The sequence below is a fragment of the Lepidochelys olivacea genome (assembly GCF_965140295.1).
Source record: "Lepidochelys olivacea isolate rLepOli2 genome assembly, chromosome: 3".
Taxonomy (NCBI): domain Eukaryota; kingdom Metazoa; phylum Chordata; order Testudines; family Cheloniidae; genus Lepidochelys; species Lepidochelys olivacea.
In genome coordinates, this window is record NC_140413.1 from 11,737,902 (window position 1) to 11,798,849 (window position 60,948).

General features: G+C 46.6%; 1 protein-coding gene and 2 long non-coding RNA genes across 6 annotated transcripts; 2 read left to right on the forward strand and 1 right to left on the reverse strand.

Moving 5' to 3' along the window:
- Positions 1 to 5,632: 5,632 nt before the first annotated feature.
- Positions 5,633 to 15,000, forward strand: LOC311518632. The gene is made up of 4 exons (XR_014711056.1): positions 5,633 to 5,742; positions 8,258 to 8,345; positions 10,512 to 10,638; positions 14,794 to 15,000. It is a non-coding gene; the product is annotated as an uncharacterized lncRNA (long non-coding RNA).
- Positions 15,001 to 38,500: 23,500 nt separating this feature from the next.
- Positions 38,501 to 42,314, reverse strand: LOC311517502. The gene is made up of 2 exons (XR_014710726.1): positions 42,178 to 42,314; positions 38,501 to 40,230 (listed from the first exon to the last, which is right to left on the reverse strand). It is a non-coding gene; the product is annotated as an uncharacterized lncRNA (long non-coding RNA).
- Positions 41,566 to 60,737, forward strand: XKR5 (XK related 5). 4 transcript variants are annotated; one of them, XM_084622347.1, is made up of 7 exons: positions 41,566 to 41,862; positions 44,459 to 44,642; positions 48,893 to 49,074; positions 51,593 to 51,802; positions 52,513 to 52,682; positions 53,564 to 53,675; positions 57,093 to 60,737. In XM_084622347.1, the coding sequence occupies exons 1-7, from the start codon at positions 41,805 to 41,807 to the stop codon at positions 58,403 to 58,405; spliced, it is 2,229 nt and encodes a 742-aa protein (XP_084478473.1). In that variant the 5' UTR covers positions 41,566 to 41,804; the 3' UTR covers positions 58,406 to 60,737. The 4 variants fall into 4 exon arrangements, with proteins under 4 accessions (XP_084478473.1, XP_084478471.1, XP_084478474.1 ...); XM_084622345.1 differs by lacking the exon at positions 41,566 to 41,862 and adding an exon at positions 41,909 to 42,278; XM_084622348.1 differs by lacking the exon at positions 41,566 to 41,862 and adding an exon at positions 42,532 to 42,614.
- The last annotated feature ends 211 nt before the right edge of the window (positions 60,738 to 60,948 follow it).

Sequence of the window (60,948 nt, forward strand, 5' to 3'; positions counted from 1 at the left end):
ATCACCAAAGAGCTAAAATTACTAAGAGCTGAAATTGCTGAGCACTGTGTCAAGTTGTGGGGAGCCTGAAGCTATAGAGTGCAGTGGAGCTCTTTGTGGATGGGCTGGTGGAGCAGTTCAGGGGACGGCGGGAGCTGCTTGTGTGATGTGGAGTGGAGCAGTTCGTGGGATGGCGAGCGGAGCAGAGCAGCCTGTGGAGCGGATCAGAGTGAAGCCCTGTGGGGCAGTCGGCTTCAGGTCACGTAAGGTGCCCCTTACCTCTTTCTCCTCCCCACACACATGCACATTTTTTACCCAGACTGGGGAGTAACACTCTACAGATGAACTTTTGAACTCTGGGGCTGGACTTTTGGGGTTGTGGACATTTTGGACTTTGGGTGATTTCAGGATTGCTGGACTCAAGAGACGTTTGGGTTGTGGGACTCAAGAACCCGAGGGAAAGGACATGGCCCAATTTGCTGGGGTGGGTCTTTGCTCATGGTTTGGTTGATGAACCCTAGTTGTGGTGTTTTCCCAATTTAATGCTGATGTTGTTTACCTCATGTTTATTAAAGATTCTCTGCTACACCGAGACTCTGTGCTTGCGAGAGAGGAAGTATTGCCTCTTTGAGGTGCCCAGGGGTGTGTGTAAGATTTTTCCCAGGTCACTGGGTGGGGGCTCAAGCCAGTTTTGCATTTGCTTTGATGAGAGGGAACTCCTGTGTACTGAACCCAGCCCTTGCTGCTATCAACTCGGCCTGGCAGAAGGGTTACATTTGTGACTTATCCATTGAAAGGAGCATGAAAGTGAATTCTCCAGCTCAGCCTCATGGTAGCACTGACTGGTTTCTCAATATAGATAGAAAGTTCATTCACTCAGGGGGTCATGATAGTTATGTCCTCTTCCTGGATTTTGCAGTTGTTGCCTTAGGTAGGACTGTAGGACTTAAAAGGATCGATTTACTAAATTGCTTCTTGGGAAAGAGACTTGAGTTGTTACTAGACAGGGAGTGCTCTCAGCGACCAAGTGATGTCAGGTGCTCTCCCTCTCTCTCATTCAGTTATTTTGGCTTTAGGAAGCAACACTTTGATCAAAACAGTCTGTTTTATGCAGTTTCTGAAGGGTGTCATGGCTTGACTTCTCGTTAAAACTGACCTGGAACAATCAGAAAATGACCCATGATTCTGGCAAAGATTGGAAACATCCAACCTGAATACAAGCTGTCCCTTCTCATCATCCAATGACTAAGGTGACCATATTTCCCAAAGGGAAAATGGGACACCACTTGGGGCTAGACCGACGCCTTCTACCTGCCTCGTGCAGGCCCGAGCCGCTCGCCCGAGGCCCCCTCCAAGCCTTGCACTCCCCTACCCAGCGGGGCTGGCATCACTGCTCACCCGAGCACTGCCTGCCCCCCACCCAAGCCCTACATCCCCCTGCATGGTGCTGACATCGCCACTCAACACACACACCCCATGTTCCTCCACAGCCCACTTTTTTGACAAAAGTGGGCATTTGTCCCATTAGTTCTCACCAACTGATCAAGTTGGCAAAAGCAAATGGGACAAATGCCCAGTTTTGCTTCAAAAGTCAGGATGGCTGGAACAGGGCTTAAAAAAGAGACTGTCCTGGCCAAAACCGGACATACGGTCACCCTATCAATGACAAAAAGAGGCATTTCTCATGGGTTCCTCCAGCTTTCTCTCTACAAATTCCATGATCTTCATGCAAAACATCTTGTGCTATCCCAGTTTGTGTAAGGCACATTAGGTCACAGTGATTAGTGCAAAATGTCTTGGGATACACACTGAACACCTGCTGATTTAGCTCTGATCAGCAACCTACTTCTTCAGGCCTCTTCCTTTAGACCTCCTTGTGCTGTGGTCCTTGTGAAACTTTGCATGACTTTGTATCCTTCCCTACTGGTAGTCACCAGGAACCTATCCTTGCAACAAAGCCCATTGCCAATTGTGTCCACGTATCTATTCAGGGGACACCATCATAGGGCCTAATCACATCAGCCACACTATCAGAGGCTTGTTTATCTGCACATCTACCAATATGATATACGCCATCATGTGCCAGCAATGCCCCTCTGCCATGTACATTGGCCAAACTGGACAGTCTCTACGTAAAAGAATAAATGGACACAAATCAGATGTCAAGAATTATAACATTCAAAAACCAGTTGGAGAACACTTCAATCTCTCTGGTCACTCGATTACAGACCTAAAAGTGGCAATTCTTCAACAAAAAAACTTCAAAAACCGACTCCAACGAGAGACTGTTGAATTGGAATTAATTTGCAAACTGGATACAATTAACTGAGGGTTGAATAAAGACTGGGAGTGGATGGGTCATTACACAAAGTAAAACTATTTCCCCACGTTTATTTCCCCCCCCCCTTCTGTTCTTCACACATTCTTGTCAACTGCTGGAAATGGCCCACCTTGATTATCACCTCAAAAGGTTCCCCCACCCCGCACTCTCCTGCTGGTAATAGCTCACGTTACCTGATCAATCTTGTTACAGTGTGTATGGTAACACCCATTGTTTCATGTTCTCTATGCGTATAAATCTCCCCACTGTATTTTTCACTGCATGCATCTGATGAAGTGAGCTGTAGCTCACAAAAGCTTATACTCATATAAATTTGTTCGTCTCTAAGGTGCCACAAGTACTCCTCTTCTTTTTACTTGACTACCAGTTTGTCACTTGACAGCACTTTGAGCTGCCTACAAAAATGTTCATTTTGAAGTCAGAATTTATTTATGTACAATCTTTTCACATTCCTGGATGATTCCGTTCTTGTTTCATGGCTTATCATGCCGCAACATAAAGTGACTTGAGTCTTTTACTAGGTTTGCAACTAATAATATTGATAATTTTTTGGAGTAGTAAGATAGAACAGCTGTATCCTCTGCACCATATCTGATTATTCTCTACACTTAATTTGGTAGTTAGGAGGATGGCCACATATGTTTTCAGATCTCTTTGAAATGGGCAGTGAAACAGATGACCCGATCCAATCTCATACAGGCCTTATAATATTTCAGTGGGATTCACTTTACAGGTTTTCACTTTTCAATGGGGGGAGGTCCCGGACAATTGGAAAAAGGCAAATATATTGCCCACATTTTAAAAAGGGAAGAAAGAGAATGTGAAAAACTACAGACCAGTCAGCCTCACTTCAGTCCCCAGCAAAATCGTGGAGCAGATCCTCAAGGAATCCATTTTGAAGCACTTGGAGGAGAGGAAGATGATCAGGAACAGTCAACATGGATTCACCAAGGGCAAGTCATGCCTGACCAACCTGATTGCCTTCTATGATGAGATAACTGGCTCTGTGGATATGGGAACAGCGGTGAATGTGATTATATCTTGACTTTAGCAAAGCTTTCGATACGGTCTCCCACAGTATTCTTGCCAGCAAGTTAAAAAAATATGGATTAGATGAATGGATTATACGGTGGATAGAAAGCTGGCTAGATCGTCGGGCTCAACAGGTAGTGATCAATGACTCGAAGTCTAGTTGGCAGCTAGTATCAAGCGGAGTGTCCCGGGGTCGGTCCTGGGACCAGTTTTGTTCAACATCTTTATTAATGATCTGGATGATGGGACTGATTGCACCCTCAGCAAAGAAGGACCAACACCAACTAAAACATCCCAGCTAAGGCTTTGTCAAGCCGGGCCTTAAAAACCTCTAAGGATGGAGATTTCACCACCTCCCTAGGTAACCCATTCCAGTGCTTCACCACCCTCGTAGTGAAAGAGTGTTTCCTAATATCCAGCATAGATGTCCCACACTGCAACTTGATACCATTGCTTCTTGTTCTGTCATCTACTACCACTGAGAACAGCCTAGCTGCATCCTCTTTGGAAATCCTTCTGGTAGCTGAAGGCTGCTATCAAATCTCCCCTCACTCTTCTCTTCTGCAGACTAAATAAGCCCAGTTCCTTCAGCCTCTCCTCATAAGTCATGTGCCCCAGCCCCCTGATCATTTTTGTTGCCCTTCGCTGGACTCTCTCCAATTTGTCCACATCCTTCTGTAGTGGGGGACCAAAACGGGATGCAATACTCCAGGTGTGGCCTCACCAGTGCTGAATAGAGGGGAATAATCACTTCCCTTGATCTGCTGGCAACGATCCTACTAATACAGCCCAATATGCCGTTGGCCTTCTTGGCAACAAGGACACACTGCTGTTTCATATCCAGCTTCTCATCCACTTTTCTGGAGAACGGCTGCTTAGCCACTCAATCCCCAGCCTGCAGCAGTGCATGGCATTTTTCCTTCCTAAGTGCAGGACTCTGCACTTGTCCTTGTTGAATCTCATCAGATTCTTTTTGGCCCAATCCTCCAATTTGTCTAGGTCACTCTGGACCCTATCCCTACCCTCCATCGTATCTACCTCTCCCCCCAGCTTAGTGTCATCTGCAAATTTACTGAGGGTGCAATCCATCCCATCACCCAGATCATTAATAAAGATGTTGAACTAAGTGTATTAATACCTCCATGGTTTGCAGCAGAAATATTAAATTGGGTAGGTGAGAAGCGCTGAGGCCAGGCCTGTTCCATTGCTGCCTCCATGGAACGCCATTCAGGCTTGGTTAAATTATACCCTAACAAAATGCCCATGTCCCAGCTGTGTTTTCCTGTACAGATCCAGCTAGAGGCTTGTTGCTAAAAAAAAAAAAAACCCAACACTGGATTTGCACTTCACACCACAGGAAACTTTATACACTTTAAGTCTGGCAAAGTTGTAAGTAATTGAAAACAGGGGCAAATAGAATAAAGTGTCAGGCAACCTCAACGTTAGGTGTCTTTATCTGCGCCACCTGAAACATCTAACTAACGTTATCAAAGGTAACACAGCTTTTGATTTATGTTAATGAAGGTGATAACGTTCAAAGCCAATGTGAAGTGAAAATCTGTAAGGTGAACTCAACTAAAATCTTATAGGGCCTAGGCAACCAAAAGAGCCAATGACTGGCACAAAGCAGAGGCAACTTTATATTGTTAGTAGTAGTAGTAGTATTTATTTCTAAATATTTCATACCATTCTACTATCTCACAAATGAAATTTAGAGGTTTCCCAGCTACTGGTACAGAGCCATGTAGAGCAGTTTGTCTTACTGTTGATTTAATTGTTAACAACTTTATTAGTAATAAATGAGTCAAGTGGCTTTATGTTGCTGCATGATGAACTATGAAACACATACAGAATCATCAAGGAATGTAAAAGGACTTTACATATAGACTCTCTCCTGACTAAAAGAAAGAGATTTCTGCCGGCCGCTCAAAGTGCTGACAAAGAAACTGACACTTGGGGAAGTGTCAAGTTGGCCAAGAACAGCAAGGCAGGGAGGCCTATGGAGAGTGGCCTGAGGATGTTCATGGATGATCAGAGGTGTTCGTTATATGTCCCAAGACATTTTGCACAAACTTCTGTGGGCTACCGTGTTTTACACAATCTGGGATGGCACAAGATGTTTTGCTCAAAGACCATGGCATTTTCCCAACAGAGAGTTGCAAGAATTCCAACATCCAGATTGTGGTTGGAAATTTAAAATCTTCCCCAGAAGCACAGATCACTTTCTGATTGGCCCACGGCAGATTTGCAAAGAAGAAAACAAGCCTTCAAAAACTATATAAAACAGGTTCTTCTGTTCAAAACATCACTCTCTGTAGCTCATAAATCTGGATCAGAGAGACGGCTAGCAGGACTGTCATCACCTGGCAACTGAGAGCGCCTCCTGTCTGGTAACTACTAAAGTCACTTTTTTAATAATCACCCTTTTAACTCTCCTTTTAAAATCTTATCTAGGCAGACAGCTATGAAATCCAGAAAGAGAACAAGTAGTGAATGAACTACCTGAATGAATTTTCTAGCAACCACTCAAGGCTACTGGGAGGCTGAGCTGGAGAACTCGCTGTCATGCCAATATAAATGGATAAGTAGAAAAACTGCCTGTGTTTTGTTTACCTCAAGGAAAAGTTGGTTATTTTAAAGCTTCCTGAGTTAAAATCATCTGCAGGATAATTCCAGTTATCTGAATTCCTTTTATCCAGAAATCCTAGTTATCCAAATGCATAGCGTGTCCCCTGTAGTGATGTGTTAGTTAATCACCCACTGATTAAGTAACCTTAAGGCTGAGAACTACAATTTGGAAAAACTTCTGGAGTTAGGGATGAGACCAGCAAGAAAAGGGGGGAAGAATGAGAGATAAGGTGGGGGAGGAGAGCAAAGAGGGGGACAGAGAGAGAGGGAGCAAACAGGCAAGATAGAAACAAATGAAGGGGTTAAAGTGAAGGCTGAATGGAGAAGGACTCAGGCGGAGAAAGGACAGGGGAAGAAAGGAGAGGAGTTAAGAGATAGAGACCACGGTAGGAGTGAGGTGAATGAGAGGAGGGTGGAGGAGAGAAAAGGGGAGGAACCAAAGGAGGAGAGAAGAGGATGTGGAGGAGCCACAGGAGACAGGAGCATCCTTGGTGCTGCTTGAAAATGTTCTGATAGCCCTGGGTTCTGCAAGCACCAGTACAAACAGTGAGGGGTAGGGTCAGCTTACTCCCCCGGGGCTGTCAGTACTGAGAAGCACTCGTGCAGAACCAAGGAGGCTCCTGTCTCCTGCAGCTTGTCCCCCTCTCCTCCTTCTTTCCTTCTCCTTTTCTCTCCTCCACCCTCATCTCTGCCTCTCTTTGGGCTCTGTCTATATCCTGCTGGGACCCACATCATTGCAGCATAGCACAGCCCCTCATGTTCCTCCTGCCCCTGGCTTCTTGCTCTAAATTTCCTAGCATTTCCCTTTAGCCAAACTCCCGGTTATCCAAAAGTTTCTGATATCCCCAGGCCAGGAGGATGGAGAAAAGCAAGCTGTTATAAAGTGTGTGACATATACTTGTATTTCACTACCAAACTGAAGCTTAGTTGTCCAGAAATTAGAGTGACTCCATACGTGATTTTGAGTGCTGAGGGTGAGAAATACTTGTAAAAGGAAATATTTCCTACAGCAAAAGATAGCTGAGAGAAACCCTGAGTGTTTCAGAGTTTATCCGTTTTTGTGGTTGAGCGAAATTGGCAGTTCTAACCCAAAAAGAGGAAGAAGCTTTGAATTGCCTGGTAATTGTTACCACTATTGGAATATTTAGTTAACCTTGGATATTTAGTTAAAGTGGCCTAAATATTGGTAAAATTCCAGAGAAACTGGAATACTGTAAATCATTATCTGCATTATCTGTCTGGGGTTTAATGTGTGATAACTAATTAAATTATCATTCTTAGAACTTAAGTAACTTGTTTGGTTTTCTAAACTGTAAATTTAGAGCTTTTTGGTTCAGTTGCCATAGGCATTCCAATAATTTCACTGGTGATCAGCTTAATTAGAAATGAATAAGAATCTGCATTTAAGGTTTCATAGTTCCATGTTGGTACCAAAGTCACCTGCCCAACATTGTACAGAACTTCGGTAAAGTTTAACTAAGAAACATGACTATATAGCCTAGAATGAATTGATGTGATTTATTATCTCTTGATAAACTATAACATCACGTGATGAATTTGTTCTTATAAATTTCACAAACGTGAGCATCCAACCACCTTTATTTTGCTCTGTAATTCCTTAATTGCTTTCAATTCTATATTGGCTAATAAAATACATAAATATTTATGAACTGATAATTATCCAGTCTGTACTTTGGCTAAGGAGAAAGAGATTACCATGAGAAACCTAATTTCAGAAACTGGTTAATTACAGTTAGTTACAAAACATCTGTTTTTAAAATATATATTGCCTCACATAATTGTATTTCTGTAGTATTTCTATGGATCTATATTGATAACAATCATTATTATTGAGAGATTTAGAATTCAAAAAAGAACTACCGGTAGATAAATTCATGAAGGATAGGTCCATCAACGGCCATTAGCCAGGATGGACAGGGATGCAAAACCATGCTCTGAAGTGTCCCTAGAACACTTATTTCACCAGAAGCTGGGAATGGGCAACAGGGGATGGATCACTTGATGATTACCTGTTCTGTTCATTCCCTCTGAAGCCCTTGGCCTTGGCCATTGTCAGAAGACAGGATACTGGGCTAGATAGACCTTTGGTCAGACCCAGTACGGCCATACTAAAGTTATGTTCTTATTACAGAACACATATTATAAATTTAATTTGGATTAGAACAATATTTCTAGTGCTCAGCATATCACAGTCTTCAGTGTCCAAGAAATATAGGGACTTTGTCTCCTCTCTGTCTTGGTGTTTCTTCCCTCTAGTGACACTGAGATCCCAGCCGACGTTGAGCCATGAAGATCCTTTATCTGCTCTTTGCTCTTGTCTTCCTGGTGCTCCAGGGTGCCCCAGGTAAGATGAAAAGGAAGACAAGGGATGAGCTAGAGGAATAGCTGGGAGCACACACTAAGGTTGCCCAATGCTTTCTATTAGAAATAAGTTTTTGGCATTTTCCTTATGAGTTCTAGCACCTCTTCAGTTTTCAGACAACATATGAAATTTTAGAGGCATTGTCCTGAAGGCCAGGATGTGTCTTTGCTGCCCCCAGTAAGAATCATTGAGATCTGACTGAATTATAACCAGTCAAAAAAAAATTCCCTTCAGTGTTTTCCTCAGAGCTTGCTGGGACTTGCTGTAAGCCACCCCATGTTCTAGCTGCATGGCACATACTCTTCCTCTAACAGGCAATCACAGGACTGAACATCCAGATGGGATACAGAAAAAATGAAGTCTGACCAACCTCTTTCAATATACCCTTTGGTCTAAGGGAAGGTTCATAGGGCTGGGAACAGTGAGACAGTTTTTGCCGACACAACCATGTTCCATTTAGGATGCCCAATAACCTCCAGTTTAAATGCTCTAACCTAAATTCCCAGAAGCTGGGAATGAATGACAGGGGATGGATCACTTGATGATTACCTGTTCTGTTCATTCTCTCTGGGGCACCTGGCATTGGCCACTGTCGGCAGACAGGATACTGGGCTAGATGGACCATTGGTCTGACCCAGTAGGGCCATTCTTATGTTCTTACGTAAATAGTCTACAGGGTTTGGCTCTGCACATTTGAGCTGCATTTTCAAAATAAGGGTCCTTCAGGTATAAACAAAAACTGGAAATTGGTCATGAAGACACTATTCCCAAGTGAATCTTCAGAATAAAGTTTGGGCAGAGTCTCACAGACATTCAGGCATTCAAACCAGAGGGGCTTTTTCAAGCCCTTCTCTTTCAAAAAGTTGTAGTCATGCAACTCAGCGCTGAGCCAGTTCAACCCTACTTAGCCAAATTACATTGATGGTACTGCCTGGTACATCACTCTCAGAGCCTGATGAAATCAAAACCACAGTAGCGGCCACTAAGGGAAGTTAGTGATGTAGGCAGCCTCTTGCTTTGCATTCCTTAAAGCAGAGGTCTCAAACTCAATTTACCTTAGGGCCAGTGCCAGTCCTCAAATCTTCCCAGCGGGCCAATAATGTCGCTCATGCCACTCAGAACCTGCCCCCCAAAACTCCACCCCCCACCTGCCTAAGGCTCTGGGAGGGAGTTTGGGTGGGGGAGGGGTGAGAGGTTGGGCTCTGGGAGGGAGTTTGGGTGGGGGAAGGGGTGGGGTTGCGAGCTCTGGGAGAGAGTTTGGGGGTTGGGGGGTGTGGGGAGGGGGTGCAGGCTCTGGGAGGGAGTTTGGGTGTATGGAAAAGGGGTGGGGATGCGGGCTCTGGGAGGGAGTTTGGGTGTGTGGAAAAGGGGCGGGGATGCAGGCTCTGGGAGGGAGTTTGGGGGCGGGAGGGGGTATATGGGGAGGGGGTGGGGGTGCAGGCTCTGGGAGGGAGTTTGGGGGCAGGAGCGGGTGGGGGTGCACGGTGCAGGATGTGGGAGGGGATGGGGGTGTGGCGCTTACCTGGGGCACCGCCCCCGCAGCTTCCTATTGGCCGCAGGGGCACTGGGGGCAGGGGCAGCACTGAGGCACAGCCCCTTCCCGCCCCGGGGCCACTCTGGGGGGGCCAGCAGACACATGGCGGAAGCAGGCAGAGGTCGCTCAGCTCCGCTGCGCTGCCAGGGCCGCAGGCCATTGTAAATCACCTGGGGGGGAGCGCCCAGGAGCGGCAGGTGGGGCTAAGGGAGAGACCCGGCCTCAAAACTATTGGAACCCTGCGGGCCACACTGGGGAGGTTCGCGGGCTGCAGATGGCCTGCGGGCCGGGAGTTTGAGACCCCTGCCTTAAAGGGATGGGGCAGTGAACGACAGCTGTGCTCAGAGGTACGGTTCTGAACTCTGCAGCTCGGAAGTCAGTGCCCCTGTTTAATTCACTCACGCCATTGTTTTCTTAGAGGCTGTCACTGCAGGTGCAGAGAAATGCAGCTATTTAAATAGCACTGAAGCTGTGATAAACTTTAGCCCTGGAAAATAACTGGGCTGACTTCCCCAAGTCTTAGTGCCTGGGAAATGCCTGTTATCCAAGAATCTCAAGTCGTATTTACCCTACTCTGCAGAATGATGATTAAGACTCTTTTTTTCTTTCTGCAGAATTCTCGCAGGCTTGGAGGTCCAGGAAGCGATGTAGCTATGTTTCTGGTATCTGTTTCACTGGACCATGTCCCTACAATTATATATTCGTTGGAATATGCTCTCGAAAGTACAGCTGCTGTAAACTGTAAGTTCAACAAGTCACAAGAGAGACATCGCCGTGTGAACGGAAATATTTCTTCCTCTTTGTCCAATATCCAAGCTGAAGTTTAATGCGCTTGGAGGCTCAGTCCAGAGGCAAGGGACAAAGGATACTTAAGCCACTTTTGTGCTCTCCACATTCTAGGCCACCAATGGCTGGTCCTACTTACAACTGCCTTACCCAGGTTTTCTTAGGGTTAATCCACAGCCTGGAGCAGCTCAGAGTCTGCACAGTTCTCAGCGTTACTGGGTATGTCCCCTTAGACCTGACAGCCTCCAGCAATGTCTCCAGCACCACCCCAGCTCCAATGCTTGCAACAGGGACAGCATAGCCCTCTTATGGCAGCCATGTACTGCTCATGCTTTGGGCGAATTCTCGCCCCAGGACATTTGGTGCTTTTACAGCCTCCATATGCTGCCAAAGCTTCATATATGGGCAGAGGTTGGGGCCCAAAAACCCCATTGTCTACATTGCTTTTATATTTTAGAATAGAGAAATCAAGCAGTAACAAAAAAAAAGTCTGCAGGAAAGAGTACAGGAACTGTGTCTACTCTATCAGTCTGCAGAGGAATGAAGGCAATTAGAAATAAAATAATATCTATAACAAATGAGAAACATGGGAAATAGATAATAATCAATCTAAATTAGAAGTGATGCAGTGCAGCAATATGATAAGGGAAGCTAAGGACATTAGGGAAGAATCCATGGCTGGCGGGCTAAGGACAAGAAGGCATTTTTTAAATATATCAAGAAGAAAATAAATCCTTAAAATGCTATGGGCCCATTCCTGTATGGTGGTAAAATTGTTAATAATGAGGCAGAAAAAGCATAAGTGTTCAATTAATATTCCTCTTCTGTATTTGGAAAGAAGTAGGTTGATGTACTGATCTTACAGGAGGATGGTGAACTACTATCTAGTCCATTCGTAACTGAGGAGGATGTTAAACAACATCTACTAGGTATAGACCATTTTAAATCAGCAGACCTGGATAACTTGTACTGCAGAGTCCTAAAAGAGTTGGCTGATGACATCTCTGTTCCACTGATAATTTTTAATACATTTTGGAATGTTGAGGAAATTTCAGAAGAGTGTGGCTGTTATGCCAACATTCAAAAAGGGTAGTCCAGGTAACTATAGGCCACTTAGCCTGACATCAATCCCTGGCAAAATACTAGAAAAGCTGACTCAATCAATAAAGAATTAAAGATTAGAAATACAGATAATACCATTCAACATGGCTTTTTGGACAATAGGTCATGTTAAATAAACCTTATTTAATTTTTATGACATTACAAATTTAATTAATAAAGGTTTCTGTGTAGATGTAATATACTTATATTATTGTAAATAGTTTGACTTAGAAATTCTATGGCCTGTGTTATACAGGAGGTAAGACTAGTGATCTAATGGTCCCTTCTGGCCTTAAAATCTACAAAATTATGGAGAAAAGCCAAAAATGTTTGAATGTATTGACACCTGAGGGTGGATGTAAATGTGTGTGTGTGTAGGGAGGGTAATAAAGTAAATACAGTAAAGTATTTTCAAACTAGTTAACTCAAAAGTGGCAGAACGTGGTAACTGAACGTGTGTCCTAGTCCTCACTAAAGGGTCCATCCAGATGAACCCAGTGTGAAAAATATTTGAGTGGAAACTAACAAATTCATTAAAACATCAGTCGAACAGGTACAGTGCAGCATTTCATTGGGCTTCCTTACAGTATATATGGGTCCAGATGCTGCAAATTCTAACGTGCATGAGGAGCTGCATTGAGAGTATAGTAGCTTGTGTGTGACAGCTTGCAGAATAGGTAGAACACATAAGTGTGAAGGGCATTGTAACAGATGGAGGATTGAAGCAGACATCTCCAGAGTGAAGCACATGAGTCTCTACAATTTGAGCTAAAGGGCCAGGCTCTCTAGCTGAGGCTATAAAAGAATCCCATTCTCTGTAGCTCAGTGTGACATAGGAGGGTGTGATCCAGGCCAGTGAGGGGTTGTGTCATCTCTGCCCTGCAACCTTGGGAACCTGACTTTACCTTGCCGCAGTAGCTCCCACCTGGGCTGCTCACAAACTGCCTTCCAGCATGCAAGTCACCCCCTGAGTGTCTGTGTGTAACTGCAGCCTGCCAGCCACACTTGAGTCACTCTCTGGCTCTGACCAGCTTTGGTTAGATTGCAAGGTCACCCCAACACACTCTCAGTCCCGGATTTCCCCCCAGAAATGTATGTCCTGTACTGTCCATCCCTCTCCTAGACAGACCAAATATATTAAGCGTGTTATTCCTTTAAGGGAATAATATATGCCAGTTCATCACTTTAAATGGAATTACCCAGACACTTTAGCTTAAACATACTGAATTAGATAAAAACAATAAAACAAGTTTATTAACTCTAAAGAGATTTTAAGTGAGTACAAGCAATGAGGCATAAAAGTAAAAAAATGGTTAAAAGAAAAATAAAGATAAAATACTTTCTAATGCCTAACTTAACAAACTATATTAGACTCAAGCAAAGTTTCTCACCACATGCTTCCAGAAGTCTTACTGTCCAAACTCTACAGGTCAGGACCCCTCCCCCAGAGTCCAACAGCTATTTCTTTTGTCTTCTCAGGTGCAAAGAGTGAGATGGACAGGGAGACAGAGGGGTCTCTTGTGGTGTTTGTACCTCCTTTTTATAGTTTCAGTCCCCCACTTGAAAAGCATTTCCAGCTGAGAACCAGGAGACAAAAAGTCTGCGTGGAAGGATGTTCCCTGCTAGGTTTTTTCACCTGTGTATGCTCACATGCAGGTTTCCTTTTGTTTCCTCCCTTCTCCCTTTTATGACTCCATTTACCACTTACATGCAAATCAAGGCAAACATACACTCCTTTGTTCAAGACAGTCCAGTTTGGTTCTCTATGAGTTTTGAACATGCAGTTTTAACATCATATAGTGGAAAGTTTATAACTTCACACATAATGCTGCTATACACATTTTACCATGATATCACTGATCAGCAAGTCATGAGTTTTTAATGATACCTCACAAGGCATACCTTGTGCAAAGATTATTGCTATAATGTGTAGGGAGTGCATTCTGTCACATTGAGACACAGAGGGGACATGTAATGCACGCTGACCAGTGGGTGACACAGGCATATCATCAGAAGCGCTGACTCTTCCATATAATTAAAACAGCACCAGTCCACTAAAGATTGAAAGCCATTTAAGATCTCATGAATCCTTCAGTCCTTAAAGCAGCTCAGTACAGACTCTTAGCCCTTTATTGTTCCCCTTTTGAAGACCAAGGGAGGCAATTATGAAAATCTTGGTGACATCAATGTGAACACTATTCGGAAGGGTTTTTTTAATGTTTTTAACATGAAGGCTCCTTTGTAAAGTTAACTTGGCCACATGGCAAATCTGCAGCCTTTCTATTCCTGCTCTGCTTGTTTCAGGCAGTATCTGTCAAAAACGATACAGAATGCCCAGTCAGGTCAAATTAATGTTACATCAGGTACAGCTCCCCGAGAAGCAGTTGGGAAGGTGAGAGATTTTCCCACCTATTAAAGCACCAGAGACGCAGGTTGAGGACAGGCCGTGTGAAACTGGGAGCCCCTTGGACCTGTAGGAACTAGGCTTGAGGTGACCAGGGTAAGCAGCTGCAGGGTGACGCTCTTGGCTGATTCACTGAGCATGCCCAGAGATCTGTGCCATCACCAGGCCAGGCTGCTAGTATGGAACTCCCACCAGAACAGAGCTAACCATAGATAGTATTGGAATTTCCTTTCATTCATTAAGAGCAAGTTATTTATCAACTAAGTAATTATCTGTCATTTTAGCTTCAGCTGTGCCCAAGATGTGTTTGATAGAACTGTATCTGGATGTGAGTCGTGCTTTTCTGCAGTATAGTTTTAGTATAGTTTTTACAGGCAGCCAGTTCACCTGTTTAGATCCATACAACTATCCTCCTTAAAACTCTGTAACAGAATATCGCAGTAGGGGAAATAATTTCCCTTTGATGGAGTTAACCAGGAACCTCTTCACTCACCACAGAGTGACTGGGCAATTCCTCCTGTGCTTTTTGATTTGAAATCAAACATCACATTATTCCTGTTCTATGGGAAAATATCAAAAAATCTGATTCTCTTTTCTTTGTACAGGAGATATTTTGAGTGATTGTCTAGGCAGGATCTCTGGGAATCTGAGAGACAGCCACTTGCTTCTAAAATCATCAGATCCTGCTTGAATGGTACCCTGGAGTGCGGGTTATAAAAAACCTTGTGAGCTGGAGTAATTCGAGAAGGAAGCTCCTGTATCACCCATATAAGATTTGTTACTCTCCTTTTAATAAAAGCCAGTTAATTTGAGCTAATCTCGGTGTGTATGTTTGTGTTGGTGGGAGGCAAGGGGACTGTTTCTATTACTCTTCTCCTTTAGAAATTCAATTAGTTTATTTTTTAAAATCAAAAAGAAAATACCCTAAAAATGTCCCTATCACATGTTATTTCCACACCTGGGTAATTGTAGACCATGGTCCACAGATCTCTGTCGGTTCCAATGAGCTCCTATAGGTGGATCTTTATTTCTTATAGTTGTTACAAATCCCTTCAGTTTGTGGTGTCAGAGGAGCTGGGTTCAGTCACAGATTGGCTGTCCAATATGTAACACACTCCATGGATCTCCATGGCACCTAGACCTCCTCCCTCTGCTCCAAAACTCATCATCCACATTGAGGAGAACAGAGGAAATTAGGCGAATCTGCATTAAGTTCAGAGGCCTGATTCTCCTTCCTTTAGGCTGACCGGCCTAAAACAGGAGTAACTCTACAGAATCCATTGTAGTTACACTGGTTTAAAACTTGTGTATGTGAGATCAGAATCAAGCATACAATTGTCCATAAAGAGACAAGAACAATTTTACAAAAGAAAAAGGTTTTCAGGTGTTTCAATCTGTCACATGATCTCCCAGCAGACATATCTGATCCCACTCTGAAACTTACCTCTGCTATTGGACTGTGCATCAGAAATTTCAGGCAGATTCTTTTTTAACCCTTTCGATGTGGTGGAACTACATGCAAAATTTAGCACAGCCTTAATTAGAAACACGCTGCCATCTTTCCATGATTGTTTTCATTGCACTGTCACTAAAGTCCAAATTTCCTCCTTTGACAAGGTAACTGGCCTAGTGGATGGGGGGAGCAGAAGATGTAATAAATCTTGATTTTTAGTAACTTTTTTGACACAGTCCCAAATGACTCTCATAACCAAACTAGGGAACTGTGGTGTAAATGAAATTACTACAAGGTGGGTACACAACTGGTTGAAAACTGTACTCAAAGAGCAATCATCAGTGGTTTGCTGTCAAACTGGGAGGACGTATCTTGTGGGGTCCCACAGGCCTCTGTTCTGGGTCTGGTACTATTCAACATTTTTGTTAATGACTTGGAAAATGAGTGGAGAGTATGCTTATAAAATTTGCAGATGGCACCAATCTGGCAGCGATTGCAAACACTTTGGAAGGACGGGATTAGAATTTAAAGCAATCTTGATACATTGGAGAATTGGTCTGAAATCCACTAGATGAAATTCAGTAAAGTCAAGTGCAAAGGGCTTCACTTAGGAAGGAAAAATCAAATGCACAAGTACTAAATGGGAAATAACTGGCTAGGTGTAGTACTACTGAAAAGGAACTAAGAATTATAGCAGATCACAAACTGAACATGAGTCAACAATGTGATGCAGTTGCAAAAAAAGGCTAATACCTTCTAGGAGATATTAACAGGAGTGGAACAATTACATCCCATGTCTTACATACAACACTCCTGCTGGTGAGGTCTTAACTGGAGCACTGTGTCCAATTCTGGACAGCACACTGTAGGAAATACATGGACAAGTTGGCAAGAGTCCAGTGAAGAGCAACAAAAATGATAAAAGGTTTAGAAAATGTGATCTACGGGGAAAAGTTGAAAAAAACTGGGCACATTTAGTCTTTCGAACAGAAGACTGAGGGGTGAACCGGATAGTCTTCAAATATGATATGGACTGTGATCTATTTTTATCTCCACATCCATTGAAGATAGGACAAGAAGTAATGGGCTTAATCTGCAGCAAGGAAGATTTAGGTTAGATATTAGGAAAAGCTTTCTAATCATAGTGATAGCTAAGCTCTGGAATAGGTTTCCAAAGGAGGTTGTGGAATACCCACCCCTGGAGGTTTTTAAGAACAGGTTGGACTAACACCTGTCAGGGATGGTCTAGGTTTACTTGATCCTGCCTCAGCACCAGGGGCTGGACTTGATGACGTCTCAAGATCCCTTCCAGCCCTAAATTTCTATGATTCTATTATTCTGTGTTGTTGGGGGTGGGGACAGGACCAAGTGTGGGGAAGCGACAAGACCCAGAGATGTGGTTAGCAGGAGTTTGTGATTAGCTTAGCTAGTAGCTGTCACTGTTACTCAACTGAGCTGTGTGACACACAAAAGCTGCATGTTTTAGAAGCTTAGGCCATCACAGAACAGAAATAAGGATGACTTTTTCCCAAGTATAAAAGTATTTTCAATCCAGTCAAAACTGGCAGCACATTGAAAGTTGATGCATGTCCTCATCCACAAGAAAGGGTCCATCGAGAATGACCTGGTAGGAATAACTTTTGAGTGAAAACTGAAATTATGAACGTGGGAAAACTGCAGATACAACAGGTACAAGGCAGCATTTCATAGAAAGCTCTTACAGGACATCTGGGCCCAGATCCTGCAAACACTCATGTGCGGAGCCTCATTGAGCATGACAGAGCTCACGTATGTGTTCCTAGAACTGAGACCAGGCCAAGCATGCAGGTGTTGCAGCTGCTTGCTTGGCCAACACACTGAGCATTGAACCCAGGCCCTCCAGAGCTAAATGCATGAGTCTCTGCAGCTTGAAAGAGGCTCTGTAGGCAGTCCCTGTAACATACTCACATCTTCTGTAGCTGGAGCACAAAGGGGGATGTGTAATACACACCAGCCAGTAGGTGACTTATGCATGTTATCAGAAGTGGTCACTTCAATACAATTAAAAACCCACCAGCCCACTTTAGGGATTTAAAGGAGTTGAAAACCCTGTGGTACCTTCAGTCCTTATAGCAGCTTGGTATAGACTTTTAGGCAGGGCTTAAATTCTCATAGAGTATTTCCCGGAGCCCCCGCACGCCCCACCCCCAACATGCTATTAAAACTTCAAGGGGATTGAAAATATTTATCGGACCTCTGCTCCAGACAGCGCCAGCTGAATTTAAGCCCTGCTTTTGAGGCCAGATTTTTAAAAGTATTTAGGCACCAACAGATGCAGATAGGCACAGCAAAGGTATTTTTGTGCCTAACTCCCACTGACTTCAGCTCCGCTGTGCCTAACTCCATTGACTGCAGACCCTCAAAGTTATTTAGGTGCCCACTTCCCAATGAGTTCAATAGAAGTTGGGTGCCTGAATCCCTTTGAAGATCTGGGTCTTAGTGGTTTTTACAGAAGTGCCTATGCAGGAGTCAGGCACCTAACCTGCTTAGATACTTTTGAAAATCACACTAGGCACATATCGGCATCTACCTGCAAACCTTTGAAAATCTGGCCTTTATCCTCTTATTTCCCCCCTTTTCAAAATCCAGGCCATTAATTGAAAAATTCTTGGTGATGTCATTAACATTGCTCAGCTTTTTTTTTTTTTAATCTTTTAAGTCTGAAGTTTTCTACAGTAAAGTTAACTCAGCCACACTGCAAATCTGCAGCCCTTTCTATCCCTGTTCTTCTTGTTACCGGCTGGGTATACCATAAAATACACAGGGGACCCCGCTTAGTCATATTAACGTTGCAGTGGCCATGCTACCAGCTGTAGGGCTCTCTCCTGGCTGGTTCACTGAGCCTGCACAGAGATTCCTGCTTTCACCAGGGGCTGCTAGCATGGAACTGCCACAAGAATAGGGTTGAGCTTTAGCCTTATGTGATCTGGGAGGCTGTGTCACCCTGCCTCAAAACATCACCCTGGAATTCTCATATTCACCACTGTCATATAATCATAGAATCATAGAATATCAGGGTTGGAAGGGACCTCAGGAGGTCATCTAGTCCAACCCCCTGCTCAAAAAAATCAAATATAATTCTGATATGTTTTATACAAAGTCTGCCTTGTGATGTATCAGTTTAAAACTCTTGATCTGTTGAACATGAATATCCTGTTAGATTGTATGTGTTATCATTGTGTGGGAAGTTATGCTATGAGTGTGTTACTGAAATATGGTGTGAGATTGGGAATACCCACAACCAGCCTGCCAGGTACAACAATGGAGTTGCCAGATGTGCTGGTGGCCCGTTAAAAGGAATCCACATGCCCAAGGACTATCCCAAGATCTGTATACAATGGAGACTTCTCAGAGGGAACATGTAGGCAATGGAACCTGCTTGACTCACATCATAGCAATGGATCTTTTCAGGAAGCTGGAAGAAACTATAAAAGAGGGAAAGTGACATCATCACTTGGCCTCTCTCCCCTCACAATTCAACACCTGGAAACACATCTGGAGGCCAAAGACTGAACTGGGGAGGGTGGTCCCAAGCTGATGGAGAGTTCCAGCCTGGGTTTTGAAGATCTTAACCTGCTTGTACTATTTATCAGGGTGAGACACTGCTTGATTCAAATCCTGTTTAGTCTATAGAACTTAGACTGCAAATTTATTTTATTTCTTAGGTAACCAACTTTGATTTCTATGCTCACTACTTATAATCACTTAAAATCTATCTTTCTGTAGTTAATAAATCTGTTTTATATTTTACCTAAAACAGTGTTTTTTGGTTGAAGTGCTTGGGAAATCTACTCAGGTCACAAAGGCTGGTGCACGTCCACATTCCTTTGTAGAAGTGGCAAATTTAATGAATTTACACAGGCCAGGCTTCTGACTAGTTCAAGATGGTATAGTTCTGGGGTACAAGGCTGGGGAACTGGGGTAATTGGCTGGAGTCTCTCTATTGTTGGTTCATGAGTTGCTGGGAGAAGCATTCATGTCACTCAGCTGGGTCTGTCCCTGCCTGTGGATGTCTGTGTAACTACAATACCTGACCAAGGTTTATGGATCAGCCATAGCATCACAGTGTGAGAGGGAGCCCAGATTGGTGAGACAGAGGGCTCAGTGGTTCCCCAGTTCAGGCTGCACTCTGGGAAAACCCATCACAGAGGCAGACCTGGAATTTTCATGCATTCTTTAAGAATAGAATCATAGAATCATAGAAGCTCGGCCCGTGCCGCTTCCAGCAGCTCCCATTGGCCCGGAGCAGCGAACCGCAGCTACTGGGAGCCGCGATGGGCTGAACCTGCGGACGCGGCAGGTAAACAAACCGGCCCGGCCCGGCAGAGGCTTTCCCTGCACAAGCGGCGGACCAAGTTTGGGAACCACTGCTCTAGTCTTATTACATTTAGTTGTGCTGGTGATGGAGTGGGTGTGAGGGCTACAGTGCCGCATCCACTCTCCAAGTTGTTATTCTGATTCACCTTGAGCTTGGGATGCATCACTTGAAGACTCAGTCAATTATCTCTCAAGGTCAGTGAGGGATTATTGCTCTAGCAGTTCTTTTAGGTGTGAGTGCTCGGTTGCAGCCATGGGTGTGTCAGACAATGATGGCTGCTAATATTGGTACGGTGGCAGGCTCATGTGGGAGAGCCAGCTGCACCCATGTGATCTCTTGCTGTGGGGCATTCAGCAGGGCAAGAGCCTGCTGGAGCCCAAGACATCATTTCCTAGCCACTTAGACCATTTTTTTCAAAAGCCTTGGTGAGCACATTTGGAGCTCAATGGGAGGTGTGGGGTGAGGAGGAGATGGCACGGGATTTTTAAAGCTGGTGTCCATAGATTTCATAGATTCATAGATTTTAAGGTCAGAAGGAACCAATAGATCATCTAGTTTGACCTCCTTGATATCATGGGCCAGAGAATTTCCCCTATGTTACCTCCTCGGTCATGCCCAAATTGTCTGAGAGCCCAGTGACTTGAGCTGTACAAGGGGGCATGGTAGAAGGGATGCTGGGCATCCCAGGAGCACTTCCAGAGGGACCAGGTATGTACCAGGCACTCAGAAATTACTTGTGTCAGAAGTTAGCTGTGAGTCAGCCAGCAAGTGCAGTTAAGGTTAGGAGCTCAATAACTGCTTCTTGGAGCAGATAGTCCTGGGAAGCGGCAATTCTTGATTTAGTCCTAAGTGGAGCACAGGATCTGATCCAAGGAGTGAATATAGCTGAACCATTCAGTAATACTGACCATAGTATAATTACATTTAACATCCTTGTGGGGGGGGGGGAGAGAAATACCAAAGAAGCCCACCACAGCAGCATTTAACTTCAGAAAGGGGAACTAGACAAACATGAGGAAGCTAGTTAAACAGATATTAAAAGGAACAGTCACAAGAGTGAAATGCCTGCAAGCTGCATGAAAACGTTTTTAAAACACCATAATAAAGGCTCAAATTAAATGTACCTCCCAAATTAAAAAGAATAGTAAGAGGACCAAAAAAATGCCACCATGGCTGAACAACAGAGTAAAAAACATGGTTAGAGACAAAAAAGCATCCTTTAAAATTGGAAGTCAAATCCTAGTGAGGAAAACAGAAAGGAGCGTAAACTTTGACAAGTCAAGTATATTTAAGCAGACCTAATTAGACCAAAAAGAATTTAAAGAGCAACTAGTAAAAGATACAAAAACTATCAGCAAAAAAAGTTTAAGAACATCAGAAGCAGGGAGCCTGCCAAACAATCAGTGGGGCCACTGGATGATTGAGGTGCTAAAGGAGCACTCAAGGAAGATTATTTGCATTGGTCTTCACTGCAGAGGATGTGAGGGACATTTCCACATTCCATTTTTTTTAGATGACAAATCTAAGGAATTGTCCCAGACTGAGGTGTCAATAGAAGAGGTTTTGGAACAAATTAATAAATTAAACAGTAATAAGTCACCAGGACTAGGTGGTGTTCACCCAAGAGTTCTGAAGAAACTCAAATATAAAATTGCAGAACTACTAACTGTGTGTTATGTAACCTATCACTTAAATCAGCTTCTGTACCAGGTGACTGGAGGAGAGCTAATGTGATGTTAATATTTTTAAAAGGCTCCAGAGGCAATTCTGGCAATTTACAGGCCAGTAAACTTAACTTCAGTACTAGGCAAATTGGTTGAAACTATATAATATATAAAGTCACAAAACTGGGTGACTGAGCAACAAAATGGCAGATAAAATTCAATGTTGATAAATGCAAAGTAATGCGTACTGGAAAACAGAATCCCAACTATACATATAAAATGATGGGGTCTAAATTAGCTGTTACCAATCAAGAAAGAGATCTTGGAGTCATTGTGGATAGTTCTTCGAAAACATCCACTCAATGTGCAGCAGCAGTCAAAGACGCTAATAGAATGTTAGGAACCATTGGGAAGGGATAAATACTAAGACAAAAAATATCCTAATGCCACCTATATAAATCCATGGTACAAGCACACCTTGCAGTTCTGGTTGCCCCATCTGAAAAAAAGCTATATTAGAGAATTGGAAAAGATACAGAGAAGGGCAAGAAAAATGATTCGGGGTATGGAACAACTTCTGTCATAAATATAAAGGGAAGGGTAATCACCTTTAAAATCCCTCCTGGCCAGAGGAAAAATCGTTTCACCTGTAAAGGGTTAAGAAGCTAAAGGTAACCTCGCTGGCACCTGACCAAAATGACCAATGAGGGGACAAGATACTTTCAAAAGCTGGGAGGAGGGAGAAAAACAAAGGGTCTGTGTTTGTCTTTATGATGCTTTGGCCGGGGACAGAACAGGAATGGAGTCTTAGAACTTTTAGTAAGTAATCTAGCTAGGTATGTGTTAGATTATGATTTCTTTAAATGGCTGAGAAAATAGCTGTGCTGAATAGAATGAATATTCCTGTCTGTGTGTCTTTTTTGTAACTTAAGGTTTTGCCTAGAGGGATTCTCTATGTTTTGAATCTAATTACCCTGTAAGGTATTTACCATCCTGATTTTACAGAAGTGATTTTTTTTTACTTCTATTAAAAGTCTTCTTGTAAGAAAACTGAATGCTTTCTCATTGTTCTAAGATCCAAGGGTTTGGGTCTGTGGTCACCTATGCAAATTGGTGAGGATTTTTACCAAACCTTCCCCAGGAAGTGGGGTGCAAGGGTTGGGAGGATGGGGGGAAAGACGTTTCCAAACAACGTTTTCTCAGGAACCCAGATAAAGTTTAATGGTGTCAGTGGAAGTCCAAGGGCAAAGGGTAAAATAGTTTGTACCTTGGGGAAGTTTTAACCTAAGCTGGTAAAAGTAAGCTTAGGGAGGTTTTCATGCAGGTCTCCACATCTGTACCCTAGAGTTCAGAGTGGGGAAGGAACCGTGACAACTTCCATATGAGAAGAGATTAAAAAGACTGGGACTTTTCAGGTTGGAAAAGAGATGACTAAGGGAGGGACGTGATAGAGGTCTATAAAATCATGACTAGTGTGGAGAAAGTGAACAAGGAAGTGTTATTTACTCCTTCACATAACACAAGAACTAGGGGTCACCCAATGAAATTATTAGGCAGCAGGTTTCAAACAAATATAAGGAAGTAGTTCTTCACACAATGCACAGTCAACCTGTGTAACTCCTTGTCAGGGGATGTTGTGAAGGGCAAAACTATAACTGGATTATAAGAAGAATTGGATAAATTCATGGAGGATAGATCCATCAATGGCTATTAGCCATGATGGTCAGGGATGCTACCCAATGCTCTCGGTATCCCTAGGCCTCTTACTGTCAGTTGCTGGTACTGGACAATAGAGAGTGGATCACTTGATGATTGCCCTATTCTGTTCATTACCTTTGACATTGGCCACAGTTTGAAGACAGGATACTGGGCTACATGGACCATTGGTCTGACCCAGTATGGCCGTTCTTCGGTTATGTTCTTATGGCTCTGAACCTTGAAGATCCCTGTACCCAGATGGAGGCAATCCCCAAGGTCAAATAGACCAGAAACACCTCCCTGTGCCAGCTGGTGTGCAGGGCTGAAGAGGGAACTACCGAAGGCAAAAGCATCCACACCCAGAATGCCAGTGTGGGATTGTTTTCTTGTATGTGTATCCATGTTCAATCTAATCTAAACCTAGAGCAATACAGACTCCATTACCCCAGGAGTGGATTCCACAGCTGGAGCGATCTCACTGGCGGTACATTGTACCTGATATTCAGTTTAAATTTTTCCTTTCTTAATTTCAACCCATTCCTCCTAATTAGACCCTATTGCAAGTAATTCCTCTTCTCTCCTCTTCAGGATCATTTTGGTGCATGCCCCATCTGAATAGCTGTAGACTGTTATCATTCTTCCTGACTCCTTGTTCTATAGGGAGCTTCTTAGGAGCTGTAGTGGTCTCCAAGTCTCAGATCCTCAAAGGTATGTAGGCTCCTAACTTCCACTGATTTCAGCCCAGCCCTCATTCCCCTACAAGTCTGAGTCATTTCTCCCTGCCCCACCCCAAGCAAAAAACACAATGCTGACCCTAGTCTTCTTAGGGATGTCCCTGGGTCTTTTACCCCTTCTGATATCTTCAGATAAAAGCTCATTTGTATCCAATTAGGCCAGAGAAAGAGAGAAAGAGAAAGTGCTATGGAAGAAAGAAAGAAAGAAAGAAAGAAAGAAAGAAAGAAAGAAAGAAAGAAAGAAAGAAAGAAAGAAAGAAAGAAAGAAAGAACCAGTAGAATATATCACAGGTGCCAATAAAAAAGTTAAAACACGTTACTGTGTGTTTTTTATGAACATATATTTAATTCAAATGTTTTATAAGGAGTTGGGAGAAAAACTCTCTTTGTTACATTTCAACACCTTGCTCTCATCTTCTTGTGAGTAATTAAAAGCTAAGGAAGCTCCCATCTATTTCTCCGACCTCCAGCAATAATAGGGAAGATCAAACTTGACTTTCCTGATACTTCTAATGCTAAAACACCAGGCCAGGGGGAAAACATATTGAAATCACACCATGGCCACACACAGAAAACATAACAACAAAGCCTACACCCTTCAGACTTTATGTATACCTTTTGAGGAAGTACAATGGCCCCAACCCCAATATCACTGTTACTTTCTCCTTGGCGGGTCATTTTTAATAAATAATCCAGTGCTGAAATGTCCAGTGTGCAACAGAGTATTAGCAAATCCCTGATCTCATATCTCACTTCAAAAATTCCATTTCCATCTTTTCCTACTTCTGGATGGGGGTGAAGTTAAGGACCAGCCTCCTGCTCCCCAGAATATACTGGTAGCTTAAATTTGTGGAAGGGGGAGCTGTCCAACTATCCAAAATAGCGGGGGAGGAAGGAGGGGCTCAGACTGCCACTTTCTGAGAAAACATGAGGGTGAATAGACCAAGCTATTATCTCCTGGAGATGCTGGATGGGGACAGCAGAAGGAGCTGGGCCTCCTTTCAAGGGAGAAGATAAGGGTGAGACATGGGTCTTTTGGGGAGGGGGCAGGGACATGGGGACTATTCAGGCTTCCCCCATCTCCTCAGGATGGACCAGTGTTTGGCGGAGGTGTGGGGAAAAGGGCAGACATGGAGATTAACAGAAACATTCTCAAATGTCAGCAGAGGGTTGGTCCAGCTGGCAGTGGCATCTAAAAGAAGACCGGGATGGGTGTAAGGGGAGCATTTCTTATTTTGTCTGACCCAGTTCCCCCACCCCTTGCTGAAATAAACGGGCCTTCTCCAGGGCAAGGCTTGTGCATCAGTGCTGAAACCAAGTGTAGGTCAAGGGCCAAGCCCTGCACCCAGTGGAGAGGGCATTCTGCTGCTACCATCCTCCCTGTCCCCGATGCTCTGGGGGAGCAGCTGCCAAACACCTGCCTGAGGCGGTGCCCTCCCTCCCCACCAAATGCAGTCACATGCTGCAGCCAGAGCCTGGGCCGCTGCCAGGAGCTCCAGGCCCTTTTAAATTGCCGGGCCCCAGGAAGCTGCCCCTTTTGCGCCCCCCCCCCCCCTTAAGCGGCCCTGCTGGTACTGTCAGCTGTGTACCGGCTCTTACTGGTATGCCGGACCAGGCCAGACCAGTTTACTTTCACCTTTGGCTGTAGTGTATACACGTCCTCCCTTGGTGGAAGAGGTATTTCCATCACTGTAGGTAATCCGTGTCTCCAAGAGGCAGTAGCTAGGTCAACAGAAGAATTCTTCTATCCACCTAGCTGTATCTGCAGTGGGAATTAGGTTGACCTAACTATGTCTAAGTCTTTAAACCATGATTTGAGGACTTCAATAGCTCAGACATAGGTGAGAGGTTTATTGCAGGAGTGGGTAGGTGAGATTCGGTGGCCTGCATTGTCCAGGAGGTCAGACTAGATGATCATAATGGTCCCTTCTGACCTTAATATCTATGAATCTATGTTGCACAGGATGTGGAATTAGTCACAGCCCTGTTTTGTATAGCTAGGTCCATCTAATTTCTAAGTGTAGACCAGGCCTGGGAGGGACCCTGAAGCCTTGTCGGGGGTTAAATGTTGCTGGCTCTGAGCCCTGGTGTTAGGAGATGTGAATGGTCACCAGACTTGGACATTGCAGGCCTCTCACTAGTGTCTGAATTTGATGACTCTGGTTGGAACAGGGTGGGATTTTCTGGTATCGATCCTAAAGCCCCCCAAAAAGCCTAGTGGCCAAAGACTAGATTTGAAGGGGTAATCCCCCTCCTCCCACCCCACTGCGCTACACTGATTGACTCCAGAGGGGGACACCTCACACTTTCACCCATGACATCGAAAAGGAAACCTCTTTTACCTACTACACTCCCAGCACCTACAACCCCTGGCTGGGGAGAGGGGTTCCTCACCTTAATATTCACAGAGATAAGGACTGGCTTGGTGATGGCATCGAGAGGATTCAGCTCTAGCAAAAGTGGGTGCAGCTCCGACTGGCTTAACACCTACAAAAACATACCTGTGAACAAACTACGGATTCCCCCCTCCCTACACCCACTCTCACAGATATACGTATACATGCTGTACACACACTTGGCCTTGGGATTTGCAGGCTTTCAGCCTGACAGAAAGGGAGGGCAAGACAAGAGGTGCCATCCCTCCCACTCTCATCATCAGACAAGGAACCAGAACCAGCCTAGGAATTGTGGTGCTTGCCTGGGGCCATGGTGCTGCTTGCTTTGCTTGTTTTCCGTGCCGGCCCCACAAACATCTCCATGCCCACGCACACTTACATAAGCAAGGTTCACAATCTTATTAAATAAACACTATTTTTAAAAAAAAAATGCCTTAATTAGGAGAGAATAATAAATATCTACCATGCTATGATGTTCCCCATTCTGGTTTCCTGCAGATCAACAGATTCTTTACAGGCAAGGTCTACAGCACTTTGCTTTTCCATTGTAGCAGGTTCCATTGGCTTTCGTAAAGAAAGGACATATCACAAATGAACATTTGCCCTGAGTTTTCCGATATATGACAGTATCTGACAAGATGTGTTCTAAAAAAAGGAAAGTGTATTTCAGGTTCTTTGTGTATATTCATACATGCAGGGAAAACACAGTCGTTGAACTGGTCAACAAACACAACACCATTTAACCAGTCAGGTGAGCACAGACATACGCCTAGCAAATTGTATCCCCAGGAGTTTATTTTACGTACTGTGAAATTTTACTGCAGAGTTTTAAAGGGGCACCATCCATTTAAAAAATCACACTAATTTTTTATTTTGCCTTCTTCTGCTATATATAGCACCTAAGATGACTATATCTGAAATAGATTAAAATAGGAAAATATTTTTTCCAGTTTATTTCTTGGAATATTTGATGGCACTTTGTGTATTGTCAGCATCATGATTCCTTCTGGGTTGCCAAGCAACAGAAGAGAGGAAAATGTCATTGTAAAACCACAAAAGTTGCTCGAGTGGGCCCAGGGCAGGGATAACCCTTGAAACTATTTGAAACTTGTTATTTTAAACTGACTAGATTTCAAATTGGTGGCTCTCCTTTAACATTAAAGGGACAATTATAATTATGTGCATGGCAAATGCAACCTCCATGATCAGTGGAGACAAAAGATATTTAAATAGGTGTGTGAGCTATCATACCTCTGCAGTGCACCTCTAAATATACATTTCCCCCATGTCAGGATTCCCACATCCACAGCTAAATTCCATGTGGGTTTTTACTCATAATAAATACAACCAAAACAATCATTCCAAGTTCATCCTGCTGACAAAGGAGTCTTCTCTGGCTTCTCCAGACTGAAGGGCTGAGCAGGTTCCTTTAAGCAGCTGTTAAGTGATTAGGACCAACTCCTTCAAACATGGATGCCTCCAGTGAGTCACCTGTATTGGTGAGCAGGCACCTAAATAAAAGTGGTGCTGAGTACCCATAATTCCCTTCTATGCCAAGGGGAGCCAGGGGGACACTACACCTCTGAAAATCAGATACCTTTCATTTACGTGGCTGAGTATGGATTGAGGTGCTTAACTGGAGGCACCCAATTCTGAACACATGGTGTCCTGAGCATCATGTCAGGACTCAGTTCCTCATTTTACACTGCTGTTCACTCTTGTTTACTCTTTGCCAAGTGTGAAATCATGAACTGGGTGCTCTGTAAAGGCTGAAGAAAACAGAAGGTAAATAAAAAGACACCCCAAAATCTCATGATTTTTAGGCCAATCTTGTGACTTTAGGAAGCCTGAGTCATGCTCTTCGAATGCTTGTGGTTGGTGATGCAGTGTGAGTGAGTTTATTATCCATATGTAAAGCAGTGATAATCTAAGACCAGCGCACTTGTATGGTGCTTAAGGATATTTATTCACAGAGTAAAGTTTTCAAAGTAAGATTTATTATTTGTGTTGCCGTAGCACCTTAGAGCCCTCGTCATGGACCAGGACCCCAATATGGTAGTTTTACAGAGATTCCAAAATCTTAATATGATCTGGGGATCTCCCTGAGCAGAAAATGCTTTTGTTCTCTTTCACAACCAGGAAGAGGGGTGCGTGTAAGTGTGTTGGTATGACTAGCTGTCTTTCCATATAGAGGCTGGGAGAAATAACAAAGATCGAAGAACACAGCCGAACTTTAGAGTTGATTTCTAATAGCTTTCACAATTTCCCTGATGAGTTTAGATTTTATTTAAACAGCCTGGTTTTTTCTCATACAAGGTCTGGGTTGGGATTTTTTTTTTTTTTAAATATGTATGCTGGGTAATGAGTGTTTTACCTTGATGATGGATTGCAGTGCTGGAGAGTGAAAGCAAAATGACAGAACCACATACAGAAAGCTAGATCGGCTGCTGGTGTAAACTGGCGTACGGATTTGCAAGCTTTGGCGACTACATTCATGACAGCCTGTTGCTTCCAGAGGACACTTGAACGACTGGACTCCTTTAGCAACTGTACAAATATCCTATTGCTGTTGCCATCTAGTGGTGATCTTTATCTAGGCCACTCTATTTTGGGTGGACAATCCAGTGAGTTTGTTGGGGCAGGGACAGCGACAGTCCCTTCTTCTGCATCTGGGAAACACTTAGCACACTGAGAACAAATAAAAAATCAACTGGCACCTCAGAGGGCGCACATCAGCATAGCTCCATTGACTTCTATTTACAGTAGCTGAGGATCTGGCCCTAATGAGGTACAGCAGTGTATAAAAAGGAAATAAAATTTAACATTGAATTAAATAATGCAAAAAAAATCGCAATTAGATTATCCGTTTTCATATTTCATCCAATAAATCCCTCTGTGTTTGAACTTATCGGAGGCTGCAGCTTCAGTCTGCTATGCTGGAGAGCCAGAGAGTTCAGGCCAAGCTTGCTATGGAGCACAAAGGGCACTGGTGATAAGATGAAGTATCACTACTAGTGATAACAGAGTGGTAGAATTCATCCTTGTGCAGAAAGCTTAAACAGGACATCACTGGTGTACAGGCATCTCCACTGAGGTGAGCTTCCACCCAGCGAGTCAGGAACCCCCCTGCAAGTGTTCCTTATCATCATCATCACCACTACAAAGCCAGGACTTTTGCTGATGACCCAGGGACATGGCAGAAGGTTCTAACATGGCGTCACAGCCAGGAGCCCGATGTCACAGGGACCCGGTGGTGGAGGTTCCATGGCAGTTTGAGGCAGCCGGGAACCGGCAGGCCACGCTGCACCAGGAAGAAGGCTGTTGGCAGAAGCTCAAAGGGGCAGGGCTGAGAAAGTAATAGTGTCTTGTCACTGCCACTGTCTAAGGCAGGGCATCCTGCGTTCCGGTGAGTGCCACTTGCGGTTGGTCCCCCAGGAGGTCCCCCAAAGCCTGGGGTCTTAGACAGAACTCGGGGTAAAGGAACAAGGGAAAGGGGATCTGATGCTACAGCAATGGGGCTAGACCGATAGGGATGTACAGGAAAATCTGTGATGAATTCCCACCCCACGATCTTTCCCCCTTCAAACCCCCAACAATACCTTCCTCTCCCCCCACTTCAACCCCAAATGGCCCCCAGCCCCTTTAAAAAAAACCAAAAGGAGGACTTGTGGCACCTTAGAGACTAACCAATTTATTTGAGCATAAGCTTTCGTGAGCTACAGTGAGCTATAGCTCACAAAAGCTTATGCTCAAATAAATTGGTTAGTCTCTAAGGTGCCACAAGTACTCCTTTTGGTTTTTGCGAATACAGACTAACACGGCTGTTACTCTGAAACCTTTAAAAAAAAAAAACCATAAACCTGTCTTGTTAAATAAAACAAATGTATTGAAAGACACAAGAGGGACGTGTGGAACTCACATGGCTGTGAGGAAGCAGAGCAAGGTGGGAGCACCAGCATTCATCTGGCCTGATGGCTGGAGGCCAAGCTGGCCTCAGATATGTGGGTCCCCCTCCTAACCAGATCTCCTACTTTTCTGTAGCCACGACAGGCTAGAGACACAACCTGTCACATCCTGCCTAGGAGTGACACCCCTCAGACATACACACTGTGGTCTGAGGTCAGCTTGAAGGCTGCCAAACCTGGCCAACCGATATGGAGGCTGCGTGACAAGGCCCCTGTTGCTAAGTGAGCTCGACTCTAGATATGGACAGCAAGAGTGTCACAGCTGATGACGACCATCACTTGAGGGTGTAAGGGGTGAGGTGGGTGGCCCCAGAAAGCTGAGTCCAGATCAAACAGGGCTTTACAGATTGGCACCACCATCTTGCATTGCATCCAGAAGTAAAGCAGCAAGCTAGGTCAGAGCTCTTGTGCTGGGACTCCTCTTAAGAGGCAGGGAGCTGCTGATGCCATGGTGGGCAACAAGACGAGGCCTAAGGAGAAGGCATTAGTGTCATCTAGCCTGCAGGTGGGGCTGGAGGGAGGCAAGGTCATATTAGAGAGGACTAGCTGACACCCCTTAGCCCAGGGGCGGGCAAACGTTTTGGCCTGAGGGCCACATCGGGTTTCCAAAATTGTATGGAGGGCCGGTTAAGGGAGGCTGTGTCTCCCCAAACAGCCAGGCTTGGCCTGGCCCATGCCCCCTCTCTGACTCCCGCCCCCTCCCCTGCTTCTCACCCCCTGATGGCACCCCCCCAGGACTCCTACCCCACCCCCCACTCCCTGTTCCCTGACCACCCCCGGGTCCCCCCACCCCTGACTGCCCCCTGCCGCCCCATCCAACCCTCCCCCCATTCCTGACTGCCCCCCCGGGACTCCTGCCCCATCCAACCTCCCTGTTCCCTGCCCTCTGGCCGCCTCGACCCCTAACCACACCCCTGAACTCCCCTGTCCTCTATCCAACCCCCCCCCACATCATGCTGCCTGGAGCGCCGGCGGCTGGCGGAGCTACAGCCGTAGCACCCAGAGCACTGGGTCAGGCCGTGGCTCTGCAGCTGCCCTGCCCGACCGCCCAGAGTGCTGCGCCAGTGGCTTGGCACGCTCAGCCTGTGGGGGTGGGAACACCGGGGAGGGGCCTGCAGGCCAGATGTGGCCCACAGGCTGTAGTTTGTCCACCTCTGCCTTAGCCGGTCTGAGACGATAAAACATCGAAAAAGGCTTTCTATCTGTTTTATAGTGATTTTAAATAACTGAATTATTGTTAGCATTGTGGGAGAGGCCCCAGCTGAGATCAAGGCCCTGTTGTGCTAGGCACTGTACAAACTCACTGAAAGAGGCAATTCTTGCCCCCAAAGAATTTGCAATCAAAATAGACCAAACAGGCAAAGCAAAAGGAAGTATAATTACCCCCTTTCTCAAATGAGTGTCTGAGGTGCAAAGAGATTAAGTGACCAGGCCAAGTTCACACGGGGAATCTCTGGCAGAGGTAGGAATTTAACCTCTTTCCAGAGTCCCACTTAGCCTACCCCTACATGGGTCTCAGCAGCAAGCCTCTGAAGTAAACAGACTCAGGCTAGTGGGGCTTGCAGTACCATACTAAAAACAGCAACATAACCGTTGCAGCTCAGGCTTTGAAACCCAGCCAGGGGGGAGGGTCTCAGAGCTCAGACTCCAGCCCAAGCCTGAATGTCTACACTACTGTTTTTAGATCAGCCACCAGAGCCTCTCAAGCCCCAGGCAACTGACTTAGGCTCCGCGACTCGGTACTATGGGTTGTTTTCTTTGCAGTGTAGACGCACCCTCAGTGTCTTACAGAGGAAGGCTGGCCTGGGGGTAAGTTTAACATTTTATTTGCCGTGCCTTGGCAAGTTGGGACAGGGTGTGCATGCTCTCAGCCACATTAGTATACTAAAGAATCTCCCACTCATTCTGCCTTTGCTTCTGTTCTCCCCAGCGAGGTGCCCGTCCCAGCTGAACCCCAGCCAACATGAAGGTCCTTTACCTTCTTTTTCTTGTTCTCTACTTCTTCCAAGGCACTTCAGGTAAGATGGAACATATCATAGGTCTGATGAAGAGCAGGGAGAAAGAGAAGGACAAAATAATGATTGACCAAGGAACTGAATCCTGATCCTCAAAACAGTGGACTTGATTCTCCACTGCCTTGCACCTTGTGCAATCATTTACATATAGGCATCGAAGGCTACTACAATTGGGCATGGAGAATTCTGATTTGGTGGCATTTTACACTCACTTTGCAGCAGCGTAAATGACTATGAGGTGCCAGGTCACAGACAATCAGGATTATGATCCAGATCCTCAGCTAACATATATCGGCATGGCTCCATCAAAGTGATCAGAACTATGCCAGTTTACCCAGTTGAAGATTTGGCCTCAATTATTATTATCATGGTTAAACCACTGGCCGATGGCAACTTGCCAGCAGAGATGGGAGAACCAGTTTGGTTAAATAACCTACCCAAACCTTCTCCTAAGGTTCATAGTCACAGCATCTCTATAATGGGAAGAGGATGTTGAATGAAGTAATTATAGGAAGTTAACTTCTTAGAAAATATAGGCAAGCAAAATAACAAACCGTACAGCATGGGTAGATGGCTTTAACCAGACAACGAGGTTAGTCACCTTGGTCCCTCCTTCTGACTTCAGAGCTAACCCCAGCCTTATATATTAGGCCTAGCTCTGCCCCCTTTATTATCATAACCACTCCTCTGGTAAGACCCACTGTTCTTTATCATTATGGAGTTAGAGGCAGAAAGAAGGGCCCTGGTACACTGTAAACCCCCCTATACCTTTGGGAAATGGATGAGAGGTAAGGATGGAGAGCACCCCCTCTGTCCAGCCTGTATCACTCACAGCTTTAATAACAGCAAGGGAAAGGGAAGATACTGGCATTCTCCAGCACAGGGATACATTTCAAACCCCTTGATCATACCCATTTGAAACCTCCATTCAGGAGGCTTGGGAAAAAAAAACAAAGCACAAAAAAACCCACACACAGTTAACTTTGGTTATTGGGTTCCCCCATCCCCAAATACTGATGCTGAAACTCAAGAACTTCTTATCTTAAAGTGATGTTTATCCTAAAAATATAGAGACATACAGGGCCTCTTCCTTAGCCTGTGTATATTAGCAAAGTTCTATTTGTCTTTCTTCAACTTCCAGCCACTGGATCATGTTATACCTTCTCTGAAGAGAAGGTTACCTACACAGGGAACAAATGTTTAATACTTAATGACCGGAGTGGCCAAATTGTGGCTCATGAGCCACATGTGGCTCTTTTACCATGAAAATGTAGCTTGCAAGCCCCTTTCACTCCCTCCCAATTCTCCACCTACCAGACTGGGATGGGGGGGAGCTCAGGACTTCTGCCTTTCAGCAGGGTTATGAGATAGGGGCTTCTGCCCAGTGAGGAGGGGGGTCTCAGGGCTTCAGAGCTGCGGGGCGCACCTGCCCGGGCTTCGGGCTTTAGCAGGAGTGGGGCTGAAGCCTTGAGTCCCAGCTCCTGACAGGTGCACTCTGGCTCTTGAACTTCTGAAGATTGTCCTGTGCGCCTCGGAGGGCCACCCCAGCTATAGTCTGATCAAGTCATCCCTTAACCTTCTCTTTGTTAAGCTAAATAGATTGAGCTCTTTGGGTCTGTCATTATATGTTTTCTAAAGTTTTAATCATTCTTGTTGCTCTTCTCTGAGCCCTCTTTGATTTATCAACATCCTTCTTAAACTGTTGACACCAGAACTGGACACAGTATTCCAGCAGCGGTCACACCAGTGCCAAGACAGATGTAAAATAACCTCTCTACTCCTACTCGAGATTTCTCTGTTTATGCATTCAAAAACTTTATTAACCCTGTTGGTCACAGCATTGCAGTGGGAGCTCATTTTCATCTGATTATCCACCTCAACCCCCAAATCTTTTTCAGAGTCACTGCTTCCCAGGATAGAGTCCCCGTCATGTAAATATGGCCTACATTCTTTGTTCCCAGATATACATATTTATGTTTTGCCATGTTAAAATGCAGATTGTTGGCTTGAGCCCAGCTTACCAAGCAATCCAGATTTTTTGTATCAGTGACCTGTCCTGTTTATTATTTACCACTCCCAATTTTGGGGTCATCTGCTATCATTAATGATGATTTTATGTTTTCTTCCTGGCCATTAATAAAAAAATATTAATTAGCATAGGGCCGAGAACTGATCCCTGCATGATGCCACTAGAAGCACACCTGTTTGATGATGAATCCATGTTTACAATTACATTTTGAAATCTATGTTACCCAGCTTTTAATCCATTTAACGTGTGCCATGTTAATTTTATATCTTTTTTGTTTGTCATGCAGAACCAAGTCAAATGCCTTACAGAGGTCTATCATATCAACGCTATTAACTTTATCAACCAAACTTGTAATTTCATCAAAAAAATATATCAAATTAGTTAGACAGGATGCATATTCCATAAACCCATATTGAATGTCATTAACTATATTACCCTCCTTTAATTTTTTATTGAGTCCCAGATCAACCGTTCCATTTATCTTGCCTGGGATCAAGATCAGACTGACAGACCCATAATTATCAGAGTTGTCCTGTTTACACTTTTTAAATATTGGCATATTAGCTTTCTTCCAGTTTTCTTGACCTTACCCACTGTTGCAAGACATATTGAAAATCAACATTAATGGTCCAGCGAGGTCCTCAGGCAGATCTTTTAAAACTCTTGGATGCAAGTTATATAGACATGATTTAAAAAGCTACTTTAGTAGCTGCTGTTTAACATCCTCCTGAGATACTGTGGAAAGTAAAGTGTAATCTTATGACTGACTATATCATGAGGTTTTCCCCAAATACAGAACAGAAATATTTATTGAACATGTCTATCTTTTCTGTAGAATTACTAATAATTCTACCGTTTCCATCTAGTAATGGACAATACCATTGTTAGGATTCTGTTTGTTCCTAATATATTTTTTAGAAACTCCCTATTTCCCTTAACTCTGCTGGCCAGAGATTTCTCCTTGTGTCCCTTTGCTTCCCTTCTTCATTTTCTAGTTTCTAACTTCTAATTTATATACATTACTATCTGCTTCCCCTTTATTCCATTTAGATTAGAAAGCAGCTTTAAATCTATCATTTCCCCTCTAAACTATGTTGTCTTTTCAACCAATATGGCCTTCCTGGATTGTGGGATTATGGCTTTTTGGGCACCTAATAAAATGTTCTGAAACAATTCCCAATTGTCATTCCATTTTTCTGATTAAATTCTTCCTCCCAGCTGATTTGGCTCAAAATTGTGTTCAGCTTTGTGAAATGGGCACTTTCAAAGCACCAAGTGTATATATCACTGGTCTGGACTTTGTTCAGTTTACACATCATAAATGTGACCTAGTCATGATCAGTTGTACCTAAAATTACCATTAATGTTTAGTTCTGTGATCAGTTCCTCTTGATCTGTCAAGACGAGGTCTAATTTAGCATATTAAGAATCCTGACCTTGTCCTGCCTCCCAGCCAATCCCCCTCCTTCTCCACTGGAGCATCCTTGTGGCCAGCCAGGGATTAGCTAGTTTCCTAATTCTCACCACCACGTTCTGCCTCCTGGGACTGGGCATTAGTAGCGATGAGATGAGAATTCTGACACACTTGTTTCCCTTCACAGGCACAGGACGATGCAGGAGGCTGAATGGCGTGTGCCGACATACCCTGTGCCACCACGTCGAAACGTATGTTGGCCGATGCCATCACGGGATGGGAAACTGCTGTCTCAATGATGATGATGATCGAAAACTGAAAATGTAGACCCTGCTGAAGTGGGAAGCAAAGAAAAGCAGAGGAGCAGTCCCAAGCAATGCTGATGATTCTGTGCTTCCATGGTGCAGCAGGGTCCCAAAGCCTGGTGTTTCATTGTTCCCTTAATAAATGATCATTATATATAGATACATCCAGTATGTACCATGCCATGCTCTTCTAAGGCAGCAGTTCATAACCTGGGAGTCGTAACCCTCTGGGAGCTTGTAAAGAGGTATCAGGAGTTGCAGCCGCCCTGCCCTTCCCATACTGCTAAGTGGGAGCAGGGTCTCAGCTAGAGCCTAGCTAGATTGGAGGGAGGGCTAATGAGATGGGCGTGGTCCAATACCCAGAAAGGAAGGAGAGTCCAGTGGTTAGTGCGCTCACAGGGGGACTTGTGAGATCCAGGTTCAAGTCCCTGCTCTGACTTCCTGTGTGACCTTGGACAAGTCACTTAGGCCCAGTAAACAGCTTAAAAAGTTAGGTCAGCACAGCTTTGACGTTCAGAGGGGTGGATTTTTCATTCCCGAGCCCCCACGCATGCTCGCTGTAGCTATGTTGACCTAACCCCCAGTGTAAACACAGCTAGGCTGATGGAAAAATGCTTCCATTGTCCTAGCTACCATCACTCGGGGAGATGGTGCTCCTACAGCAACAGGAAAATCTTCCATTGCTGCAGGATGCATCGACATTAGGGAGTTATGCCAGCATAACTACGGTGGTGTAGCTATGCCACTACAGTCCTCATAGTGTAGATATGGTCTTATGGTCTCTTTGGGCCCCAATCATGGAAAGTTAGGACCCTAAATGCCTTTGGGGATCTGGGTCTTAGCTCCACCTGTGAAATGGGGATGAACATGAGTACATAAGCCACAATGGGTCCTACCCCAGTATTATGCAAGCCCTCATGGACCACAGATGCCAATTGATGAACACCAACATGGGTTTGCACTGGAAAGTTCATGATGCCAGAGTTTTCCAACAATCAGTAGTCTGCATTCTTGGACAACCTGGGACATTATTCCCACCAAATGACATTGCCATAAATTGAATTATTGTTCCCATTGTTATCCTAGAGGACCCCACATATCTCTTTTGCCTGGGTGTAAGAGCACGCTGACTCACACCACGATGCCACCTGCTAGTTGCTCCAGGAATTAGCTCTTGTCAGCTGTGGAGCACCCTCTGTGCGTGGTGTCTTGCCCATTGTCTGCTCTGCTGGTTTGGTACCCGCATTACTGCCTGCTCAGCAGCATCCGCTTCAGGACACTGCCCTCCAGCAGTGCCCACAACTCCATTCTCACCCCCTTCAGAGGGAGGGGGGGATTAACAGCAGTCCTTCGGCTTGCACCTGCCTCAGTGACCGACCACAACCCCAAAGCCTAACCCCTCACTCAAGGGTAAGTTGCAGTCTGTCTTGCCCACACTCCTCCACAGCCAGGTGCAGTGCAAGGGTGGGGGGGACCTAGGCCCACCCACTACTCTGGGTCCCAACCCAGGGGTCCACTAGCAGCAGCCTCTCTCTGCCCTCCTTCTCTCCCCTCTCATCCACTTATCTTCCCTGGTCCACTTCCCCTTTGGCCCAACGCACCTTCTCAACCCTTTTTAGCAGAGGCCACAGCCTGGCAGATAACTGGGCCTGAGCTGAGCTCCCCCAAGCCTGTGCAGCACTGCTTCAGCCAAGGTGCTACCTCCTTACCTCAGAAAACAATGCTTACTAGTCAGGGAAAGACTACCCTTGCCTCCCTGCTGCAGCCTTTATACAGGGCTCAGCCTGGTCCTGATTGGCTGCCTCTTTCTTGGCCGTAATTGGCTCCCCACAGGCACTCACTGATTGGCTGCTGGTCTGCACAGCCTCTCTGGCCTGTTCCAGCCCTTTTTCTCATGGAGTGGGGCAGGTGCCCCACTACATTTGGCTCATGAAACCATATGCAGAATTTTTCTTATGCATGAGATGACTGTTGGGGGGGGAGGGGGCGTGTTGTGCATTTATGTTATGGATTCTTGTACATAGATGTATTGAGAGATTGTGTCTGGATATAATTTCCCTATTGTGCCTTACCATGTGTTTATCTTTATTATTCAAAATACAGTAACTCCTCGCTTAATGGTGTAGTTATGTTCCTGAAAAATGCTACTTTAAGCGAAATGATGTTAAGTGAATCTGATTTCCCCATAAGAATTAATGTAAATGGGGAGGTTAGGTTCCAGGGAAATTTTTTTCACCAGACAAAAGACTATATTTTATATAAATAAATAAATATACACAATGTAAGTTTTAAACAAACAATTTAATACTGTACACAGCAATGATGATTGTGAGGCTTGGTTGAGGTGGTGGAGTCAGAGGGTGGGATATTTCTCAGGGGATGCCTTACTGCTAAATGAGGAACTAACAGTCGGCTGAGCCCTCAACATTGTTGTTAATGTAGCCTCACACTCTACAAGGTGGCACGAATGGAGGGAGGGGAGACAGCATGGCAGAGAGAAGCAGAGACACACACCGTGTGTGTGAGAGAGAGAGAGACACGCGCGTTGCCCCTTTAAGTACATTGACCCCACCCTAAGTACACTGCCTTTTTAAGTAGATCAGCAAGTTGAGACAGCAGCTGCTGCCACCAAGCTCCCTCCATCCTGAGCCCTGTCGTGTCCCCACCCCCACGCTCTATGAAGATGGGGTAAAGGAGTGGGGGACAGGAGCGAGGGGAGGGGACACCCTGACATTAGCCCCCCTCTTCCCACCCCTCCCCCTGCACAGCAAGCAGGAGGCCCCCAGGAGCAGCTCCAAGGCAGAGGGCAGGAGCAGCACATGGCAGTGGGGGGAGGGACAGTTGAAGTGCCTGGCAATTGATAGCCTGCTGAGCGGCTGCCCCCCAGGGAACTTAGGGGAGCTGATAAGGGGGCTTCCGGTCCACCCTGATTCCAAGGCCCCACCAGGGAGCTCCAACGGCTGCTCTTCCTGCAAGCCGTGGACAAAGCAAGCAGCTGTCAAACAACGTTAGAAGGGAGCATTGCGCAACTTTAAACGAGCACGTTCCCTAATTGAGCAGCAACGTAACAACGAAAGAACATTCACCGGGACGACTTTAAGTGAGGAGTTCCTGTACATGTTATATAATGTGATGTAATAATGGCAATTAATTTTCTTAATTAAATAAAAGCCTTTATTTGTGAACATGGATGTATTCCGGGGGAGTGATGGTGCTGTTTTGGTGTTCTAACGGCAGCTGGCCTGCCTGCCAATGCTATGTGTGCATATATTAAACCAGCACAAAACCAGTAATAAAACAAAGTGCATAAACCAAACACTGCATGGCGTAAACAGTGAAACCAATGCCACCAAAACAATCCCCTAAGTTTGTGTGTCCTCTGGCATGTTCTGCTTTCTCAGTCATGTGTGTTTAGCATGCACTGGCTGCCACTGCTTGGGGGTGGAGTTCTGCAGGGGGGAGGGCGGTCAGCATAGCGGTGGACGTGTGCAGGGGGAATGGGGCCTGGATCGGGGTGGAGGACTGCAGGGGGTAGATTTGCCCTGTCCAGCTGCTAAATCCCAGTTGCATGGGCCACCTGCCAAGCAAGGAATTGTCCAAAGCGCTCCTGGTCTGCGGCACACGGTACCGTGGAGGGGACTCAGGCTGTGGAGTGGATGAGGCAGGATCCTGCACTCTAGTGGTCACTAGTGAAAGCAGCCTCTCAAACAGGGACTTTCCACTGCACTCTGTCTTCCCCACTCAACTCACGTTCCTGTTTCAGGAACCAAGATGCACATGTCAGCTCCCGCGCTGCCATTTTGTCCTCAAGCTCTGCAGCCTGCCTGTGCTTTCAACTTGCCATGAATCCTTCCCTCTTTGAGATTGCACCTGCTTGTTGGCCCTGTCCAGATTGTCAACCATAATTTCATCACGGAAGCCTTTGACCGATCCAGGATGAAATGAAGACCCAGGGTTCTGCTGCCGGGTGCCTGAGCTGCCGAAGTACAATGGCCAGCTGAGGTTGAGGGACCTGCGAGCACACATAAAACAGTATGTTATTGTCTCAGTAATTCACAGACGGTTCAGTGCATGAACACAGGAAAAATCTTTATGGATTCTCAAGGCCAAAAAATGATACTTTGTAAAGCTGAATTTCACATATATTGTGAGAGGAATGCTTCAGGTCCCAGAAGCTCCATGGACTGCTTACTTTGCTTAAGAGCTTTCGGTGCGGGACCTTGCCAAAGGCTTTCTGAAAGTCCAAGTATGCTATATCCACTGGATCACCTTTGTCCACGTTTGTTGACCACTCAAATAATTCTAATAGATTGGTGAGGCATAATTACCCTTGACAAAAGTCATGTTGACTCTTCCCCAACAAATTATGGTCAACAACGTGTCTGATAATTCTGTTCTTTATTATAGTTTCAACCAATTTGTCTGGTACTGAAGTTAGGCTTACGGGCCTATGTGACAGTCTGTACCCTCGTGTTCATCCTTTTTACAAAACTATAATAAATCTTGTACAAAGTATGCCCTGGAAAGTATCATTTGAAAACTCATAATTTGCTGATCATTATTGTCATGGTAAAATGTGTGTAGCAGCATTGTATGTAAAAGTTATAATATTCTACTGTGAGACATGCTCCAGGTTTAGAAAAGCGGGCACAAACCACTTCCTCAGATACAAAGGCAAACGAACACCGCAGGCAAGTGTCAACAAAATCAAATGGACTATCACCTGGTTAAGCGGCCATTCTTCGGCAAGCAGAAGGGCGTAAAGGGAAAATTTACTTCCCATGTAAACAGACTGGCTGTCACCAGAACTCCAGCTGGAGATGATTCTCAAAGAGGATGAAAAGATATAAAAATGAGGAACAGAGGCCCCAAATCACCTCTTTTCCCTCATCTCTATTTACAGCCTTCCTTTGAAAGACAAAGGAAGCATCACTGAACTGGGGGATTTCAGAGTAGCAGCCGTGTTAGTCTGTATTCGCAAAAGGAAAAGGAGGACTTGTGGCACCTTAGAGACTAACCAATTTATTTGAGCATGAGCTTTCTGAGCTACAGCTCACTTCATCGGACAAAGTGAGCTGTAGCTCACGAAAGCTTATGCTCAAATGAACTGGGGGAGTGGTCCTGGCTGGAGGAATCCAACCAGACTGCTGCTCGCATATGGTGAGAGAAACCTTTTTTTGCTTTGAATTCATCCCTGGCCCAGAGCCCACAATCCCAACCCCCTGCCCCAGCCCAGTGAAAGTGAGTGGGGGTGGGAGAGCTGAGGACTGAAGGGGTGGGATGGAGTGAGCAGGGGCAGGGCCCTGGGGAAGGGGCGGGGTCTCAGGGAGGGAGGCTAGTCAGGGGCAAAGCTGTTGGGCTTTGTGCCATTAGAAAGTTGGCAGGGGACCCCTCGCCTGTTCCTGCAAAGGCGACCCCCCCGCAAGACCTCCCCGGCCGCTAACGGGGAGGGAGCATTGCGAAGGCGGGAGGCGAAGGCCTGGGGCTGGCCGGCCGGCCGGCCCTTGAAGGGGCGGGGAGAGCGGAGCCGGGCTGCTCCGGGGTCCTTGCACCGGAGCAGGGCGCCGCGCCGGGAGAAGGAGGAGGATGCGCGCCGCCTTCGCGGGACTCTCGCTCCTGCTGCTCGCGGCGGAACAGGGCGCGCGTGAGTCTCCCGGGGGCCCGGCGGGACCTGCAGCTGAGGAGCGGGGCTGCACCGGCAGCGGGCCCCCAACGCAGCGTACCCCCCCCCCGTGTTACCGCGCTGCCTGCAGCCTTGCAGCTACCCGGGGGGGCTGCACCACTAACTGTGCCCCCCCCCCAGCGCACGTGCATGTCCCTCGTGCGCTGCACCCCTCTGCCTGCCACAGATGAATGGCGCTCCACCCTCCCGCTCTGCGCCCCCCAGAGCCGCCCCCGCCCCGCGCGCCCCGCAGCGGGCACCCATGCAACTCGCCAGCGGAACGACGCACACACTCACCGGGCACCCGGCAAAGCTGCACCCCCCCACCTCCTCCCTTCCTGCGAACAGCCGCTGTGAGCTGCGGAGCAGCCGTCTTGTCCCGGCCCCACGACTGAACGGCGAGCATGCACGTGGCCGACTGGTTTGGGCCGGGGGGGGAGCGTGCAGGGCTGAGCCCCTGGCACGGGAACCGGTGCAGGGCGCGGGGACCGGGCCCGGCTCTGGCCGTCTCCTTGCGGCGCAGCAAGGAGGAGAGCGCCGCCGGGACGAGGGCGCGCGCGCGCGTCTCGTTTTTAAAATCTTTAACCCTTTGCGTGCCGGGCTCTGCCGCCGATCCTGCTGCCGCCCCCCTTTCCTCTGCAGGCTGCCCCGGGGGGGGAGCTGCCACTAGGCTTGCTAGCTCTCCAGGACGGTCCTGGCACCTGCAGGAATTAAAGAGGAATCTTTAATGAGAGGTTAGGGCATGGGATGAAATCAGTAAACCTCCAGGAATGCCTCCAACCTGAATCTGCAATCCTAGCTGCTGCCTTTCGGGCCCATACTGGAGCAGGCAGGTGCATGGGAGAGGCTTCACCCTGTGCTGGGCAGGCTGATGCCCCTGCCTCGGGGCTGCTGGCTAGGGAGGGTCCCAGGGCAGCTCTCCCTTATTTTCAGTGACTGGCCTGCACCAGAATCCTGGACCTGAGCAAACCCAGAGTTTGGGAAGTTAGGATCTGGATTGGCCTGAGCTGTTCCTGGGCATCCCACTGAGCTATTCTAGATCCATCCCTGACAGCAGGTGACTACGAAAGGGCAGACAGAAATGATTGCTACTTCTTTGGGGGGGGGGGGCAAATGTGTGGCCTATGTGAATAAAGTGCTAGACTGGGACTCGGGAGACCTGGATTTGGTTCCTGCCTCTACCACCAGTCTGCTAAACCTTAGGCAGACCGGTGGAAGAGGCAGGATAATGAGGCTGACCCCCGGGATAAAGCACTGTGCAATCTACTGATGAAGATGCAATAGGAGAGCTCTGGGTTATCATTTTACTCATTGCTTTATACACACCCTCCAGAAAACAAGCCCCTACGTGTTTAAAGGGCTTTGGTTAAATTGAGGAGAGAGTATCTATTTGTGATTTGTATTCCCATAGCACCTAGGAGCCCCAGTCATGGAGCAGGACCCCATTGTGCCAGGTGCTGGATCAGTGGTTCTCAACCTGCAGGCCCGTGGGCCTATGTGACATCCTCAGGGCCATACAGGTAGTATTGGATGCAGCCCACAATGTTCAATAGATTGAGAACCGCTGTGCTGGATGCACACATAGCAAAGGATAGCTTATTACAAAGATGACGTTAACATGCATAGTTATGTTATGCATTAACCAGCACTTAGAAATAAGATTTCAAAAGTGTTAAGGAAGGAAAAAACCTCTCTCTCTGTATAGAGCTGAGCCCAAACTGAAAACCTAATCCAAACCCTCTTTTGCTTTAAGAGCAGAGATCTTATTAGTATTATTAATCTGTATGGTGGTAGCACCTAGAGGCCACATCTATGGATCGGGGCCCCTATGCTGTGCAAGCAGATGATGAAAAAGATGGTCACCCAGAGACTTTGCAATCTAAATATAAGACTATAGACCAGGGATCAGCAAATTTTGGCATGTGGCCCGTCAGGGAAATCCGCTGGCGGGCTGGGACGGTTTGCTAACCTGCAGCGTCCGCAGGCTTGGCTGATCGCGGCTCCCACTGGCGGCGGTTCGCCGTCCCTGGCCAATGGGGGCTGCGGGAAGCGGCGCGGGCTGGGGGATGTGCTGGCCGCTGCTTCCCGCAGCCCCCATTGGCCGGGGATGGCGAACCGCAGCCAGTGGGAGCTGCGATCGGCCAAGCCTGCGGACGCTGCAGGTCAACAAACTGGCCAGGCCTGCCAGCGGATTTCCCTGATGGGGAGCGTGCCAAAGGTTGCCGATCCCAGTGCTAGATGGATGCAAAAGGTACAGACTGAGGGAGCACAAGGTAACAGTGAGATTTTATGCTCAGTGTAACAAACACAGGTTGCAGCACAGGAGCCGCATAGCCGTTGCTGAGCGTTGGGTAGCTATTGCGGGAGCGGTGAGTTTGAAGGAGTTGAATGTAGTGCCTCTGTGGATCTTTATGGGGAGCTTTGCCCTGAGGCATAAGAAGTGGCATGGGAGAAAGAGTGGTGATGCTTGTGGTCAGATGTGATTTGGGCCACAAAGGCTGGTGCACTGTTAGAGCTGAGGTGGGAGAGGTACCATGTGTGTCACCATCTATCATATTGTTTCTTTTCCCTTTTTCAGGGGTCTGCACCATCGTCCATTATCTTCTCTCTGGCCGGTATCTCTGGTGCTGGTTGACCATTGCCTTGCTTCTGCCTGACTATATAGTTCAGATCCTGAGCTTCTCTTGGTTCCGGGCAGATGGGCACATAGGCTGCTGCTGTCTGGTGATCGTGCACATGCTGAAGCTGGGGATTTGGAAGCGGTGAGAAAACAACTCACAGCCTTTGAAGAATTAGGAGGCTTGAGATATAATGTTCTGAGGACAAATATATGTACTTTGCATGGAAAGTGTGTGCATGCGTGCCTGAGTGTGTTATGTGGCAAGGAGAACCAATGGGGTTGTATTAGGTGTCTCTTTCTGCAGTGTAGGATCAGGATTTTCCTATGGTAAACTGAGACGTCAAACCACAGAACTGTGAGTAAACACTGTCTTCTAGAAAGTTGCGAGCCTGGTTTCTAAGTACAGTAGAACCCCTGATTTTATGGGCATTGGTCTCACAAATAGCTGGTTATCTGAACCATCTTTCTGCCATTGTATGTGACTCTGATCCTTCAACCAACATAGAATTATAGAAATGTTAGGCTGAAAGAGACCTCAGGAAGTTGTCCAGGCCACACCCCTGTGCTGAGGCAGGACCAAGTAGACCAGACTGTCTCTGACAGGTGTTTGTCCAACCTTCTTCTTAAAAAACTTACAGTAGCAGGGATTCCACAACCTCCCTTGGAAGTCTAGTCCAGATCTTATCTACTAACTAACTAATAGTTAGAACGTTTTCCTAATATCTAACCTAAATCTCCCTTGCTGAAAATAAAGCCCATTACTTCTTGTCCTACCTTCAGTGAACCTAGAAAAGAATTGATCACCATCCTCTTTATAACAGCCCTTTACATATTGGAAGATTCTCCGGTTCCCCACCTGTCTTCTTTCCAAAAGACTAAACATGCCCAGTTATCTTAACTTTTCCTCATAGGTCAGGTTTTCTAATTCTTTGATCTTTTTTGTTGCTTTCCCCTGGACTCGCTCCAATTTGTCCACATCTTTCCTTAAGTGTGGCTTCCAGAATTGGACACAGTATTCTAGCTGAGGTCTTATCAGCGCTGAGTAGAGACGGTCAGTTGCCTCATCGTGTTGACTCTCACTCAATTTGTGATCCACTTAAGTATTCCTCCTGTGTCTTGCATACAACACTTCTGTTGTTGCACTCCTTTTTTGCCACTTTATATCAATGGATATTTGCATCTGCAGATATAAATTTTGTATCCCTATGGGGCTCTAGCCATTTAATCGCTGTGCTTTTGATTTTTCCTTCCTCGGTGAAGTACTTTGCACTTCGAAGTTCATCTTGTTGAATTCAGACCAATTCTCCAATTGCCAAGGTCTTTTTGAATTCTAATCCTGTCCTCCACAGTATTTGCAACCCCTCCCAGCTTGGTGTCATCTGCATATTTTATAAGCACATTCTCCACGCCATTATCCAAGTCACTAATGAAAATATTGACTAGTACTGGACCCAGGACTGACACCTGCAGAACCTTACTAGCTGTCCTGGTTTGACATGAAACCATGGATAAATACTCTTTAAGTACAATCTTTCAACCAGTTGTGCACCTGTCTTATAATAATTTCATCTAGACCACATTTCCCAGGTTTGAGAAGACTAAGATATTTGGTGGCAAAGATGAGGTGCAGTTCTCTCGCTCAAAGAAAAATCAAGTGCACTGAATCCAGTTGTTACCATTCGTTATATAAACTATCAGTGAGCGATTAATGAATTAACCTATGCACCATACCTCCTGGAATCTTGGGATGTTCAGTTTTATGAACTCAATCCCCCATAAAATAGGGGATAATCAAATAGGGGTTCTACTGTATGGACGAAGATGGGACCTGAGAGTAAGATGATGGGAAAGCTGACATGTTCTGGCACCTTGGTGACATGCAAAGACACATTGTCAGCTCGAGTGGTCCAATATGTTGATACTAGCTGAGAATGCTTCTCTTTTCCCAAGTAGTGGAAAAAAGTCCTAGGGACTGTCCATTATCCCTGTTGTTGGAAGGAAGGCTTATTTGTCTGGGGTTTTTGCTTTGTTTTTGTTCTTGTTTTAGTTGAAGACCCTAAAAATCTTTCAGATCTTGTCCAGATTACATTGGGAGGCAGGGAAGGGGAGTGAAAGATGCTTGATTAATGCTCACAGAATTGGTTTGCACTTTATATGTAACTTGTGATTAATGCCAATAATATGGGGTTTTTAATTCAATAATGTTTTCTCTGTTGGTTTGTGAAGCTCCTATAAAGTGTATAATAGTGCTATTGTAAATAGATATTTCAAATGACACATTGTGCTTTTCTTAAAGCAATTAGTCACTCTCAGAAGTTTGAAACTAGAAGCTGTCTCCATAGCTGAACTTCTTATCTTTGCCCTTGAGCGTATGCAGTTACATTTAATAATGTCAGCAGATGATTGGGGAGAAACTGTCACGGATTTCTTTTCAGGCCAGGATGGACTGTTATCATCTAGTCTGACCTCCTGCATAATGCAGGCCATGGAATCTCACCCAGCGATTCCAGCGTCTAGCCCAATAACTTGTGGTTGAACTAGAGCATGACCTGACAAATGAGGGTGTGAAATAAGGTGGTGGAAGCACCCCCTGTTGGAGCTGTTTTACAGCTAGATTGGACAAAGCGCTGGAGAATAAATTGCAGGGGATGGTGCTCTACACTGCAAGAAGATGGACTAAATGCCCAAACCACATCTGTATTACAACAACTACTTAGTCTAGGGAGCTGGTACAAAACTATTCCGTTTTGTAATGTAGGTGGGACCTAACCACGGTCACAAACCATGCAAAAGCCTTTGAGATGCCATAATTTGGGGACACTGTTAACCATTAAAATAGAAGCACATGAAAACAACATGGTGCACACACAGCGTTGCACCATCGTAATTGCATTGGTTTAACATCTGACCTGTAGTTGAACCAGTAAAATTTCTGTGTGTAGACAAGGCCTTGGTGCAACACAGTGGTAGAGCTGACTGGTCCTAGTGCTGAGGGATTAGGATTCTAGTTGCATGGCAGAGAGACAGACACGCATTGTGTAAACCTTTGCAAACAGATGGGTGTTGGAGGAAGAAGGCTAAATGTTGGATTTGTCAATTTTTGCACTGTCCTTTCATGATGGCACCAAAGGAGTTATGGGTTTCTCAGCATGCTTGTTCATTCTAGGGATGTAAATACTGTTAAAAAAAGTAACCGTTTAAACAATTACAAAATATTGTGTTTAAATGGTTAACCGATTAAGCGGCTGGGGCTGCTCCAGCCAGATGGCGCAGCTGGGGCCGTTCCAGCCGGGCGGCATGGGGCCGCTGCGGCCCGCTGGCACGGGGTTGACAGTTAAGGCCAGTTAACTGGTAAGCAGTAGTCTTACTGGTTAACATTTTACCTCCCTAGTTCACTAAATCCAGTGTCTCTGTTAGGAATGGCTGTACATGCCCGAAGTATAAAAGTAAACAGCCTCTGGTTAAGGGCCAGTCTGCCAGATGGCTGTATTTACTGTGTGCATAGGGTTTATTGCAAAACCCCAGTATCTACCTTAAGTAAACACCTCTCGAAGATTACAAGCTGTGAAATAAATTACATCGGTGGGTGTCAGTACAAGTCATTGATTCAAATTATGTCAGTGTTAACAGATTAGCTAAAGTTCCTGTATTGAACCGGATCAAATAGTGGCTCTGGAGGTGGAGGAGCAGCCTTCTCAAGTGTAACGCACTCAGAGCGACTGGAAGGGAACTCTCAAGAGTGTGTGTATAGAAGTGTGTGCGTGTGTGTATCTAATAACTTTATCCTCTACAGTTCCTGCTCAGAATTGTTTGTCTAGAACCAGCAACGTGCTAAGTTTACACGGAAGCATAAAGCCAAGAGGCCTGGTTTTCCATGACATCAAACCATTTGTAGTCATTTACACTGGCTGTGAAATGGCCCTGGATCAGATGTTATCATTTTACACAAGGGGAAATGACTGCATAGGGTCCAAAGGGCCTGATTCTCCTCTAGATCAGGGGTTCTCAACGTTTCTCTTTCTGAGCACCCCCCCCCCCCACACACACACCCATGCTGCTGGCCCGGCGGCAGCAGGGCTTCCGGACCTTTGAGCCTTCGGCGGCAGCAGCTCGGCTCTCCCCACTCCGTCTTCAGGGGCACGCTGGTGGCAGCTTTTCTTTTCTTTTCTTTTCTTTTCTTTTCTTTTCTTTTCTTTGCACTTCCCTAGAGCTGGCCCTGGGGGTGCGCGATCCAAAAAGTATGGCGACCACTGCTCTAGATCACACCTGCGTACATCAGAAGTAACTGCTGAAAGCAGTAGAGTCACGCTATAAAGTTGATGGAGGTAGGATCAGAATCAGGCACGGATCCTTTGCCCCGAAGAGCCCTGACTGTGGTGTGTACTCTTTCAGGCACTGGGACGCTCTTTGGACAGCTGCGAAGCCTGGAGGAAGCTCCATTGCTGGAGATCTCCTCATGCAGCTGGGGGACCTGGCAGTTCTGCGACTCTTGGAAGCCCTGCTGCAGACCTTGCCCTACCTGTTGCTACAGAGCTACGTTTTTGTAATGGTGGAACCGACTGGCCTTGTCCCAGGTAAGTGGGGAGTCTTTAAATGTGGAAGGAAGGTGATGTATGTGTGTGATGGACTCTTGTCCTCTAGTCTATCCAGGGTAGACGGGCACAGGTAGCAGGAGTGGACTTTCAGGATGAAGGACCCTATTGCAGACTAACTGGAGAAAAACATATTCAGAACGGTGCTTTTTAAAAATTAGCCTCTTGAGCTACTTAGCAGCAAAGCCTGGTGTCTTCCCTTCTCTCTCAAGAGTTCCCCATCTTTTCCCAACTGTTGTCTTGTGCCCCCCAACGCAGTGGATGCATTCCTTCCGACAGAGAACACCCAGAGCATGCCTGCTTCGCTCCTCAATCCACCTGCAGCATGACTGCTGTTCAACAGCCGTCTGCTCAGTGGCCAGTTCATACCATAGCAGAAACCCTGGGAATCTTGTGTGAGCAGGACAGAGAACAGTCCGGAGGCCCATGTTTGTCTTATTTCTGGAGGAGATAATCGCTAGGTTTGTTGGGGTGTGTGATGGCTCGAGGAGTGATCTTGGGGTAGGCATAGAATCTTTGCCATTTGAGATGAGCTATCCAGTTCCTCTCCCTGCAAATCCATCCTGTAATGGAACATAGAGCTTCTGTCCTTGTACAGAAAGAGCGTTCCAACTCCCCGGCAGGTTAGAATCTGGCTCTGGCATGATGATTGTCCACCGAAAAGATAAAATTAGTGTTCTCAGCCCATTGGAGAGAAGTCACTACAGCGACAGTAAGGGGTAGTCTTACAAGAGAAGCCACAGACTGAATGACAATGAAGAATTAATAACCATGGTACTTAGTACTCTCCATCTGTAGCTCTTCAAGCGCTTTATAAAGGTCAAGTATCAGCTCTGTTTTGCAAATAGGGAAACTGAGGCACAGAAAGATTGTGAGTTGCCCAAGGTCGCACTGCAATTCAGTACTAGAAACACCCTACTAGAGGAACTGCTGATTCCTCCAGACTAGGGGTATGGAAGGATGGGATAAACTTGCCCTGCCACTGCCTGTGGTATTCCTCCTGTGTGCGTGGGGGCGGGAATAGAAGACTCAGCTCTCCAGAGCTATCAGTCCCACAAGTGCTAGGAGTCCCTCTCTCACAGACCAAGGTTTCCCCATAGGTTCTCTAAACTGCTATGGCGTGCAATGGAATGTACTACTTGTGAGAGCGATTGCAATTGCATGCAGTATCTTTGGGGGCCATTGTATTACATTTATGAATGGTTTCTGTGTGAGTGTATTCTGTTCCATTGAGGAGGGGTACCCACAGTGCCTCCAGGAACTAACAATGGGGTTGGAGGCGGGGCGGGTTAAGGCGAGTCACTGAGACTAAACAGTTCGGGAGGAGGGGCGGGGGTTGCATAGACTGGCTCAGGCTGGGTTTTCCAGAGACTGAGGGAACAAAGAAAGGGGTTTTGGTATAAAAGAATGAGCCTAAATAGACTCAGGCTTCTTTCTGATTAGCAAAGGACAGGATCTTCTGTCCAAGGAGGGGCCCAACCCTTTCAGACGGGTTGGAAAGACTTTGGCCTGTGAGAGCCCCGTAAGATGGATGGGTGACTCCTGGTATGTTTCGTGTGGCTTTGAATCTGTATTATTTATATAATGTTTTCTTTGTAATGCTTTTACCTTAGGAATAAATGTGCTTGTGTAACGCGCACACCTCCAGGGTGTGGTTTTCTGTCCCATCTAGTGGCACCGAGACCACTTAGAGAGAGATCATGAGTCTGCTCTACAGCCTTAGCTAGCAGCCAGGTGGCTTTTAGCTCATGCAATAGAGTCTCATGCACTAAGTTCCAGAGGCCCCAGGTTCGATTCCGCCCACCGACGACGGGGGTCTGTCGGTGTTACATTTGCTCAGAAGGAGCTGGGTGGTAACTGAGGGCAATACACTGTTTATCATCGTCGGAGAGAAAGCAACACCCAGGGCCTGGCTGTTAGGCAGACTGGCTTGCTGAGGCTATTGCAGTGTAAGGCAGGGAGCTGTGCAGCCTTAAAACCCCCAGCTCAGAAAGGAGTGGGCAGGGTTCCTTCCCAGAGACAGGTGATGGCTGGAGACCTGAATGGGCGTCCCTGGAGTGGACCATGGGTGTGGAAAGAGAGGTGCAGTTACATTGAAACTGTAATAGTACTGATGAAGTAGAACATAAGAACATACATAAGAATGGCCATGCTGGGTCAGACCTAAGGTCCATCCAGCCTGGTATCCTGCCAATAATAAGAAGGTGTGCTTGATGCACTGGTGTGTATTGCATGAGAACACTTGTGAGTGGATTGATGGTTTTTTAATGGCTGTTGCAAAAGATACTTTTAGTCCTAGTAAAACTGATAACTGGGGAGAGATGGAAGGAGAGAAATCGAGGTGAGGGTTTAGCGGAGCACAAACACAGGTCAGCAGAGGAACATTTGGTAAAGTGCTCCAGCTGGAGTGAAAACCATCTGTCCTGTGGAATGCAGGTGCCGTGGATTTCTGACTCCTCATTGTGCCTTTTGAATAATGTCCCTCCTCTTTCATTTGTAGGTGTGAGTGCTGGACTGTCCCTACTCTCCCTCTCCTGGTCTTTAGTCTCTTATAGCCGCTTTACATGCCTAATGAAACCAGGTCATCTCTACATGCCAGCGGCTGCCCTCCTGTGCCAGCTGTTGTGGAGGACAGGAATGCTAGGAACGAGGGTCGTGGCCCTGGTGCTCTTTGCCAGAGTCTATCCTGTCTGGGTTTTTGTTGCAGCAGGTAAGATGAGATTTTCTGTGCATGCTTGTGCAGTTAATAGTCTCCTGTGTCACCTGTTGTGAATAGCCACTAGGTGGCATAATGCTCCCGTATCTCTCGCAGAGGAGGGTTATGTCTACACTGCAAAGAAAGACCCGCAGCGCTGAGTCTCAGAACCCGGGTCATAAACTTGGGGTACGGGGCTAGAAATAGTAGATAGTCCCACTGGGGCTGGAGCCCAGACTCTGAGACCTTCCCCCCTCGCTGGGTTTCAGAGCCAGGACTCTAGCCCAAGCCCTAATGTCCACTCTGCTCTTTTTAGCCCTGCAAGCATGAGTCCGTTGACCTAGGCTCTGAGAATCAGCGCTGCAGGTTTTGCTCTGCAGTGTAGACGTACCCTCAGTGTCAGTGAATCCAGGGTTCATCTTTTCAGTAAATACACAGCTCATGAACAGTGTTGGCTTGATAGCCCTAGAGTCTGCAATCCCTCTCCCATCCAGGATTGGTACGACACGGGGAAAGCTTTCCTGTGCTGCCCCGCAGGACATGGTGTAAGGAAGAGAGTCTGTTCCTTTGCACATCGATCCTGGCAGTGATCTGATTTCTCCATCCACCTTCAGGGCTTCTTGCCAGCGGTCCCTCACTGCTGATGCTTGTGAGATTTGCTAGCTTCACCCCTCAGCTCACCACAGCAACTAATTTGCTTTTTACTCTCTGCCTTCCCCACCCAGGTGCTCACTGGCTGGTGATGTCCTTCTGGTTGGTGTCTCAGCAAACTGACATCATAGTGAGTTCCTGTCACTGGAGACTGTTCAACTTCCTGGTGGGGGCTGTGTACATCTTCTGCTACATTAATGTCCAGGCCGGCCCCTCCAGGTACAGAGTGGCTGTGTTTTATGTGGTAAGTGCTCGATCTCCTCTTGGCTCTTAGAGTCACAGTCGCTAACAACGAAAACTATTAAGAACTAATCTAACCATAAGACCTGTGCAGTAAGGGCCATGGCTGCTTCTTTATGTCCTACAATGTAGCCCATAGAGTCTGGCCATAATGAACAGTAACAGTGGCTTCCAGCTGTGACCTTCACCTAATGCTTCAGGTGAGCCATTTCCCCATCTCCTACTTCTAACAGCAGTGCTCCCTGGGGTGGCACTTACTTCCTGACCCTTCTAATGATCATTCTCTGCCCTGAGGCATGAGATTTGACTATCCTTATTTTAGCATCATGCTTAGCTACGTTTTTATGCTGGCAACATCAGTTCCGCTTGAAAATCCCTGCTACAGTCAGTGGAGTGGATACTTTTCTAGAATCGAAGAGGTTATAAAGACAAAGTGAATTTAGTGCTCATGAAAGGGGCAGATTGGCAGCTCTGGGAGGCTCCTTCTAAATACAATAATGGCTGCTACTGTTATTGTTAGTGGGAAACACGTGTGCGTGGCTGGTTCTGAGGTGTCTGGCGTTGCTCCCAGATCTGTGCTGAACCTGTTCCATGGTGCTGCTGTGTGGAGATGCTTTGGCACAGAAAAGGTACGATTAAAAACTTGCAATTTATTGTCACAAGCAAAGAGCCATATTTCATTTCTATTCAAAACCTACGTGGGGGGGAAGGCCAGAATGGTAGCGGGAGCTCAGAGTATGATAGCAAGTGAGAGCAAAATAAATACGTAAAGCTTAGAACTTATTCACGTGTGTCATTTAACTCCCTCCACGGTAGGAGGCATGTCTACAACCAGTTCGTGCACATGCAGCTCGGAGTGACAGCTGTCTTTCCTTTGCCCTGCAGATAATGCTGATAGAGAACATCTTCCTTTTGATGTTGGCCACAGATCTCCTGCAGGGGGTGCGGCGGGATAGCCTGTTTATGACAGGGGCTGTGATGGCTGGATTCGTGATTGGTAAGATCTGTTGCTTTCTCGCGCTGTGAATCAGAAGGTGCTCAGATGCTATGTTGATGAGAGCACTGTAAGAACCTTTCTAGAATAGTGTTGCCAACTCTCACAATTTTCTCATGAGGGTCAGTATCTTTTCTGAAAGCTCTGGTTCATGGAGTCATAGTGGAAGGATCTGAGGGTGCAGGTCTAGAACCCGGGGTCTCTGGATCGTTGACACTGCCTCGGGGCCACCATCTCGCTGAACTTGGAAAGTCAGGCCCCATGGGAAGTTCTGTCTGAGTGCTAAAGGCCTGCAGCCGCCTGATTGGCTCACATCTGCTACTTAAGCCAGGAAGTGACCCGAGTGGGCCATCCAACCTGCTGTGAAGACTTTCTGTTGCGGCCACATGGGACCCTGCTCTTGCTTGTCTCCTGCAAACCTGATCTAAGCCTGGTGCTGATTCCTGCTCCACTCCTGACCTGTTCCTAGCTCCTGCCTTGATCCCGTTTTGTGCCTGATCCTTGCCTCTCCCTGGTTCCTGCCCTTTCATCTTGCTCCTGACCATGGGCTGCCAACCCTGGCTTTGAACCCCGCCCCTGACTTCTGACTGGCTCAACCCTTGGCTCTGGCATTTCATATCCAACCCTGACTCTGATCCTCAGCTTTGGTTCCTGGCCCCAACTCGGCTCAGCCTCCTGGCTCTCGTACTTGGGAGTAAACGCCAGCTCCGACTCTTCACGTCCATTCCCTGCCTGGATGCCTGCCCACTAGATCTAACCCCCATGCTCTGACAGTAGGCCAGACTACCTGCGTCCCGGTTCCTAACATGGAGTCAATCTTGGCTTTCCCTTTTAAAAAGGGTGACTTCCTAGCCCTCATGGTAGCAGAGGGATGCTTGAAAACATGACTGCAGTGCACCCTGAAGGCTCCGAAACCAAGAAGCAAATGCTATGACTGGCTTTAAAAAGTCTCGTGATTTTGGGGGCTTGACTCATGGTTTTTGAGCGCTTGGGATTGGTAGTGCTGTAGTATGGAGGATCACTGTTAGGAAACACTTGCCAATTAAATGAATAGGGGTGCAAGAGAGATTGGTCTTGTTAAGGTGTGTTCCTTTCTTCTGGCTGAGAGTATGTTGATGAAGGACTATGCAGAAATGTGGGTGATCTTTCAGGGATCAGATTTGGCCCTTGGCAGGTGATTGCGGCTCTCATTAAGGCAGGTGCATGTGCTTGAGGACTGAATGCGGCCCTGCCTTGTGAAGGATGTTGGGCATAACTATCCTTGGGGGGAGGGATAGCTTAGTGGTTTGAGTATTGGCCTGCTAAACTCAGGGTTGTGAGTTCAATCCTGAGGGGGCCATTTAGGGATCTGGGGCAAAAATTGGGGATTGGTCCTGCTTTGAGCAGGGGGTTGGACTAGATGACCTCCTGAGGTCCCTTCCAACCCTGATATTCTATGATTCTTTGCAACAATGTAGTGACTTGCACGAGAAAACATTAGCCTTGATTCTCTCGCATTGTGACTGCTCACCACAATATTGTCCCCTATTGTAACTTACTGCAGCTCAGCGTGTGCCTTTTGTTCCTCTCCACCCGCGTAGATGGGGTGGGGGCACTGATTTCTCCACAACATGCTCTCCACCCCCAAGGGACTGTCCCAGGCTTGCAGTGACCCTGGGACTCGAGTCAGGGGTAGGAGGGGCACAGGACGGGCTGGGAAGCAGCCACTGAAGCCGGGAGTGGTTTCCTCTCTCCAAGGCTGTAACTCCCAAGTCCATGGTAGTGAGCAGTTAATTCACTTGCTTCCCTCCCACATACCTCAGGAGGGATCAGCTGCCATGGGCAGAGTTGCGGGGGAAGCCCCATGGCTGTCCTTATATCCACTGGGTTGTGTTCGGCTTTTCTTGCTGACCCTTGGGGGTTTGCCAATTCCCCCCACTCCCCCAGCCCCAATCCTGCTCTCCAAGTCTGCGCACCCTTGCATTGTAGAGGGAGCCTGGCTCCAACCTTGTCAGCATCTCCGTGGGAAGTCATTTCCTTTACTGTGGGAGGGAAGCATCAAGCACCTAACTCCTCACTAAACCACCGTTGCTGTTTTTCTTCCCTGCCCCCCGTCATCACTCCACGCACTGCCACTCAGGCCAGGGGCTGGGACTTGGGCAATATTCTGCCTGGCACGGAGCAGATCCTGAATTTGATCAAGATGCAGCTCAGAGGGAATCGTGCAGTCTAACTGATTCCATTAACTTCTCTCCTGCCGTTGGCTTTCTTTTTCAACGAGTCTGGGGGTAATGTTTTCAAAAGCGCCTCAGTCACTTAGGAGCCTTTGAAAACGTTGCCCTAGACGTCCCCTTTGGGGCTCTCTATTCCTGGGCTGACAAGGAGCTGTTCTTTAGAAGCAGCTCTGCGTTGCTGCTTCACTGCACGATGGCACCACTAATCCACTGGTGTTCCTTCCGCCAGCTTGTTTTCTGAATGCCTTTTTCCAGAAATACAACCCCAAAGCCCAGCGGCTCCTGTTCATTGGGCCTCCCAGCCAGGTGTTGCTCTAACACCATCTCTCTGCATCCTGAGCCCTGCGGAGCTTGGGGCTGTTCTTCACCCAACCCTCTTCTCGGCCTCCCGGTGGCTGTGCACCAAACCTGGTGCAGAACTGTCTTCTGGACTGGAGTGAGGAGTGGCGTATGTTCTTATTTCTGAGCTGCTATTCGGCCACCCACGCCTTGTCCTCCTACATCCTCTGCTAACCACAAGCTCTTAACCTCAATCTGCCAGTGACAAAGGACGTTGGTGGCCCGAATAAAATGAGGAACTCCCCGCAGCACAACCGGAAGGCTGGAAGGCTGTGAGAGTTGGAGAAGCAGTTCAATCTGATTTAAAGAAAATGCCTTGAGTAAGCACTCTGGAATAATTTCCACTGGCAAGCAGTAAGTCTGCGTTGAATGAGTGCTAAATTTGGGTCTAAAACCAAGTGACGTCCCTTCTGACTAGGTAGCGGTGGTGCAGAGATGCTTAGCTCTGCTCAAGTCCCCTGTTGGATCCTTGTCTTAGGTGGATGGTTGCCCTCACATATCACCTCCCAGTACTTAGGGACTGCTTATCTCTGCACATGAACCCATCAAGTGACGGTCCTAGCAAGTGGTATTTATGCTCCCAGAAGCATTCTTCGTATAGATTCCGGCAGCCAGGTTGCATCTAGCTACTGGTGCGTTTTCCCTCCCCGTGACACAGCTACAGTTGCGTCCTTTACATAAGCAACTGAAAACGCTTAAATTGTAAAACAGACCCTACCTCGGCAACTTTGCACTCCACTGAATATCCGCCATGGTACCACTATTTAGATACCTAATCACATCAGTATCCCTAACTGTTTCGCACTATATGCCACAATGTTGGGGTGTTGGCAAAAATGTCACCTTGTTCCCCTTTGCTTTCTTTCAGGCTCTGCCGCTCTGGTCATCTATTATAGTCTGCTACACCCCAAATCCACAGAGATCTGGCAGAGTTTCCTGAAGAAATCTTGCAGCATCACAACTGCAAAGTATAACGGGACAGAAGGATCCACTTTCCGGTCCATAAACGAAGCTGGGGAGAGCTTTGGAATTTCAGCTCAGGGGGACATTGTCTCTTCAAATGCAGAAGTCTCCAAGGTGGTGCATACCAGGCCTGCTTCTAGAGCACACAGTGAGATCTCACTAGGAGAACTTGAAGGTCATACTTCTGTGAAGGACAGCTGGGTGAACCATCATCACTGGCTGTTGGTAAAGCTAGCCTTGAAAACTGGGGATGTGTCCAAGATCAATGCAGCCTTTGGAGATGGTGGAATTGGGGAGCTTTACCCTTCAGGATTGGTGGCAAGCAAACACTGCAGTGCCATGCTTGGGCCGAAGACCAATCTTGGCTTTTCTTCAATGGGAAAATGCCCTGGAACTCCTAAAGCCAGAGTGGTAGGACAGAGGTTTCAGGCAGAAGAGAATGGAGCTGGAGAAAGCCTGAGCAGAAAGGAGACTACTTACCTCACTTTAGCAAGCAGCGAACACAACACGTACTCTGTAATAACGCCGCTAACCCTGCCAGAGGAGCACAGGTCAACGGCAAAAGTCCCCGACTGCACAGGCTTGATGAGCAGACATGAAGCTCAGGCAGACAAAGCGGGAGGCGTGTCCGCTCCTCTCGCTCCAAACCGCAGTGCCAACGGCAACTCTGACTTGGAAGTCATTGTGGAGCACCCAGAAGGGACAGCTCAGATGCACGAGAGTCCCACTCTGTATTTCAGTGCCAATGCAGAGGTCACTGCACCTCTGAACGGAGGTGGGGGAGCAGCCAGCTGTGTGGCTGATGGTCTTGTGGAGCTGGTGGAGGACAGCAGGCTCAGGCCTGTAACTGACAACACTGTAGGTAAAGGAGATGGCTTCCCCATCACCATGGCTAATATCAGTCCAATCCTGGGCGTTGGCACTCCTGGCTTGCTGCAGAGCAGTCCGTCCTTCTGCTGCACCCGTCAGTGCAATGCACTGAATTCATCCGAGGAGACCTCGGAGCTCACTGAGCAGGAGGGAGTCCGGAAGGCGCAGTGCAACCACGGGGGCACCACATCCATTGGGACTTGGGTTGCTGCTGTGAAGAGGAGACTAAGGCCAGCTGAGGAACCGTGCTACACGTCCACCCCCAAGGCTGACCCGCCCAGCCAGGACTGCAGGTTGAGGGAGGCAAAGGAGAGGACGAAACTGACGGGGTTGATGGAGCAGTTGTAATGGAATGAGACTGTAAATTAACCAGCTGGGGCCCTGTGTTTGGTGTCCAATCTAGTCCCTTGGTGTCTTGTTAATAATTTTACTCTTAAGTCTCCATAGGAGCGTACAGCTCCAGTTCGTGTCTGTATGGAGCTCTAACCTTTTCTGCTGTGAGTACGTTGCTAGATTCCTCCTTCCTGCATCCACGTACTGGATCATGCAGAGTAGCTCCCCAGTTGTGTGCTGTCTCTTACCGCTCCTGCTAGAGTCCAACTCTGGAGATGTGTGCTTGCTCCCTCTAAAATGGCCACGCTCTTCTGCAATCTGGGGACACAATGGCAGGAGTTGCATAGTAAATTGGCAGTAGCAGAACCTGCTTTAAGTATTGGGGCAACAATTCTGCTGCTTAATGGCGGTTGTGACGATAGTACTTGGGTATGTTTAGGGTTCAGTGGGTGGGCCAGGAGGGGTGTTCCATTAGTCGTGAAATCCTGCAATGGCAGGCATTCACTGGACTGGGCAAGGGACTGTCTCAGGTGACTAACAGTGGGCTACGGAATCCTCCACTGCTCGGGAACGAGCACATATCCAGCACCAGCCATGATTTTCAGTCACTTTTACAGCTTAAAAGTGCATCAGAGCAAAAATGCAAACGTTTTTCTAATGCATTAACTACTTGGGAAAGGAGAGGTGGTTGATGGGAAACTGGCCGAGTGGCTTGCACAGAGCATGCTAGCAATGCCAGCCTCTCTGCCTGGCTCTGACTCTAAGACTGAGGATAGGCTGCAGCAGTAGGAACTGTAGTCTCCGCGACATTGGCCTAGCTCTGCTGCCTGCAGCAAAGGGAAGGTACAGATGTTAAATCAGGCATTTTAAGATCTTACTAACCAACTAAAGCAGGGTGCCTCTTATGTATTTGTGACAACGTCTTGAAACTTGGCCATTAGCAGCCCTCGTTCCAGAGGGTTGTTTCCCTAGCTACTTGCTTCTCCCCAGCTTGGAGGAACAGCTGCTGCCGGGGCGGCTGGGTGGTTTTTGTACCCTGACCTCTGCCCGAAGCAAGTGTCTTTCCCTTTCAGGGCAAACACGAGTTCACAACAAAGCACCGTGATCTTCCCTGGCATGAGTCTGCCTATCCAAGCCGGGGGGCTTGCTCCCGGCTGCAGTGTAGACATACTCTAAATCAGGAGCAGAATCCTGCCTGTCCCAGAGCCGCTTCCTATGCTGGCCTGCTCTGCTCAGGCTTTCTCTCCAGCCTTCTCCTTGGTCCTCCACCCAACTGCTTTGTCTCCAGGCCTCTTCCCCAGCTCCCTAGAGAAGGCCTCACTCTAGATCTTGCTTCAATTCCTCTGTCTCCCAGACTGAGCACAGACCTTGCCTGCCCCCAGCTCCAACCAGGGCTGACTTCCCGCTTGGTCACGTGATCCGTCGGGGGAAACTGAGGGGTTGAGCCTTGGAGCAGGGCTGGCTGGACCCAGGCATGCCCTTAAAGGGACACTCTGCACTACAGCTGAGAGGCCTGGTCAGAGAGCTGCTGGCTTGGGTCACAGTCTGTAGCTTGCCAGTACCCAATGCACAGACACAGATAGCAGGGTGAATAAATGGCCCCCTAAAATGTCCTTGCCATGCCTGAGCATTCAGTTACAATGGATGGTTTGTCAGTTCCAGGCAGTGACTCCAGCCCAACTGAAGCAGGAACAGAGAACAGGTGGGGATGGAATTGGGCGTTGCTTCGCTTAGCCAGAACAATAATGTTTAGAGTCATTTATTTCAAGCCCAGGCAAATTCATTTCCCTCCTCATTTAACAAGAGAAGTGAAGTCACATTGGTCTTTGAGCACTAACCCACTCGCATTGGCTACAACCTGCAGAATTATCCTGCTGAGCCACTAACATGGCCTGCTGCCAGTGAGATGTCAATAACACCCCGCAGAGGGAGCTGGTAGTGAAGAGTGGGAAGGAGGAGAGCCCTGATTTACTGACCGGGCGAGCAATAAAAGCTCCCTTCCCTGTTTTGATTTAGTTTTAACAGCTTGGACATGCCTAGATGGGCAGGTTTCACAAGATGGATGTTCATGTATTTAACTAATGATTGGGTGCTAATGTCACATTGAAGCTAGTTTCCCGTGTAACTAACTCTGGATTTTATTTTTTTTGTAACCATAAAAGAGCATTTTGGATGCGCTCGGTATGGAAAGAGACGTTTGTAGTGAGTTCTAATCTCACGAACCCCATATCAGCAGATATACTATGGAGGCACGGTAGTGGCTCCATCCTTCAGCTTTTATGAAGCTTTTACCTTTGACAGTTTCTCTGACTGACTGGTGTTTTTAAAAACCACAAAAAGTAGCAAATACTGTCTGAGTTTTTGGATGTGTTGTGTTAATTGATGGGTGCTGTATCCCCAGAAATGTAATTTGGGCTGCTGCGTCTCACCTTTGGAAAACAAGCCACTGCATAGCTTTACACCAAACAACAACTAACGGCAGTTCCGATGCAAATGCGCTATCGTTCCATTTCCATTGTAGAAAAGGAGGAAAAGGTTATTTGTCTCTAAACACAAAA

Bases quoted from the DNA above. Each gene is read 5' to 3' on its own strand.
- XKR5 (XM_084622345.1), top strand. From the start codon at position 42,068: ATGAATGGCGCTCCACCCTCCCGCTCTGCGCCCCCCAGAGCCGCCCCC. The intron at 51,803-52,512 runs GTAAGATGAGAT...TTCCCCACCCAG, and splicing joins CTGGGTTTTTGTTGCAGCAG to GTGCTCACTGGCTGGTGATG. The intron at 52,683-53,563 runs GTAAGTGCTCGA...TTTGCCCTGCAG, and splicing joins GAGTGGCTGTGTTTTATGTG to ATAATGCTGATAGAGAACAT.